A 72,089-nucleotide genomic window follows, 5' to 3' on the forward strand; every position below is an offset into this window, starting at 1 on the left:
ACAGCCACTTTCCTCGCCCACAACCCCCAGTCTTCTCACTTAGCTTTTTTTGCTGAGCAGACATCAAAGGGTGTGGAATATACCTTTGGCCAATTTGGGTTGTGTCCCCTAGTTGTGTCCCCTCCCAGCATCTTGCCCAACTCCTGCCTGCTGATGCACAGGAGGAATGTTGAAAGACAGCGCTGATGCTGTGCCAGCCCTGCTCAGCATTAGCCAATGCAAAGCACAGCACTATGAGGGCTGCTGTGGGGAAATGAACTACGTCTCAGCCAGATGCACTTTGTCATGCTACTTTCTTTTGACTCTAACTGGGAGACAGTTCAATAAACATATCTTGTGCCCTAAAGTTTTTCTCAGAAAATACTGACCCCACATGTGAATATGTCAGTCCTGCTTCACTCCATTCTTCAGTATCATAATCAACTGCAGATGTGAAAATTGAGATCTGACATTGATCTCAGCTAGAAATTTTCTAGAAATTTTCCTTGATTACTTTGATTCTCAGAGTTTCGCAGAACATATTTTAGATCACGTACAAAAGTTGAAAACAAAGCAGCATCTTGATCTGCTGGGGAAAAAAAAAAGCTGGAAACCCAGCTTTTTTGGGAGTTTGTTTTTTTATAAATTTAGTGAGATTCTTAAGCATAATTATGAGTCCCAAGTGATGAAAACAAGGTCCAGTTTAAAAGTTTAAACAGTAAAATAAACCTTAAGGTAGAAAAAAATTCCGTAAAATAGAAGAAGGGAAATCTATTACTAAAAATGTCAATGACTTATATAAATGATAAAACACTTATAAAGAAGGAAGCAAACTAAAAGTGAAGGACTTGAGTATCTATGATGAATGAGAGAGTAGGTCAGAGGAGATAAAGGACTCATTAATTACTTCTACATGGAAATGAAAGTCTAGAAGATCCAACGATCTAATTCATTTAGCCATACAAATAAGGTAATACACTCTCAGACTTCATTGGTGCAATCCAAAGGTAATAAATATACACATACGGCAAATAATCCCTGAATTAAACAAGTATGGAACCATATAGGTGCCATGGTATAAGTTCTTTTACTGAGCCACAACTGACATCCAGATTTTTGCATGAAAGTTTTCCAGACACTTTTAAGATTTTCTTGGTTATTAGTAGGGGAATTATCTTCAAACTGTTATGAAAGAATGGGATGTAAGAGTTCTATTTACCTTGTTTTTAACAAACAGTTTAAACTTCTTACCATTAGTCATATCCAAAGGTACATCAGTCCTCCGACAGCGTAAAGAGATCAACAAGATATTTCAGTTTGAAAACAAGTATTTTTTTTGGAGAAAGAATAAGAGAGGCCTTCTTCTCCTGGCATACATTATGCACAGTGGTCTGCGAGGTTGCCCACAGAGTTTTCTCAGTGGCATTTTGAACAGAAAAGAAATGTTAAGAAAAAAGAATAAAAGATTACAGAGCATGAATGGGAGATGGGCAGGGTGTTATGCTGAACAGCAACTGTAAAATGAACATAAACATAGCATCAGGAATAAAGTGATGGATGAAGTGGAACAAAGTAGGGAAAGGTAGTTGAAAAAGAATTCTGTTTAATTGGTCCAAGTGGAATATACATCATCAAGCCATGGTATCTTACCTATCACTACTTTCTTTCTAATTATACTGGTATTGGCTGGCACAGAGCTAATTTTTTTCATAATAGCTCACATGGTGCTGCATTTTGGATTTTTGATGAAAATAGTGTTAATAACATAGTCGCGTTTTCATTACCGCTGAGCAGTTCATACACAACAACACAGCATCAAGGCTGCTGGCAGGGCACAGGAGGTTGGGAAGGGGCAGACCTAGGATAGTTGACCCACCTGACCCAAGGGATATTTCATACCATATGGCATCAGGCCTGTTATGTAAAGCTGGGGATGAAGAAGAAAGTGGGGCATGTTCAGAGTGATGGTATTTATCTTTCCAAGTCACCCTTTGTGGTGGTTTGAAACTCCCAAGGATCTAATTTTTAAGTTCAAGCCCCCCTCCCACAGTCTGCCCCTGTGAGAGGGTTTAGTGATGGTATGAACTTGATATCTTTTTCACTTCATGTGGAGAGTTTTCAGACAAAACACAACCATTCGTTATTGGGGGAAGGGAAAAAATATTTACAAAGGTTTATTTACTCACACCTATATATATATATTTACATTGAATTAAATTCCTCTTTTCCTTCAGTAAAAGTCCAAGAAGGAAAGAGAAAAGTCTTTCTGTCACTGCACAGGCCACAGTTCCTTCGTTTCAGTTTTTTGTGGCACTGGTTAGTGTCCTTCATTTTCCTAAGGCAGCAGATGTAAGTATGGCAGTCAGGAGTTTGGTTCTTACTTTGTGGAAATTCCAACCCCGAGCCCGAGCCTTCGGGGATCTCCCTGTAGATCTTCACTCCTCTTGGGGTAGAACATTGAAGGCAGCTTTCAGTTCAGTCTTACCAAAGCTCTTTTGCTCTGTCTCAGACTCCCAGCACAATAGAAGCAGCAGCAGCAGCAGCAGAGGGCACGGGCACCTCCTCTGCACTCTGTCCTGGTTCAGTTCTCAGGACGACTTCGGGTTTCTCAGCTCTTTTCTCCCTCTCTCTAGCTGCTGCTGCATTTTGGGACTCCCTAAAGGTTTGGAAGTCCACCTCTACTCCTCAGCAGGTGTCTGGGTTTTGGGAAAGTAACACAGTCTTACCCCAAACCAGCTCCGTTGAGCCTTCCTCTGCCTCGTTGCAGCTCTCCCTCCTGCAGGAACATCTCTGCGTCTTTCAGCCGGCTTCATGTTATCTTGTTGCTACTGGCTATCTCCTTGGCTTTCAGCCATCGCTGTGTCTGTTCAGGACTCCTCCACTGCCGCTTTCAATGTTTTCTGCCGCTGCCAATAGCAAGGAAATCTTCCCACCTCTTGATCACAGGACCCAGTCCAGCTTTGACACTACATCGGGTCTCTCGTAGCCTCAGTTGGGGCTGGGGGCTCTTGGCCCCCAGAGTGGGCCCATTGGCCCCCTGCCTCCTCGTGGTTCAGATCATGGCTACCCAACTACTAAAAAAACTACCTCACCACCTTCTCTTCTGTTGCTGTGGGTATGTAATTTCCGTAGGGCGCATATGAACCTTTGATTGGTCCAGTATTATCAGTGGGGCAAACCATTACTGCCCCAGAGAAAAGGTTTTTCAAACCACCACACCCTTATGCATGGTGGAGCCCTACCTTCCTGGAGATGGCTAAATACCTGACTGCTAATGACAAATGGCAAAAGAATTCATTACTTTTGCTTTACCTATTAACTTATTTGCCTCAACCCATGAGTTTTCTCAGTTTTACCCTTTAATTTCTCTATCCCAACAAGCTAGGGGATAGTAAATGAGCATCTCTGTTGTGTTTAGCTGTCAACAGGGCTTAAACCAAAGCAGTATTTTTTAGGAACCCAATAGGGGGTTCAAGGGTTAGAGGTAACAACAGATTGCATTGGAGTGTGCTAGACCAAATTTATAGCTGTCCAGCTATTAACTGAAAGGTTCCTGTGCTTGCCATAGGGCTTGCTTGCTTGACTGTATAGAAAAGCCCAGCATTTTTTAGTGTTTATTTTGTTTCTGCTGTTTGCTTATTCCTTGCCTTCTATTCTACTGCATCTGGGGCCATTTTAAGAAGTTGTTGCCTGCACTGGCAGATTACTGGGGCTATGCTGCTTTTTTGTGTGCAGCTGTATGGGGCAGGCTGGAACTCCATTGTGGACTGATGTTGAAGGATACGTCCACATGAGAAGAGGTGCACTTCAAAGTACCTCTGACCACGGTTATGCACACATCACAGCAAGCACACCTCTGCAAGGATTGTTATCCAAGGATAAGTCCATGCTGGAACCAGTACAACTCAAAGTGTCTATGCTAAAACACTGTAAAGTTCCTGCGGCCTTGGAAAACTCTGTGCCACAGTAAGTATGTCCCTGAAATGACTGTCATATTGGAGTTCTACCAGATAATGTGACAAACATCAGAAATATTTTATTGTATTACGCCATGACTGATAAGGAATACACAGCATTCTTCCAGTGGACATTTGTGATTAAGTTTCTTGGTTTGTACTAGCTTTTTAACTACTAAAAGTCAAGCACAGCTACAGAGTGCTTCAGGAAGCATATTAGATTTTTTGTAAAAATTCAGATACACCACATCATTCATGTTACCATGGAAGATCAGGCAATTATTTTAACAACCAAATATGCCTAAGGACATATTTGATAAAACAATTCACTTTGGTATGTGACCTTTTCCCACATGACATTTCCTGAAGGTGAATTTGAAGCATACATAATGGTTTCATCCTTATACTTTTTTAAAAAGCAACTTTGATAACTTTGTTTTAAATGATACTGAATTCATTTGATGACTTAATGCAATATGTAATTGCTAGATATGGCAGCAAATTTATCATCACTAAGAAGTTTCTACCTTATCTGAGATTTTAGTTTTTCATAGTGTTTTTATTAATTGATTAATTTTATTAATTAATTAAATTTTCCTCTAGATGCCTTTAGTTCTGTAGTGTCTTTCTTTTATTTTTGCAATGTTTATCACATTAGCCAAGGATATTTCATTTATAGAATGGCATTTAGGTTTTTCCAAGGGAAAACTCCATTTTGCTGTACCGTTGGCTATTCTACATTTGCCTCAGCATCTTTTTTAATTTTTTACAAGCTAGAACATATCACATGATTGATTCAGCTGACATTTATAGAAAAAAAAGATAGAACATTTTTATTGAAAAGTTATTGTCCTTTGTGAAAAAGAATCCATTATTATTTTAAGTTTAAAATACTTTACATTCCGCCCAATCCAGAAACCAAATGCTTAAGTGATGTAATTCAGCACAACTCCACTAACTTCAGTGAAGCTCTGCCAATTTTATATCAATTGTGAAACTACTTTCTGCATTCCTATTGAGTGTATTTAATGGGCATTATTGTTAGTTTCCATTGTGAATGCTGAAATAGTACTTATTGTCCCTTTTAGCTGAATGTTATTGAGCACTTCTGCTGCATCTTCTCTCTTTTTGTCATTTGTTCTGCTCAAGAAAATCTGGTATGAGGAAAATAATTTGTAACTAGTGACTATAAGAAAACATTTCTTTTAAGAAAGAAGCTCTTAGTGATCTTGAGGAAGAGACTTCAAAAAGATCACCGAGTTTCAGCACATATAGGCTGGCTTTTTTAAAAAGGTCTGAGGGCTGCAGCTCAGAAATGGACTATTTATAATATGGAGGAAAAGTGCATTCAGAGAGAGAAGACTTTTAGGAGAAATTAAGGATTTCAGAAACCACAGCAAGAGTCAAGGGTTATGAAACAATCTCTTACATCTCACTGTAAGCCACGGACAAATGAAGAGGACAGTCTAATTTTTCATACAGAAGCAAATGCAATCTTTTATTTTAAATGTTTAATATTGAGTGTGAAATTGACTATAACATTTTAGAAACAAGGATACACAAACATAAGCATTATAAGTCCTGGATTCCAAACTGCTAAGAATAATTTAATGGAAGTCTCATACAATATCAAATAATCTTAAAGTCCAAAGCAAAAGACACTTAACGTTGAAGGCACATGCAGAATCACGGTATTGTACACAGAAGAGGTGCCTTTTTAGTGAATTATTTTTAAATAAAAGTCTCTAGTATTCAGATGAAAAACAGGAAGGAAATTATTGAAACCAATAGATATGCCAGCACATAGCAGAGTGTTCTGTGACAGACTATATATTATGACTTAATTTTTGGACTGGTCCCAACAAAACAAGATGAATAATGAACTAATAAGGTCCCAATTAGGCATGATTATTTTATGTGATTCAAAATGAATAGTTATTTATGCGTTTCCTTCTGCTACTTAATTACATGAGGTGAGTGGGTTTTTAGATGCTTTCCCTTTGGCATGATCATAATGAAAGCAAATACATTTCCGTTCCCTCCATAATCATACACACGTTGGCAGAGTATTAAATTATTATTTCTGTACCAAATGAAAAGACATTTCTTCCTTAACGTTCTGAAGGAAAGAATTGTGTCATTCAATGATCACTAAACTGAATTAATACTGAAGTTTATAAATACCTGACTGATTTATGGATGCAATTGTCCTTCAAATTCCAGTAGCAGTTGGTCATTCAACCGCTTTTTATGGATCTGCACCTCAGAACTTATGTGGTTTTCAGGTGACAGACTGTACTCTGTACTCTGTGTCAGGCTTTGGACACATGAGATTCCTGTTACCAGATCTTCAGGTTCTCTTAAATGATCATATTTGGGAACAACCACACAATTTCACAGGCCAGTCATTTATTTGCATTACAGGCAATGTTAATTTTCCTGTCCCAGGAGCTGCTAACGTTTTTGGAGTTTTTATTCGTGTTTGTTTGGTTGGTTTTGTTGTGTTTGGATTTTTTTGGGTTTTTATTTCTTTTTTTTTTACTAGGCTGTAAGGAAATAGATAAAGAAGGGTTAAATTAAGGGCATAATATTTGAAAATAAGACATGAAGAGAGACAAACAAATCACAAGCACATAAGACAATAAAGAAACTGCATTTAAATACAGAAGAGCAAGAGATTATAATCTCCCTGTCGGTTTGCTTTAACCTTTTTACTATTGACAATGCTTCTTTATTAAGACTAGTTTACAGTGCTTTTCAGCAGACATGCAATCCTTTCTGGTTTTGCATGACTCTTTTGGGTGCCAATAAAAACTAGGTTTTTCCACACCTATTGCTTCAGAGGAGCATGAGGGAAAGCTCCAGTCAAAGAATGACTTCAAAAGCTTGAGTTTTTTGTCTATGATGGAATGTACCTGAAACATGCTGTCAGGCACCTGGTTTTTAGCACGTCTACCATACAAAATACCATTACGTTAGTGCTGTATTAATTATTTATTCTAAGACAATTGAAACTGGTTCATTTCTTCAGGTAGCAATAGCAATGCTGCAGCTACGGAACTACAAAGTAAAAATAAAATATGAATTTAGTCTGTAATTAAAAAACCTATAGGAATAAATGCAAAAATCGCATAATTCTGATTGAGTTTCTGTATCTTTAATGTGTTTTTCTCAACATGTTTTTTCTTTCTAAATGACTGCCCTATGACATTATTTATGAATTATCCCTTTTATTTAACAGATTTCTACAGCATTCTGCACTGAATACTTGGTGACTATCACATGAGTAAGAATACACTATCTTTAAATAAAAGAAGTCAATCTTACCTTTATGTTGCATTCGCATAGAATTGACTGCTTCCATTTTCGAAGACAGTAAATGGACTTTCAGTCTTTGCATTAGAATTTTTTACCTTTCTTCTTTCAGCCTCATCTTTGCCCCATCTGTCCCTCAAGTAATGCCAATATTTTATAGTTTGCATAATTTGTAGGGAGTTTGTTGTCTATTTAGCTCATGTGTAGTTGATTCGAGTTTGAAAGTCATTATTATAAATAACATTGACTACACTGATTGTAATTCAAGTCTATGAATTATGTACTCAGACACTATTTGGTTAGATAGGCTTCTCTTCCTTATCAGATTATTAGCTGTTTCTGCAGTTAGCTCAAATGCAGATAATTCTGGGTTGTGTGGCCATGGTTGATAGACTCTCTGCTTGCATATCTTCTAATGCTGCCTATCCAATGATTGGTAATCCTTCCTGGACCATTTTCCCAACATATGGTCCACAGCAGCCTTTCTGTGCCCATATGGCACAGGTGTTCAGGCCATTTCTGATGGCTTCCTGCCAAATTTTACTGAGCTATACAATCAGATTAGTCAAAATCATTTCAGTGTTGGAGTTCTTGATCCCTTTTTTCTTTTTTTCTTTTTTTTTTTTCCCATTAGTATAAGCATTTAAATGGATGTAAAATCAAAATCCTTGAACACTATCCACAGAGATTCCCTTACTTTATTTAATCTTCTTTCTGACACATATATCAATACGCTTCACCTACAGACACGTCATAAAATTCAAATATGCAAAAAAACCCACCTCGAAGTTCCATGTCATAGAAGTTAATAAGAGGTTTGGCTTTGATTTACATCAGCAAGAGAACAACAGCTTCAGAGATTAACTGTAACAAAACAGATTCCAGAAACTACACATGTATAATGTGTCATACATATATGCACAGAGCACATTAATGCATTACCAGGTATTTCAGTTTTTTTCCATACAGTCCCATCCTGGATGTTCTTGTCTTGCTTAGGCCCATTGCATTACACCAAAGTAGCTATACCAGGTTACTTGTTCCTATTCACAGGTCAGAGAATGCATCATCTTTAACACAGTTGACTGCTGTTCTTTTAGTGTCTTGTCATTCTTTGATTTTATTTGTGTCTTTTTTTCTACTTGCTCTGTCTCTCTATTCACTGGCTTAACGCACTTCCAGGATATCTGACTATGTTTTACGTATATCATTCAAAGGATTCTGTCTTTCACTTACCTGTACACTTTAGTAGTAGGAATTTTCCTGCATAGAATTAGCTGCTGTTTTGTGCCTTGGATCAGGATTCGGAGTGGTTTTGGTGGTTTTGTTTGGGTTAAGTTTTTTTGAGTTTTTGGGTTTGGTTGTTTTTTGTTTGGTTGTTTTGTTGTTGTTTTTTTTCCCTGCAGCAGAAATGAAACATCATTTACTCTAATAAATCACAATGGTTTCAAAGCAGGTTTTTTTTCCACTTCAAAACAAAACAAAAAACCAACCAAAGTCCTTTAAAAAGATTTCAAAGAAATACGTAATACCTGTCCATCTGATATATCAAATAGAGTAAAGGAATTTTTTTCAGTAGTAAAATTTTTTTACTTCAACACTATTACCTATTGTGGAATGGAATATTTGAAATTATAATTAAAAGTGTTACTGATAATTTTAATATTATTAACCTTTTTTTGGTGCTGTTCTTTGTGTTTGTGTTAGGAAAAACACATCCTTTTCCAATATCAATCTTGTGATAACATTAGAACATACCTAATTCGATGGGGGTGTTAGAACAGGCTGTGTAGTACTAGAAAAATTATTTACTTTTTCTGTGAAAAGATTTTATTTAGCTAATATTTGTGACAGTACTATTAAATAGAAATAAATTAATGGGGGTCACTAATAAATTAAAATATCTTTTCTTTAACCTAATGACAATATATAGCTGCTTTACAATCACTGAACTTCCTTACTAAAAAATTAAACACTTGATGAGGTAAAGAATAGTAGAATTATATTTTTTCTGTGGAAAACTTCATACTTATTATTCTATTCTTATAATCCATACCAAATAGTTTTTACTACATTCTGGTTTTTTTCCAGATAAAAGAGTGAAATTCTACCTGTGTTGATAACATTGATAAACCTTGGGTAAGGATTTTTGTTTCCAATCCGAATTGATTGGCAAAGTATATACTTATAGTTCAAGTACCTAATCTCTATTTGTTATTTAGAAACTAGATATTATTCTTTAAAATATTACTTTTTTAATCTCAGAGATTTTATTAGAAAGTAGTATGAAGGAAAAAATGAAAGTCACAGGTCACTGTTCAGTTGTATGATGTTAGTTTTCTGCTCTAAAATATACTTTCTCTAAGGTGTGTAAGGTGTGCTCCTTTATGCTCACACGATTTTTAGTCATATTCATGTTGAGGTACATGAATCTGTTTCATATCACTTCAGAGATAGCTTATTCCTTCATTTTAGTAGGATCTTTGTGAATTAACTTAATCTCCAGTATTCGACACCCAACATGACTTCAAAATGCAAAGCAAAATAAAACAAAACACTTTTGTCCCAATTCTTTTGCCTTTATCAATATACAGTATAAAAGTAAAGAGATTTTGTACAATAAGGTACGCATTATACATATTTTTTTTTATCTCAGGCCATATAGGGGGAAGAAACATCTTGTCAGAACAATCTGTTCTTTATGTGATATCATTCAGTGGACTGGATTACTACTGAGGTAATGAATTTCTGAAATATCGTTTTTCTTTTCACAGAATATATGCTACCAAAACTTTGAAAATAATCTGTAACAAATATTAAGAAATTATAAAAGAAAATAATGCAACACTTTGTGCATTGTAGTTGCTTTAGAACTGATAAATTTACATTATCATAGTTACCTCTTTTAATTCTATAATAGCAAAGTAGCTCCTAAGACTACTTACAGATATGCTGCTGACAAATTTATTAAAAATCAAGACACTCAAAAGAATGGAAAATAAAGATGACAATTATAATGTGACCTCAGGAATAGTACTTGATCAACCTCCTCCTCTGGGAATTCTCAGAATCTTGTCAGGTGATGCAATTGTTGGTTAGCAATACCTTTTCCAGTTACCTCTTTAGCTTTCTAACTCTGTAGGATTCAAATTTGTCACTGATTTAGATCTCAGAAAACTGTCTGAGTATATTCTGTAGCTATCCCTCTCCTACAATCTAAAATCCAGGGAGGAAATACATTCTTTATTGTGCATGAATGCTTTATTGTGCTTGGAATAAGCATCTCTAATCTCTGATGATTTGGGCAAGTTCTTTCCAGAATTTCTTTTGACTATTGTAGACCTTGGTCTTCTGGACTTATTTTTCCAGAAGCCATGTAAAATATCTGAGAAAACAGATGTATTCCAACCTAGAAAAGCTTTTAATAGAGTCAAACCCCCCTGATAAGCAGTTTTACTTAGCTGACAAGGATCATTTGGATCACATAAATGTATAGAAAAGCACACGTTTTGTGTTGCCTTTTAATCTTTGTCTGAACAAGATCCTGGTGCAAATCCCACCATTCTGAAAAGATATTCCCAAATAAGGTCATTCATATTTCTTGGAATATCTGGCTTTTTCTTGCTCATTCTTTAGTTGGGGAGCAATTACAAAACTATTCCACATAATTTTTAGTGTAAGAGGGCTATACCTATTGAATTACTATTTCTCAGAAAGAACTAGGTAATTATATGGCATAAGTGCAAAAAAAGCTAGCAAGATCAATCTAAGTGTTCTTCTATGACGAAAATAGTATTAATTTTCCCTTTTTATAATCTTCCCTACTCACAACTGTTCCTTACTTGTTGTGATTATAGTATTTGTAGATATATACTATTGATTGTATTCAGTACAATAAAGAAGTGGGTTTTAGTCTTTTCTGACATAGTATTCTGAGCAGTTAGTGAGCTATGTTGACTCAGAGAGTTGCAGATTCAAGACAAAAAAAAAATTAGAATTACAGAGCCACAGACAGCACCAGTAAAAGACAACCTCTCTCTGCAGATGTATTAGATTGACTCAGCCAGCAACTGAATCCTTAGTATGAAGAAAAACATGTTTAAAAGCAAGTGAACAATGTAAAAGTAAAAGGTCATACATACAAAACATCACTGACAAATTTGATAAGGTAAAAACAGAGATCATCATTTCATATACAATTCATAAGGCAAGATTTTGCAACATTTTAAAAGGAAAATTCAACCATGTATCAGGAAATAATTAAATAGTGTTGACTAACTGTTTTCTATTGCTTGCCAGCTGATATCCTATCACTTAAAAATTTTGGAATTAAATTAAGTCTATATGAAAAAAAAAGGAAGTCTGCTACTGATTGGTCAACTGTGATTGGCACTTTGTGAGGCATCTACATGTCATTCTGCAGCATAACAAAAAAAGTCTGCCATTTAGTCTTTACATCTTTCCTTGTCTGAATCCACAGTATAGAACCTTCCTTTTTATACACCACTTTAAGCATCTCTGGGAGTGATGTTACTTACTATCCATGCAGTACAATATATACTGCAATCTTCTGTCACACTAACTTCAGGCACAGGCAGTGCTTTAGTCTACTGGCAACTAAAATATATCCACTTTGTGTTTATTTATTCCCAAACAATATGAAAGAACGTTGTCAAATTCATGCAAGCTGCTATTTTTTTCATTCAAACATTTTTTCTTTATACCTAGAGTTTAAAATAGAGATTTTTGTTGTTTTGCAAAAGCTTCAGTGTAAACAATAATCAACATAGCATAAAAATATAAAAGAGAAAAAATTGGCACTGCATTTAAAAGAGATTGAGGTGTTTATTGAATTCTGAAGAACTTGTTATTTCCCAGTTTACACAAAGGCGTCTCAATTATCACCCCCTATATATCCAAATTTTGTCATTTAATCGACCAAACACAATGAATATATATTTGTTCATTCTTCTTATTTCAGGACTGTGAAAAAGAGGAAGGGTGAGACATGGAAAGTAGTCAAAATTAAAGGGAATAAGACAACTAGATGTTACTTCTACAAAACGCAAAACTTCTTAAAATTTAAATAAAAGTGTAAATGCAGATTATATATTCTCTTCCATTCACTATTCCTGACACCCCTTTTAGCACATCATCTGGAGAAGATGCTGATATAAAGGCATTTGATGACTTTGTCACATTCTTTCATTCCTTATATCAGTCAACTGGATACTTTCAAGTGGCAGCAAAACTAAAACACTGAGATAAGCAGAGGCAAGGAATGCAGAAAGCAAAAATATTGAATAATTCTGCAATATTATGGGAGTCTGATGTACTGATTTTCTCTTCAAAACTTGAAAACTAAGAAGAAACATTGCTTTAAAATTACTAATAGTGGAATGCAGATGTTATCTGCCCCTTTAATACGTGGATAAAACTGACAACACTTTCCATAGACAGATTACACAAGTTTAAACTAATGGTTATGAGAAATAAAATGGTGTTTTATTTTGTTTGGGTGTTAAACAACATATAAGTAAGCAATGACTCCTGGCCCTGGTCCTAAAACACGGAATATGGAACAAAGTCGTCTTTCTGTCAGAAATTTCTGATTTTATTAGTAAAGGCCACTATTAACTCAGCCGCAAGATAAAAGCATGTCCCTCAGATCCATGTAAAGAAATCAGCAAAGGGTGATCTTTTCTTGGAAGGCTTTGGTAGAGGCTGGAAAAGAAGAGTGTAGTTATTACCAGTAACCTCTGTTTGGACCCTGGTTAGACTATAACGACATTCAAAAATAGGGAAGACTGCCATACCTCAGTACAATAAAGTGTAAATCAATAAAAATAAACTTAGAGAAATACATTTTCTCCTGCTTCAATCCTAACCAAGATTAAATAAATCCTCAAAATAAAGTCTGTGAATGCAAAATACACATCTCCATCCTGAGTATTTATTTCATATTCCATAAACTAAACTTCTATTCATAGTGCAGTAAATACGCTTTGGGGCTTTTTTTTAAATGTCTGTGAATTACTTGTTAAATATGATGAGTATTTGGTATTCTACCTGTTCCTCAAGGAAAATAAGGCAGACTCCCAAGATGTAGGAGAATAAAAGGACTGGAAATCCTACTTTGTTTTCCTGTCAAAAAGTCAATCAGATCATATTGTCAAAATATAAGTTATAAGGTATTCTGATACTCAAAATTTTCTCCAGTGTTCATATGTTGTAAGTAAATATATTCTTACAACAAATGTTTTTAAGCAAAAAATTTAAAAATTTTAATTTGCAGTTCTTGCCTCAAGAGTAAAAGTAACATGAAATAAAACATAAAGAATTAATAAACACTCCTTACAATTCTTTATAACAAGATTTGGGTTTTATTTACTTGAAGTATACCATAAACAACTTTTTTTAAAATCTCTGTGTATAATTGACACAGTATATTGCCAGATTTCTTCTAAAAATATGGGATAGAGAAGGAAATTACGACTGCATCTTGAATGTGTTCCCACATGTACAATTATATATGTTGTACAGTGGTATAAATTCCACTTTCATGCTCAACCTTTAAACTTCTGGTATTAAGACTTTTTGCTTGTTGTCTTTTGAAAGAAAAAATGATCTAAAGGTGTTTTTTATTCTTAAGCATTAAAATATGCAAAGCAAATATTTATATTATGTTAATTCTTAGAACAGTGAAAAGCTTTCTGTTTTAAAATTGAATATTGGGCCAAATTAAGCCTTCACTGAAAAAAAAAACCAACAAAAAACAAACAAAACAACAAAAAAACCCCAAACAAAACATTAGCACAATCTTCAAGCAAAAATACCTTTCTATTTCTCTGAGTTATGAATATTTAAAAATCACATATGGCAGGATTTTTCCTAAGCCCTTACTTAGGGCTTAGCTGTTTCAGTGGAATTAATGGTAAGATGTTAAATTCAATGCAAGCAAATTTAAAGCCAAGATTTTTAGTTTCACTCTCAGACTTATTCAGAAGCTACAAGTAGATTTTAAAATGCTGCTGTAAAACAATGGATTCTCATTTAGAATGAGTTGGATTCAATTCCATCAGAGTTGGTAGCATAACATCTGCCCTTCTGTCAGTTTAAACCAGCGGAAGCAGTTTAATGATTTTGTGTAATGAGACAACTGAAACTATAATAGCCATAAGTGAAAACACAAGCTCACGTATTTAGGTAGAAACTGGAATATACAATACAAAAAGCTTTTGTAAGAAGTAGGGCAGCAATTGGTGAGATGAAGTTACTGATTACACTAGGAAGAGATGACAATCTTTTACAGAATGTACCAAACTAGAAGGAGCAGGTGATACACTATATGTGTGCACTGCCTTTCAGATGGATCTAGAAGGGCTGGAAAATGGACAACCACATTAAATTTGACTAAAGTGACACACCCTGCAGCTGAGAAGGAATAACCCCCTGCATCAGTACATGTTGGTGGCCCATCAGCTAGTGTGAAGCTTGACAGAGAGACACTCTCTGTTTTGGTGAACAATAAGTTAACCATGAGTCTGCAATGTGCCCTTGCAGCAAAGAGGGTCAGAACCATCCTGACACATCAGGAAGGCCGCTGCAGGCAGATCAAAGGAGGTAGTACTAGCTTAAATGAGACTCATCTGGGTGGTGTGTTCAGTGCTGATCTGCCTTGCACAAGAGAGACATAGGTACATCTGCCGGTAAAACTAAAGGGAAAGAAGCAAAGGCATAGTCAATAGAAGCATAGACAAGTATACTGAGAAGAGTACAGGGACGCAGTCTGGTTGTGTAGCTATGGGGGAGGAAGGCCAAGGCAAAGCTGGGGCTGAATTTGGCAAGGAATGCAAAGCATAACAGCAATGACTGTGCTGTGTCTGGCACCTCCAATACAAGAAGGACATGGACCTGTTGGAGCAAGTCCAAAGTAGGACCACAAAGACAATCTGAGGGCTGGAGCATCTCCTGTATGACAACAGGTTAAATGAGCTCCAGTCACTCAGCCTGGAGAAGAGACAGCTCCAAAATGACCTTATAGCAGCCTTCCAAAACCTAAAGAAGGCCTATGAGAAAGCTGCAGAGGGACTTACAATAAGGTCCTGTAGTGATAGAATAAGGGGCAATGGCTTCAGACTGTAGAAGATTTGATTTAAATTTAGTATAAGAAAGAAGCATTTGACAATGAGGGTGGTAAAGCACTGGCACAGGTTGCCCAGAGAGGTGTTACATGCCCCATCCCTAGTGTTGTGGTTTAAAACCGGCGGGAATTCAAACTTAAAGCAACCACTTTGCTTCTTCCCATCCCCTCCAGTGAGAAAGGGTCAAAAGGTAGAGATTATGAGTTGAAATTATGCATTACAGGAAAAAGAGTAATGAACTAAGGAAAACAAACAGTAACAGCAACAATACTAATAAGAAAAGTATACAAAAGATGGGGTGATTTATATACCAAAAAGTACTTGCCACCCCAACCTCACTTTGTGTGGCTGTCAAGACACAAGAGATGATGGCAAGCGTTACCACATCCCAATGGTCACACGGCCCTTTCCTGAGACAAAAGAGAAAATGGTGGATGCTACTGCAGTCTGGCAGTGGCATGCGGTGTCTCAAGACAAAGGAGAAAATGGTAGGTGTTACTGCAGCCAGTATCTTTTTCCCCGCAGCCCGAGACAGCGAAAAACAATGACAAGCTGGACAGTGCTGTGCCACATTGACCACTCCGCTCTGCCTGCAACAACCGCTCCGTTCCCCATCCACTGCCCCAACTGCACCCAGACCACACCAAACAACTGCTCCACTCCATGCCTGCATTGTCCCCCACCAACTCTGTTTTCCCCTTTGCTCTTCTGGAATAAAAAAAGGAACAAAAACTGACACTGCTTCTGCTGTGCATTTGTCTTTTCTTCCCCACAAAGCCACACACCCAGTAATGATGTGGGTGGTATACAACAGGAACCCAGATGTGCCCACATGGCTCTAGGCTCTACCCCCTCTCAGCAACTGTGAGAAAGCTAGAACACCTACAAATGTTCAAGGTCAGTTTGCTTGGATCTTTGAGCAACCTAATCTATTTGAAGATGTCCCCACTCGTTGGTGGAGGGTTGGACTAAATGACCTTTAAAAGGTCCCTTCTACCTCAACCTATTCTATGATTCTTTACTGGAGAGAGGCCCCTGGGGAACCGTGGAGATGATAAAGTGACTGGAGCATGTGTCACATCAGGAGAGGCTGAGAGAGCTGTGAGTGTACATCCTGGAGAAAAAAAGGCTCATGAGGATGTTCTTCAGGTATATACGTACTTACAGGTCTGAATTAAGAAGAAGGAACCAAATTTCTCAGTGATGTTCAGAGACAAGAGGCAGGTGACACAAACTGAGATATATGAAAATAATTCTGAACAGAAGAAAAGGGGATTTTATTGTGAGGGTTATCAAACAATTTAATGTGTTTCCTCAAGAGGTTGTGGTATCCCTGTCCTTGGAGACACTGAAATCTGCCTGGATTTGTCTAGAAAACATGAAGAAGTGCTGGTCGGTATCACTCACTCTGTGATTCTGTGGTAGGTCAACCAGGAAAACCACCACCAAAAAAGTAACCAGTAGCAGAGAGAGTGAAGAATTACAAGGCATAGAATCATGGCTTCAAGAATCTGACTAAAATTACTTATAAACTTCTTTTTTTATAAGATATAGTTGAAGTCACTAGTGAAGTGAATGACACCTGTTACTTGGTATTTCACGTGTTGGTGAACCAGGAAGTCTTAATTCACACTTAAATGCTGCCCACTTTACCTAGAGACGTAGGTATTCCACCTTATTTTTTTATTAGAAAGAAAAATTTTACAAACCTGAAGTAATTCCTCAGATCAAGGGGCGATAAGAATATTTAGTTTGTGTCAGAAAATGTCAAAAAATTAAACAAAATGGAGATTTTGGACAGATCAAAACATGTTTGATCTACCTTCATTTGCCTAGCTGACATTCAGACTATTGTAACCATATTTGCTGTGTTAGATCTGTAATAACCTTTCTTAGAAACGTGTAAAATTATGCCTTTACATTTTCCTCTGTCTATTTCAATATTCTCATGTTTTGCTTTTTTGTTTCTTGAATTGTATAGGAACCTGAGATGCAGAAGAGAAGGGGAAGAAAGCAATATGGAGGACATTACAGATGAACAGATGGTCTTTAAGCATTTGTTATAAAAGCATAGAATTCTACACTGTGCTGTTAGGCTGGGTGAAGTGTATTCATTAGAATTATGGAGAATTTAAAATATGCATTTAAGATAAGCTGTAGTTGTAATTTCTCTATACAATGTTTACCAGAAGCTTACATTTACCTAATTTCTGAGAAACTTTTGGCAATTGTATTGGAACAGTGTGCTGCTTTGTTTACCTTTAGCAAATACTATACTGACATGTAGTTTCAATAGCTCGATAATAAGCAGTAATTTCTTGCAAATGTTATGATGACATCTATCAGCTAACATTTATTTCTGAACAAAACAGCATGGAAATGACCTCCTCAATTCATAATACTTTATCAATTTTTAAAATATAGGTCATAGCTTCATTTACACTAGCTGATAATTCAGTCAGTTCACATTATAAGGAGGTGAGGAACCTATTTCTATCCCATATTCAACAAACAGTACATCAGTTTGGAAAAAAATATCTAAGCACAACAGCATAATCTCTTGACTTGTTATGGAATTTCTTTTTTCTTGAATGTTCTTTTATGTAAGCTTTTTAACTTCACACCTTACATACCAAAGACTAACTTGGAAGACTTTAGGTGGTATTTAAAACAGCACAAAGTTTATGCAAGTTTTTTTTCAGACCACTGGTCACTGATGGCATTTTCAGGAGCATTTTTACTTTTTTTATGGTTTTTTTGGTTTGGTTTGGTTTTAGTTTTCATGACATAAAATATTAGCTATAGTTGATGAAGGCAGAGATTCTAAACATAATTAAAATGCAGACATGCAGGAAATATTTTAAAATTTTATTATGCTTTTTGGGCAGAAGTACTATGAAAAAATACTGTTCAAGTTCTGATGGGAAAAGGCATTCTTGATGTGTTCCTTTTCCTCTGTCTTCTAATTTTTTCAACCTCCCTTAGGGAGCCAAATCTATTGGTTTTCTATAAACATGGGTAAAAAATATCCAGTGGCTCTAAACTGTTAGGATTTTTCCCTTTACAGATATGGTATATTAAGACCATGAAATGCTTTTCCTATGAGCAGTCCGAATTTTTGAATTCCTATATAAATCCACAGACAGTGATACAGCCTTCAGTATAAATTATAATGAATATGGACTCCCTTTGTGATGCAAAATAATCACCATCACAGGGCTGCTAAATGAAGATGTCAGCAGCTTCAAATCACAAGAGGTTTGTCCTTTGGTGTAAAGTAAGAACAAAGCTATGCCGAAGTTTTGAAAGAAATTCTGCATAAGGAAAGGGAAATGCTTGAAAATGTTACTAAACTGTTGTGCAAAACCACCAGGGAAAACAGACTTCTGCCACAAATAATTTTCAGCAGATATATCTCACAGCTTTTCTTCTGTCTCACAGGCTGCTGATGAGTAAGGAGAGAAGACACCGGAACACAAGGTGATTTAGGTTTGTGTTTGACACCACGTATCTTTTATTCAACGAAATAAGTAATGAAATACCCTGAAGAAAACTTTTCAATATCACATTTCAATATGGAGACACAACAGTGATGCCATTGTCGTTTTCATTTCATTAAGCTACTTCCAGAGAGAGAGGAAAGACAGAGCGAGAATGAGAGAGAAAGAGAGAGAGAGAGAGAGCAAACATCCCAGTCTTCTAGCTTCCAGCAGCAAAATACAACTCTCAGTGTTTCCCCTGCAACAGAAGTAAAAGTTCCACTTATTCTGTATGTATCAAAAACTTGCAAAGTGAGTTAACCACTAATTATTTTGTCACTGTTTCTTCTAATGTATCTTACATTTGATTAATTATAGCATACAGAGTTTGATTCTGCCCAACACTTCCCCCAAAACAGACTTTATGGAAGCAAGAAAACATAGTGAAGAGTTATTGTAATATATAAATAAGTTGCACACAGTGGGACAGACCGGGGTTTCCCTCCCCTCCCATACGCATGTATCCTCTTGTCTTTCATTCTTTTTGTCTGCCTAATATCCTTTAATCCTTTAAGGCCTCATATCCCCACCAAATACCAACATTTTCAAGTTCATTTGTTTTATGATACTTCAAAAAGCTCCTTGACAGATTTGGTTTGATTAATGGCTGAAAGTATGTTGCAAAGTGACACCCAAAGGTAATCATAGGAATGAAGAGTCTATGTGATCCTATTTCAGTTGAGCTGTCAATACAGAAATCAATGAATGGAGAGTTTAATTACAACTTGGGGAATTCATTTTATGTTGTACAATGATTTTGACTTAGTCTAGATAGGATTTTTCAGACCAACTGCCTTGCAAAGTGGACATAATTGTCTCTAGCTGGAAAGTTTATCTATGGTTTCATAGTTTTTAAATCAGATTTTAATTTCGGTAATAAGAAAATAAACTTGTAATGCTACTTAATAACTCATAAATATTGTGAGATACCGAAAATTTTAAACTTGCGGCATTGTAGACAATTTTGTCTGCCCCATTCTTGTCAGGAAACTAGATATTGAAATATAAATGCATTTTACTCTATTTCAAGATGATTAATCTTACTATTTCATTATGAATTCACATGATTAGAAAACATCCTGGGTATTTAGGGTGTCATTGACCTTGCAACAATCAGGCAGGAATGCCTGAGAAAGTATGTCATGGAATAAACCCCATAACATTTAAAATATGAACAAAACTAGACAAACTGTATCTCCAAGGGAGTTCTTTCTTTATTTCTGAACCCTATATTGTGACCGGTTTTAGTCCCAGATGGATGTATGCACAGTAGAGGCAGCTTTTGAAAGAGAATTAAGAGAACAGTATTATTTGGAAAAAAATAAAAATATTTTGTGGTTGTCAGATGTAGATGCAATTCCAGGCAGTGTGACATGTTGCAAACAAGCTATAAAATAAACACACTGGAGATAACCCTCCTGTAATAGAGAACCATGTAAATATATGCTTTGGAAATTATTTCTGGTGGTCATCTGGTCCCATGCTCAAAGAAAGCACAACTAGATCAAGTTGTTTAGAGTTTTTTCCCGTTGATTTTTGTATGCTATCAAGGGTGGAGGTTGCACAGACTTTCTGGCTAACCTGTTTAAATCTCTGACTACCTATAATGTGCAAAAAATTCTTTTGCTACCTAGGTGAAACCTCCCTTTTGTATGTCCTCTCTTATTGTTTCACTGTACAGCTTCGTCTTCATAGACTCGCAGAATGGTTTGGGTTGGAAAGGATGTCAAAATTCTCTAGTTCCAATCCCCTCGTCTCTAACCTTTCACTTGACCAGGTTACTCAGAGCCCCATCCAACCTGGCCTTGAACACTTCCAGGGGTGGGCAGTCCACAAGTTCTCTGGGCAGCCTGTTCCAGTGCCTAACCACCCTCACAGTGAAGAATTTCTTCCTAATATCTAATGTAAACCTACTCTCAGTTTAAAGTCATTCCCCCTTGTGCTGTCATTATATGTCCTTGTAAAAAGTTTCTCTGCATGTTCCTTGTAGGCTCCCTTCAAATACCGGAAAGCCGCAATTAGGTCACCCCAGGATGAACAACCCCAATTGTCTCAGCCTTTCCCTGTAGTAGAGGTGCTCTCTCTAAATAAACTTGCTGACCCTTCTCTGGACTTGTTCCAAAAGGTTGATACCCTTCCTGTGCTGGGGAGCCCAGAGCTGGACACAGTACCCCAGGTGGGATCTTCTCAGAGAGGAGTACAGTGGCAGAATCACCTCCCTTGACCCGCTGACCACACTGCTTTTGGTACAACTGAGGATGTGGTTGGCTTTCTGGGCTGTGAGTGCACATTGCTGGCTCATGTCCAGCCTCTCATCCATGAGCACCCTCATGTCCTTCTCATGAGGACTGTTCTCATTCTGTTCATCTCCCAGTCTGGGGACCCCTGGTGGTCTAGTGGTTAGGATGCGGCGCTCTTACCGCCGCGGCCCGGGTTCGATTCCCAGTCAGGGATACTCCCCCGGGCAGATGGAGCTCGTCAGCCCTGTAAGGCCATCCATCTAAGAGAAGGTCACTAAACAAACCTACGTCCTGAGGACCTCACTGCCATTGTCCAAGCTCGCTTGGCCCCGGCAGATGAACCTTAGGATTAAAGGGTGGGCTCAGTTCAGCGCATGCTGTGTCTCACCTAAAAAATCCATTGCGCAGGCTGGAAAGGTAAAAAGACCTTTTCCAAAATCTTCGTTCGCAAAGACTGGCCATACATACATCTCCCAGTCTTTAACGGTACCGTGGGTTGCCCCAACCCAGGTGCAGGACATTACACTTGGCCCTGTTAAACCTCATGAGATTCTCATGGATCCTCTTCTTAAGCTTGTCCAGATCCCTCTGCATGGCGTCCTGTAGTTGAGATGTGTCAGCCATACCACTCAGCTTGGTCTCATTCGGAAACCTGCTGAGGATGCACTCGATCCCTTTGTCTATCTCACTAACAAAGATGTTGAAGATCACTGGTCCCAATATGGACCCCTGAGGGACACCATCTGTTGCTGAAGTGCATCTGGAACTCTAAGCCTTTGACCACTAACCTCTAGACGTGACTGTCCAATCAATTCCTTATCCTCTGAACTGTCCAGCCATTGAATCCATCTCTCTTTAATTTAAAGAGATGTATGGTGTGGGGGACCATGTCAAAGGTTTAACAGAAATCCAGATAAATGACATCCTTAGCTCTTAAATCACCTTGCTGTCCTCTATGTGCTTTAGCATAGCTTCTGTGAGGATCTGTTGCATGCTCTTGCCAGACACAGAGGGGAGACTGGCAGGTCTGTAGTTCTCATGGTCCGCCTTTTACGCTTTTCAAAGGTGGGTACGATGTTTCCCCTCTTCCAGTCACCTGGAATTTCCCCCAACTGTCATGACTTTTCAAATAACATGGAGAGTGTCTTGACAATTACGTTAGTCAATTCTCTCAGACTCTGGGATGCATCTCATTGAGCCCCTTAGACTTTAGAATATTCAGGTTCTTCAGTGGTCATGAATCTAACTTACTACTGTTCATGCACCTGATAAGTGCAGAATGAGAAGTTATCTTCTCTGTACTCTCATATCAGATACCTGAAGATAGCAATCATGCTCCCTCTCACCCTTTCTTTTCCTAGAGGCTGAACACATCCAGATCCTGCAGTGTCTCCTTGAATGTTGAATGTTCCAGCCCTGATTGTTTCAGTGCCCTCTATAGGACACACACCAGTATGTTAGGGTCTGTGTCATGCAGAGGAGTCTGAGTTCAGCACAGGACTCAGGAGTGTCTCACAGGGTACAGACTGCTGGACAAGATCCCTACTGAGACCTGCTGGCTGCATTGCTGTTTGTGCAACCCCAGACAGGAGGCTATATTGCTGCACGAGGACACTACCAACCTGCTGTCTTCAGAGACCGTTCTGCAGAGCTGCTCCCAGCTAGTTACCCACAGCCTTTTCTGCTGCAGGGTTTTGCCCATCCTAGGGGCTGGAATTTGTTTGCTTTTGCTTAAATGATTTTCATGGACTTATTTCTGCTTGCTTCTCCAGCCCCTCTGCTGCCCTCTGCACATTAGTCCTATCCTCCAGTGTATTGACCACTTGTCCAGACAGGTATCACCCACAGTTTTGCTGAGGGTGCAGCTCATCCAATCATTTAGGTTGTAATTAAAAAAATGAAATGGATAATTAAATACTAATGAAATAATACTGATCCCAGGCCAGCTCTGTGACAGAGTCCTACTGTAACTGGCCTCCATCTGGACTGTGCCACTGTTCATAGACCTTTGATCCTCACAGTCTTGCCAATTCTCAACCCACATTACACTCTATCTACTCTAATGATATCTCAGCACTTTACTTAAAAGTTACTATGTGATACTACATTGAATATATTAAATAAACTAGGATGTTCCATTTGTTAAGCTTCTCATTTTTTGACAGCTTAAAATAATTTAATCTGAAATAAAAAAATAATTGGGATATAGGCAGAAATTTCATGAAATATGTGCAAAAATATGAACTTCTAAACATCTGTATAATGAGTCCCACGAAGGACTTTCAATATCATTGGCAGAGGAACTATAGAAGTTTATGGTTTTTTCTGTGGTTTCTTTTTTTTCTCATCCTTCATATACTGGGAAGGATATTCCTGTTTCTCTGAATTCGTCATAGTTGTGCCTCATGATTGACTTTGTATTTCAGAAAGATATTTCCTAAAAGATGGGCACTGAAAACACAAACTTTACATTAAAATAAAATTAAATGCTGACAATGACTAAGGGTGTTTCCCTTTGTGACTTTAACCTTCCATTGGCCTTTTTTAGAAAATGGTATTCTGAAAAATATCTAAACAATTCAATTCATTTAAACAGCCTTTAAACTGCTGCCTGACCCTTGGAGTAATATCCTCTTCCATGAAAATAACCTGTAAAGTAAAGGGAAACAAAATGCAAGATAGTTTTATGGCAAATTTAACTGGAAAATAATTCTTTTCTACATAGATAGAATTATTCAATAATCTGTTACTGAATTTCAAAGTAAATATAGCATGTTAACCAAGGTAGTTCTGAATAACAGAACCAAAATGCACTGTAAGTGGACAATGATAAGGCAATCTAACACTAAACCAATGTTCCTAGAAGATGTGAAAATTATTACATGTTCTGCCCGAGCTACTAAGTGGAGAAACATTCTGTCTCAGGCTTCTCTAAAGCATGTCAATTTCCAGTTTCCATGTTTTCCATTTTCAGTGCACAACCTGTTTAAGAATGTCGTTATTTGAAAACAACGTCTGCTAACAACAAGAGATCCTGAAAATGTGGTCCTAAGCAGATCCAAATCCTCCTGTGGAAAAAATTATTGGTAGAAAGCACCATTCATTCCCTCAGAAGTCACAAGGAACCAAAAAAGAAAATATCTTAATGAGTCTGCATCTTCCTAACTGTACGCCTTGCATAGACGATGTACCATTTGCATAGACATTTGCTCTGAGCTACACAAAGTTTTATGCTTAACATGATCCATGCACTTCTGTCATGGAAATTAAGCCTCCCTTTCTATGAGAGACTACTTCATCCATTCTGTACAGATCAGGTTTTTTTATAAAGGAAAGGATTTTAATGCCTCAAAAAAAAGTATTGTATCTAATTTGTGAAAGTTACGTTTGACAGAGTTTAAGTTTAAGATACAGAGAGATCAGTTGTTACAGTTCTGGGAGAATAGTTCTTAAAAAATTTTGCCTATTACAAACCAAGATGGTCAGTTACGAAAGTGTGTCCTTCTGCCTGTTTTCAGTGAAGCCAGAGTTTTCATATTTGTCTAGCCAACAAGAACACGTTATATTGCATAGGGCTGGGGCAAGTAGTTTTCTAACTTCAGGTTAAGCATTACTACAGTTTTGTATTTCACACTATTTGTATCCTTTGCTCCTAAAAATTACTTTTTTTTTTCATTCCTTTCTTGTTTATTAGGGTTGTAACAACATGCATGGTAAATTGACAATATTCCTCTTATATATACAGTGTCAGATTTCTAACTTGCTAGTCACCCATACCTAATTTCTCTTATTGACATTTCATTGGAAATTGTCATTTCACTGGAAATTGTCACAGTTACAGTATGAAAAGATGAGTGATGTTACCGCATTCTGTCTCTGAATCACACAATAGAAACTGACCTTACACTGAATAGTACAAGATGCTCAGTCTATCTTGATCCAGGGCAGGTCTCTGAAGAGGCTAGGCCGTATTAGTTCGATGGCTAGTGTGTGGGTCCATGCCAGAATGATTGCATGTCCTCATTTTCCTTCTGTTTTAAAATTTTGTTAAAGAAAAAAAGTAAACTTCTGTTCTTGAACATGTTAAATGCTTTTCTTCTATAATTAATCTTACTTCTGAGTGATAATTAATCTGAGAAATAGTCTTGCAGTACAGTTAGTTTATTGTAGTGTGTAAATAACTATGACATGTAGAAAGGAAGAACTTGGATCAGAGTAAACATGCCTCACCTATTTCATCAGACCGAATGTAAAACGAGCACATTTAACCTCATCTCCAGTAAACAGGCAATAACTTGTTTCAACAAGCAGTGTTCCTCCTGTCTCTTCATTGCTGTTCTGCTCCAATACTTAAAGAGCAAAAATTCCATTCTTTATACTGTCTTCCTGGATTCAACGTTGTTTACATGTGTGATGGTTTAACCCTAGGCAGCAGGCAAGCCACATGCAGCCATTCACTCTTCCACCAACGGGATGGGGGAGAAAATTGGAAGGGTAAATCCAGAGAATTCATGGTTTCAGATAGACAGTTTAATAATCAAAGCAAAAGCCATGCACACAGGCAAAGCAAAACAAAGAATTAATTCACTGCTTCCCACGGGCAGTTAGGTGTTCAGCCGTCTCCACCAGAGTAGGGTCCCATCACATTTCACAATTACTTGGGAAGAGAAACATCATCACTCCAAACATGCCCCGTCTTCCTTCTTCTTCCTTCCACTTTGTAAGTGAGTATGATGTCATATGGCATGGAATATCCTTTTGGTCACTTGTCCTGATTATGTCTCCTCACAATTTCTCATGCAAAGCATCTCGCGTCACAGTACAAGAAACAGAAAGGCCTTGATTCTGTGTAAGCACTGCTTAAAGATGACGAAAACATCTATTGTCATTATTGTGTTCAGCACAAATAGAAAACATACACCCATACTAGCCACTGTGAAGAAAACTAACTACCCCAGCCCAAACCAGCACAACATGGGAGCAAAAAAATGAGGTAATTGTGACTATAAAGTCACAATTGTATTATTTGGGTGACCAGTTTGTGTATTTCTCTCAATGTATATTTGCAGAGTTTGAAGCGTGACTTTTAAAGCTGTGCAATTGCTTACAGGATCTGTATCGCATTCTCTCCCCCCACACCCATTTATTTCCACTATCCCTAACTCATTGTTTGTCTTTAATTAACACTGGTGTCAAAACCCAAGATGCTCCTGGTAATGTATCTGTAAAGAAAAGAAAAGAGATAGAGGATCTCTTAACAGTGAAAAACTCTGCAGTATATAGTCTGCATAATACAGCATTAGACCCCTGGACTTCATGGAGAAATTGAACAGAATAGTTATTGTAGAATATTTTGACTTTTAATAGCTAGTCCAATAAATGTATACATTTTAACTCCTTGTTCAGGTAGGTTTAAAGCTGTCTTTTATTATCTTACATTGCAAGGTTATTTCTGTAAATTGATTAAATGTATTGAATGCTTTCATGAATAACCAACACGTTTTTCTTCTTTTTTTGGTCTCTAAATGCAGCAGGAATTTTCTTCATGAAACAGTAGCAACTGAAAAATACAGAAATGCAAATTAATACAGAATTATATAGGTTTATGAAGGACCTTCACTTTTTGATACTATTATTTGTCTTATGATGATTCTCAGTTTGAGAATGGTAGGTCCATTCACTGCTTTTAGCCATTTTACACTCTATTTTCTTCCGAATTTACGGATTGCCTTCCTATGTAGCTGGACCTCTCTAGCCCACATGAGCTTTTTGACTTTGATTAGTATTTTCTTTAATTTGGATGTACAATATGAATTCTTATTGGCCTCATGGTACTTTTCTCTGCAGTATTCCACCTGGCCTAGGATTTGCCTTCTGAGCTGCAATTGGAATAGCTTTTTCTCACTCAGTCTGTCAAATATAGCCTTGTGGGAAGTAATGACACTTTTAAAGTAGGCTTCACTGTATAATGCCTATATATTAGAGAAAAAAGACGCAATAAATATACACATAGCACTCTCCACTTACTGGGTGTATCATATAGTTGGTATACAGTTTTCAAACTGAAAGCTTCCCTGCTGCCCTTCTGTGTGCACTACTTCAGAATCATGCTATCTATTTTTTCATGAAGTTTGGCACACCATAGAACACAGTCTTGCTCTTGTTTGCAAGTCCTAATTACTTCTATTGTTTCTCAAAGACTGCAAGATACTGCACTTATTGTTCAACGACAGTAATAATGTATATGTACTATATTAAAAAATATATTCTTAAATTTATAGCCATATAGTACAACATATTTACTTCATGGGAAGGCTTATTTCTGTCAGCTAGTGCAGTAATTAAGACCATTGGCCACAAGTAAGCAGTTTATTTTCATATAGCCACTAAACAAGTATAATAATAATTGCATGTACTATGCAATTTAGGAAGCCTCTTTTATTTCCCTTGTGTACGTTTCAATGTTATATTTGTTTGAAATGGTTTACTGTGCATTGGTTAAGGGCAAGTAGGCAGTAAAAGTTCTTCGGTTATTTAAAAAAGAAATTATTCTTTTGTCAGCTATACATTTGTTTCAGAAGTTTCACAGTACAAAATTTTACTAATTGACATAGAGGAAATAGAGCTTGGCTCTGAGATGTTGGCAGTTGCTCACCTACCGGTACACAATGATTTTTGTTTGCTTTGTTTTGTCCATGTCAATGTGGAAATAACCAATAATATTAACCAATCCTGACACTTTTATCAGAATTAAAATGTATTTTAGTAACCAACCACCCAAACCCCCTCTGTGCCTATTCATTAAAAGAGTAGAATGCATGGGTAAACAAAAACAAACAAAAAACCACAAAATAGGCATATAAAAAAGATCAAACTGAAAACCACCCAATCTTCCACGTAGTTAGAGATTTTGCAGGTGAAAGACATGGATCTTTATGAGACTGTGCAATACTGAATTCAAAAACCTGACCAGACAATGCTCCTGAGTAGAGAATTTTGAGTAGAGAGTTACCATCTACCAATGCAATAAGAGTACTAGAACAGGCTAGTATACAAGAATAATGCTAGTTATACAAGAATTCTTAAATACCTCATCAGGATTACAAAGAAATTTTCAGAGAATATGCATAGCTTGTACATGGGACCTAAAATGATGAGCGTGCTGAAAATTGGGGTCCTGATATTAGTCTATTAAAATGTCATATATCATAAAATATCTGTATTCATGATCACTTGTTCATGAGGAAAAGACTGCACTGTCATCTAAGCAATAAATAGCCAGACACAAATAGAGACATGAAGCTGGTTAAAAAAATACAAATCTGTAAGGCTGATGATAACCTGAACAGCAGTTTCCACAACAGAAAATGATTAAGGCTTCTCAACTGTTTTTACCTGGGAGAATGGACTGGTCTAAATCAAGATATCTGACAGTCCTTCATGATTAAATAAATAGTCTCATTTCATAAGTGGATTTAACAGTATTACTATACACTTGAGGGTTGTGACATTTAATGTTTCATTTTGCTGTTCATTGTTTGATTTTTCCACTATTGTAGCTGGGTTTCACCTTTTGAAAGTAATAGCATACAATGCAACTGATTACTGACAAAGTTAATAAATTAAAAAGAAACATATACCTGTGGGTAATTAAATTAGACTTGACAAAAGTTGTAGAGATTAATGCATGCAATCAAACTATGTGCCTTAATCACTTCCACTGTCAGCTGTAATTTATGGCAGAGCCTCTTTACAACAATTCACTTTATCTAAAATTTAAAGGCATGTATATACAGAAAGAAAGGATACTGCAATTTTTGTTGGTGTCTAGTGCATTTTGACAGATTCAACAACAACAACACTTAGCACTGTCTTATTTACCATTACCAAGCAACACTGAAATTCTGTGGTTAAGCATTCATCTAAATGTACACAAATTCGACAAGGATCCTGAACTAGTATGACATCTAAGGACGTTGAAGTACAGATATCTCGTACAAGACCTGTTGGGAGTCATTCAATTCACAACAGTTTCTGTGCAGTGCAATTTACTTACTGACTTTTCTTTCCACAGTTTTTGTTCAACCTAACCTTACGCAATTGATGTATAGGTAATTCTGCCAGAAAAAAAAATAAATTGATGGGTGACATAAATATGACAGAAAAGGAAGTTTCAGCCTTCTAGAGTTAAAACACCTTAATCTGAAAAAGAATTGTCATGGAGAAGCCATTTTAGACACCAATAAAGAATATAATTAATTTATTGAAATCTGCAGGTAAGGTTCCATCATTTTTGCAAGTGGATTCATGCACAAACACTTCTTTCCTACAACTGTTTTAATAGAGATAAAATAATTAGTCACATTTATGAGAATGAGGTAAATAATCTGCAGAATTTTGACACTGAAAGACTGGAGAGAAAAAGATGTATCTTCACAGCTCTGTGACAAAAATATTTATCACTGCAAACAAGCTAATGTAGAACAGAATTTATATACTAATATATTTTAAAGCTGAGACCTGGACATACAAAGGTTTTGAGGGAAGTAAGATTCACATAGTGGTTGAGACATTTATTTCCCAAATTGTGACAAAGACATCTACATTAAAGAAGCAGATTTAGCTTACCAGTTCTATTTTCATATGGATGCTTACTGCAGGGGATATTTAAACTCAGGACAGAAATAGGATTCTAAACATATATTTTTCTCTCCTTGAAGTTTTCATATCCTTTACTGAATGCACTGGTTTTCTTGATAGGTATGGCTTTTTTCTATTATCTATGCAGGAAACATATAGATATATAGATCTACGAACTCTGCTTATTTGACTTAGTATTTCGGATTTAAAGCTATTGCATCCATGCTATACCAATAGGTACAACCACCTCACTTAATCTGAACCTAGGTTTGTACTAAACTTTAACTAAAAACTTAATGTTTTCTATTTCAGAATTTTTGTTTAAGGCATTGTGGTGGGCTGACCTTGGCTGGAAGCTCTACCATTCCCCATCCTCAGCTAAACAGGAGAGAGAAAATACAACAAAAATGTCATGATAAGGACTTAAGAGATCAGTTAGTGCCACAGACCAAACTGATTTGACTTGCAAAAATTAATTTAAGTTATTGCCAATCAAATCAGAGTAGGGTAATGCAAAATAAAAACAAATTTTAAAACACATTTTCCCCCCTAGTCACTTCTTCTCAAGCTGAACTTCACTCTCAATTTCACTGTTTCTTTCCCCTCACCGGCACTGGGGCATAGGGAATGGGGGGTTGCAGTCAGTTCATCACAATTTGTTCCCACTTATTACTCCTCACATTCTTTCCCTCTTCCAGTGTGGGTCCCACCTCCAGTCTTCCAGTAACTGTTTCATTGTGGATGTCTTTCCAGGTGCTGCACTCCTTCAGAAACAGACTGCTCCAGTGTGGCTTCCCCACAGAAACACAAATCCTGCCAGCAGCCTGCTCCAGCGTGGTCTTCCTGTGGGGTAACAGCCTGCTTTGGGCAAATTTGCCAGCTCCAGCATGAGGTTCTCTAAGGTTTGCAGGTGGGTCTCTGCACTCCCATTGACCTCCATGGGATGCAGGGGACATTCTACTTCACCATGGTCTTCTCTACAGACCATGAATCTGAGCACCCTCCAATGCCTGGAGCACCCTTTCCCCTCCTTCACTGGCTTTGGTGTCTGCAGAGCCATTTCTATCACATATTCTCACTACTCACTTCCAGCTCCTCCTGCACAGCAGTTTTTTCCCCCTTCTTAAATGCCAGCAGCACTACCATCATCACTGATGGCTTATTCTTGGTCAGTCACAGTCACTGATGGCTTATTCTTGAAGCCATCTGGCACTGTCTGTGTCAGACGTGGGGGAAATTTCTGACATCTTCTCACAAAAACCACCTATACAGCCCCTCACTACCAAAACCTCTCCATGTAAACCCAATACAGTCACTGAAGAAGTCTGACAGCAGAAGGACAGTTCATGTTCAGTAAAAGGCTTGAAAATGTGTATTTCTTACTTAGTCTAAATATCAGTTGTTTGAATTGGATCACAGACTCAAATCAAAGTCCAAATAATCACTCACACAGTACAGCATCATTTGACAGTTTATGTTGCAAAGATATACTTTCCAGAAACCTGAACAAGGCCTACTTAGTTTTGATGGAACAGATGCTATTCAGTACAGTTGGTTTAGGGGAAAGCTAATTCTGAAAGGTTTATTTACTGAAGTAACGCTAACTGTAAGCCATCCCTGACTCACATCCATTTCAACTCAGCCAAACAAAATTCTGACCTTTGGGAATTCAAACACATTGAAAACTTGACCTCTCGCCTGCTTGGCTTTTTTGTTTGTGGGTTTGCTTTTATTTTAATAAAAAAGAGGAATTTTTTAGTATCTTCTTATCATCATGTGCCTTTTAAAGACATGTTATTTTTTATTTGCTTAAAAACTTTTGAAATACTTTTTATGCTAAAAAGGTTATTTTAACATGTTCACGAGAAATTCAGTATTCAAAAAATGTGTAGTTTAAAATAGAATATTCAAATATTATGGATCTTTGGAATCTCAGTTAATAAGGCTTTATTCCTCTTAGTTGCTGTTAGGATTAATCTCAAAACTGTAAAATGAGATAGGTTTTCCTAGTACAAGCCTTTGCGTTTGAATAACAATTTTTAAAATGAAAAATAACAAAGAAAACTTTTATCTCTTTGTCGATATTTCTTCCAATTTCATGCCCACTCATGAGATAACAATTACTTTACCCTAGAACAGATTGAAGATCGCATTGTTCTCTTAATGAATTTTGTGTACGAAAAGAAATTGACTGATTAATCACTGCACTGCAGATTTTATTTGGCAAACCCCACTTTGATATGAATATGCAGTTGTGCACTTTGTGCTGAGTGTGGCTGCTCTTATCACTGCTGGGACCATCTAGTATCTCAGAGCTGTCACAGCACAGAGGTTACTTGAGATAAATCACTTAACAGCAGCTGCAGGCCCTTCCAAAGTAACAGATTAGATACAGTACATGCAGGGTAATGCAGAGTGAAGCAGACTGACTGAATATTCTGGAATCTAAATCAGTAGCATCCTCCTCCTCAGTTAAGGCTCAGACCTGGCAAAGTGTCACAGAAACTGGTGAAGATCATTCTTCATAAGGTCAATGTAGTCTGGAATAAGAATATATTGAGCCAGCATAGCAAATACATTGGCATTGTGGGCATTTTTTGCTGCTGTTTTCCTTTTCTGACAGGTCAATTTTTTATCCTGCTTTCACTATTACACCAATACAGCTGAGGATCCTTTCCTGTGTATAGCATTACTCTCTAACAGTAACTGCCACAGGAAAAACCAAAACTGAATTGTGAATAAGCCTTTGATAGCTCAAATCCAGAATACAGTTAATTTGATGCAGTTCATAATGATTTCATTGCTGGTTTGAGATGAAGGAAAGAAAATATATTCAAATGAGATTTACAAACATTAAAGCCAAGTTTCCGCTGATGATTTAACAAGGAAGAGTAGATCATAATACATATGGTTTTGTTTAGAAACAGATATTACTGCCTAAGAACAGGGCACCTACATCACTCCCTTCTTGTCAACAAAATCAAGAGAATTTGTCGATACACCTACCTTGTGTTCTGATAAAGATGCAACACATAACTTCTCAGTTACTGCTAAGCATGATTATAAAGGGATGGGAAATCTTATTATCTGGCTTTTCAGTGACGTGTACAGGACTGCTATTCACTTTCCTCAATCAGTAATATCAAATTTGCTTAACATCACCTAGCTCCTCAAAAATTTTAAACCTCTGATTTTTTTTAAAACCAAATCACCTTATCCACTGTACATGTACTCAATGACCATGTACAAAAATACGTCTTCTAAAACTAACCTTCTAGAACAAAAATGGCCATCAGATTAGGAATAATTGTGGCAAGAAGTACAGTTAATAGAGAATTTTCCCTCTAAAAATGAAGAGCTTGCAAAAGAATGTGGAAAATAAGCTACCTTTACACTACAGCAGAAGACAATGGAACTTAAGGAAAAAACATGGTGTAAGACCACAGAGTCCAAGCTACAAGCTCATTGAAGGAGTTTTACTTTAAAAATATACTAGGTTCCAAAAATTTGCCCACTGAATTTATTGGAACAGCACTCAGTTTTTTTAAAACCTTAAGAGATAGTGCAAAGGAGAAACACTTCACACATTTTCTCAGGAGTTACCTTTACTGGTAAACTTTAGAAAATAAGAGAACTTGGCAAAAGTTTAAAGGGCAACATACAACGAAAATAGAGCATTCCACAAAGCATTGACTTAGCACATGTCAACCCATACAACTTAGTAAAAGCCAACCCACCCAGTCCTAGACTACCCAAAATATCAAAAAGGGAAATTAGGAGAGGAAGAAGAAAAGGAAGATTAAAAGAGAGAATTACGGCTACTAGCCCTAGATCCAGTGTATATCCAGCTACCAGGAGTCCATGAAGGTGATAGGAAACAAACATGAAAAGCACATTTTGCTGCTTTTATTGCTTTGGTGCCCTGTGGCCACACCCTTACCCCTATGTCAGACATCCAGAGCCTCAGCCAATTCGGGGCTGGGTCAGGGGCTCTGGGACGTGGTGTTGACACCGCTACCAGTGTCCAGTGACTAGCAGTTGCTCCAGTGCTGCCCAAGGAGGCTCTGGGGGACTGGGGTGTGGGATAGGGAATCACTTGAACTTTGTGAAATATGACCTTTCACTTCCTCTGTCACATACATACTTGAGTTGGTGCAAGTCAATAATTAATATAATAAGCCAGTGTCTTACATGTGGTGACTTTTGTAGGGCATAACCTAAAACTGAAGTACAAAACCAAGAAGAGACATTTAGCACAATATAAGCGGTAGGCATAATGATGTTTCTTGTATGCTATAAGACTATAAAAAAAGCTCCTGTGCTCTGGAAACATGTTCCCTTTAGAATGTGAAGATGCTTGTCTTAAGGCTTGTGTACTGGTTTTGTCTGGGAAGAGTTAATTTTCTTCATAGTAGGTAGTCCAGAGCTATGTTTTGGATTTGTACTGTAAGGACTGTTGGTAACAGAGGAATGTTTACATGCAAGATAAGGAGGTGATCTGAGACAGCTAACATGGCTTCCCTAAGGGCAAATCGTGCCTGACCAATTTAGAGGACTTCCGTAACGGAGTGACTGGAATGGTTGACCCACCAAGTGAAGACCCACCTAGGTTTCCTTAAGGCCTTCAATTTTCTATTAAACGACATGTCCTAATTAGAGGAACATGCATTTTAAGAGTGGACTATTCAGTGGATAAGGAATTGCATCCAAAGGAACCTGCTACAATAAAGAACCTGGCAAAAATACATATTTTTGGTAAGAAGAATGACTGGGTTATCACAGTATTCAAAAGAGTATTTTTTTTAAAAAGTCAACTCAAGTGGACATACTGCACAATTCCAAAGGGAATTTGTGAAACTTTAGCTACTTTTTAAAATTTACTACTAAAAGTTAATGTTTTTCTGTCTTAATTAGGAAACTGAGACCAAAAAAATGTTAAGCTGGCATTGTCTAAATGTCTGTTTTTCTCACACACAGTAAGAAAAAATTTGTTTTATGCAAATTCTGTTTGCCTGAAATACCTATGCCACTTGCTGTAACAGAAAACTATGTCTTTGATATGTCTGCTTGATCTGTTGGAGAGTCTTAGAAAACGGACCTTAATAGAGCATACTGCAAACCTTTTGTGCTAAAGGACCTTGTGCTAGACAAATATGTGCCTTGGCAGTGTCAGTCCATAGACTAAAGGCAGGAACAATATCAAAATTTCACATATTCATAGGATGCAAAAGCCTATAAGGAGTAGCATGATGGGCTCTAAAGACAACAGTGATTGAATACTTAGATATATTTCATACTGTAGATGGTAGATGGGTGGGTAGGGGTTGTGGGTGTGAACTTGGACACTGACACTCTTACATGTGTTTCTGTGGGTGGGAGGGAGAAATCAGTCTACCTCAGTCCAGAAAATAATGCAATCATTCCCATGTAGTAATTTATAGTTATCTTTTTTTGTTTCCTGTGCAGCAGAGAAGTGTACCCTTTTCTGTTATTTTCTGTGAGTAGATGGCTTTTCCCTATTTCCCTTTTCCTTTTTTTCTCTTCCTCCCAAAAGATAAATGCTCTCTCATTTTCACATGCACTTCTGCTCCCAGCTCTCATTACAGTCCTGGCTGAGCCTTACATCTGGCAAGCTTAACATGTCACTATCTGTCCTCAGAACCAAAGTGCACTGGAATACTCAATAAACCAAGAGAGTTATCTGACCCATATTACCCAACAGACCATGTGCATGTCATTTCTGTAAAGCACCTTGCATGCTTCTGCCAGCCAAGAGCCTTCACATATTCCATCCATTTTGAAATAAGCATCCCCTGTGTAGCAGCATGTGCACCTTTATGCATATTTTACCATCTACTCTTGTTTTAACTGAACCTAGACAATGTTCTTCTGACACTTGCAGACTTTAAAATATCTTTGACTGTCAAGAGTCTCAGGGCTTTCAGATGCATAGTCATTGTGATGCTCTAAAACACACACAAAAGACAATTGCATGTGTGCAGTAAGTGGATTATAAATTTTGGAGATTTTTCTCCAAGCACTTCAGCACTATCACAATTACAGACTGTTGTTTATTCTACTAGCAACAGCTCTCCCTGAAGCACTGTAAGTAGGTTTTATAAAATTTAAACTGATTTCAGATAAGTTTAAAGTGACCTGCTGCCGCAGAACAGTGGCTCTTGCATGAAGTGGGAAGCCACAAGGAACCATCTTTTTTGACTAAACAACATGGGTTACTAAAACCAGGCAAGCCATAGAAAAAGGATACTATAAACAGTGCATTTCCATTCTGTTCACCTTTGTTAATATGATTTCTCTTCCTGTCCTTTAAAACAAAACAAAATAGAAAGTTAATGTTGAAAGTTTTTAATTTTTACACATCTTCCTCTGCCCAAAGACCATGTTGCTTTTGGACGCCGTGCCTTCTAAAACCATGTCAGACTTCAGTTCAATCTGCACTGTTCTTGAAATTGTGGGACACAAACTGAGAGTCCTCTAGCTTCTCATGCTTGGCATTAACACAGTGGTTAGAGAGGCGCAGGGGATTTGGGCAGTGTCACTCCAGTTCTTTTGACAGAAGTGCTGAAAAAAGGCATTTAAAAAAATTTTTTTTTCAAATTATATTTTTGAAAAATATGCTCTCACTCTGAGGTGTGATAGGGGAGTAATTAAAATGTATTAGGAGTTACAGTAGTTAAGCAAATATTCTGTGACTTCTTTCAAAATATTAAAGCAAGGAAGAAAGAAGCTTGAAACACATATTCTTACTTCTTACCTTTTTTTTTTTTTTAGCTTTTTCTCATAAATCACTGCAGGAAACAAAATTTCAGCAGGTTTGCTACAAATGTTTCTTAGGTAAATTACTGTTTCAGGTAGCTTAAATCACAAACCACGTAAAAATAAACCATCAAGAGATATAACTAGCACAGAAATTTGTAATTACTAATTCTGTAGCAGAGGCTTGAAAGTATATTTTCTCTGCCATTTTGCCTAGCCTGCCCTTGAAAACTCATTTGAATCTCAGACAAGGAAAAAAAAAATACTAAAGAAAACAACAGGCTCTCCTAATTTCCTTTATTTTACTATTTATTTTTCAATTTTAACTTTCAGTTTTAGGAGTGTCTTATGTGTTTAGAAAATATTTAGCATTATTAGTTAGATAACTATACTACATGTCATAGTGATTAAATCATTAATACTGAACAGACAATATTAATTAGCACAATTATGTGTGCCAGTTAATTTTTGAGTTATAATTGTTACTCATTGTATTTTCTATCCAAGATGCAAAGATTACAATCAGAGAGACAGAAAATAGGTGTCATTGGACATAGTATCCTCCTCTGCCTTGTCAAGTTCAGAAAAAATTGATAAAGTACATATTCCTATTGGAAGTTGGGATGTAGCTTTCATCTATTCACCTGTGCAAGGACGCCCATCTCTTCTGCTTTTTTTCCTGATCTTTTGCTAGTCAAAATTTAATGCAACACCCATATGACACAATACTTTTTATTTGTCCTTCCCCATACATAGCAAAAGAACAATCTACAGCCTTTTCAATAACATCTTTTCTAATATACTGAAGAAATTATAAGTTCGTATTGTCATACACACTACTAATTTGATTTGTACTTATAAAATCTAATTATAATAGCAGAAAACCCTTCAGTGCTTTAAAGGGCTATTTGTGTAATAACACCAACAATCCCACCACATTAAAGTCCATAGCAAATCTTTCTTCTCTCCTCATCCTATTTCCCACCCCAGATACATAATTTCAGGTAGTTCTGTTACAAGTTTGGACTTCTGATTTGTGCACTGGCCATTCAGATAACCAAATACCTCCATTGAACCTGCCTTTATTGAGAAGTTTTCAGTAGACAGAATATTAGAATACAGTAAACTTCCTTGTAGTCTTCGAAGAAATGCTAGAATTGTTCTATCAGTGTTTCTGGATGGGCATCATGAAAATCTTAAAACAGAATTGGATACCTATAGCTTTGCATATACCTAGTTCTCCCATAAACATTTCTCAGACATCCTGCTCTGCTGAGGGCTCTCTGTTTTGACTTTAACCTGATGAGTTAAAGTGAGGTTAGTACAGAACAGAATAGAATAGAATAGAATAGAACAGAATAGAATAGAATAGAATAGAATAGTACCAGAGCTATGATGATCATCTACTCTAACTGCCTGATCACTTTAATGTTGATGGAGAGGCTCAGGAACACATGCAAATGATCAATGTGATCAGGCAAAATATCCAATTTATTATTCAAATAAGTTAACTTTTATACAGTTTAGTTTGTTTTGGGCACATGCTTACAACAAGGTGATTGCATAGCTCAGTCTGTGCATGCGTCTCATGTCTCCAGTTCATTGGACCTGATGTTCTGTCCACGCGGCCTGAAATCATACTTGGCATGTAGAGGCCTTCATAATTAGGAGCTTTCCGAAATCTGCATGTGTACCTTTATCTCTAGTTTCTCAAGGTTTTCTTACTATAAACTTACTATGTTCTCAAACCTTATAACTAGACACACAGCTAACAAGTATAAACATTGCATATTTTCACACAGTCTATAAGTATAAACATTACAGCTTGCAACCTCTAAAGTCATGTCAAGCAAGGCCTACAGAAAGCAGGAAAAATTGTTCAGAGAAATCTCTTTGCTCCAGCCACACTTTAAGACTGATCAAAGTTAAAACATGTTATCAAGGGCATTGTCCAAATACCTATTGAACTCTGACAGGCCTGGGCCATTGACCACCACTCTAGGAAACCTCTTGATGACTCTCTTGGTAAATAAATGATTCCTTCCATGTGTACTGTCACTGGATACCAGGCTGAAGACATCAGTAATTCTCTGTTTTTCCTTCTTAGGAAGCTCAAGAGAGCAATAAGGTTACCCCTCAGGTTCCTTTTCTCCAAAACAGACAAGCTCAAGTGAATAGACTTTGTCACTCCTCATAGGACATGTCTTCCAGCACTTTCATCAGCTTCGTTGCCCTCCTCCAGGTACATTAAAAGACCTTAACATCCTTCTTAAGTTGTGGGGCCCAGAACCACACACAGCACTCAAAGTGAGGCCGTGTCAACACTGAATACCATTAATTCTTTTGATCGGCTGGTGATACCATATTGCAGGTACCCTAGGATGCGGTTTGCCCACATGGCTGCCTGGGCACACCACTCACTCGTGTTGAGCCTAATGCTAACCAGCATCCTAGATCTGTTTCTGCAGGGTTGCACTCCTCTCCCATTTTATATTTGTATTCAGTGTTACTATGTCCCAAGTACAGAATCTGACATTTATTCTTACTAAATTTCATGCCATCGATGATTAGCCAATGCTATGATCTACCCAGATCCCTCTGCAAGGATTCCTGTCCCTTAAGCACCTCCCAGGTAAATACCATCAATAAACTTGCTAATGCATTTAGGTCCTGCATTTAGATAATTGACAAAAATATGGAACAGAACTGCTCCTGGAGCTGAGACTTGAGAAACACCACTGCTGGCTGGGTACTGGCCAGATGTACCCAGTTCGTCACAGATGGACAACTCATTCAGAAGATTACTGTGACAGACATTATCACAAGGCTTACTGCAATCCAGAAAAACTACATGCACTGTCTTCCCCCCATCCACTAGCAGGTGGCCTTATTATAAGAGGATATCAAGTTAGTCAGACAGGATTTTCGCTTTGAGAGCCCATGTTGACTGTTCCTGATGTTTGTCTTGTCCTTCAAATGCCTTTCAGTAGAACTCAGTATGTCCTTTGAGAGATATACAGTTGAGGTAGATAGGGTGAGCTCCTCAGAAATTACTATTCTAGTCTCTTTGTCTACACCTTTTGGTCTACAAATAGTCAGACACAACCTGACGTTAGAAAATGTTAGAGTAAATTGCAAATTTTTCATAGCAGCCAGGTCTCTTGGAGAAACAAAATCTAAGCAACAGATGTTTAGATAATTTATATCACTAGATTTGGGAGCAGGCTCTGGGCCTGAAGCTTTAACAATTACTATGTTGAACTGTATCTTTAATTATTCTTTGTTGCTGTTTCCTAAAGGCCCTCAATAAATTTTCTGTAGGAATAGATTTTGAAGCACTATTTATAATAATTTGTTGAGTTTTTAACAAATTGAAATATTTTTGCTTAAAATTTAGTTAGCTACCAAATGTATTTGAGGCACTGCAATTTTCAAATGTTCACAGCCAGCATACCACAGCTCTTATTAGTCAATAAAATGATTAATTTATATTATTACTATTGTCTATTCAAACCATAATGTTGTGCATGATGCTTAATTCCGAGGATGTCAACGGGTTAAAATTCTAAAGAAATGCTTTCTTTTCTCAAGGCATCAAATAAACATAAATACCGGTTGTCCATCATGATATTCCAATAGGACTCTTTATAAATTTTTAACATCTTTAGAGAGGAATGAAGCTGGAAGAGATATTAACCTGAGCCGACAATTTGAAGTCACCTTAGTAACTATATAATAATGAATAATAATAAATATTAGTTACAAATATAAACAAGTTGTTAGTTTTATGATTAGGAAATGTTTGTAAGTGCCTTAAAAAGTAAGACTTTTGAGAGGTTAGAAATCTATTGCAGAGATTATAGTCTTCTCTTATAAGAAACATTTGCTTACTTAGGTACTCTCTATATCTGACTTTCATAAGTCCTTGAGTTAGGTGGTAGAGAGTATGCCTTCTGAAAGTGAGTCAGATACTTTGATTTATGAAAATGTTGTAGAAATAAAAAAAAAAGAAGAATAAAAATGGGACATTTGGAGGAATGATACACAGCAGTGTAAATGTAGGGGGACAAGCCAAATGTCTTGAAATATACATCATGCTCTGAGATAAACAGTCTTCCTGTTTTTTCTTAGAGATGAAAAAATACAGTGCAGCATCAGCTGATCCATATGCTTAGCATACCAGCAGCATTGCTAATGTAACTCAGGTTGAGTGAGACTGACTCCACAGAGGTAACATTTTTCTGTCTCTTGGATTTGAAGTAGCATCCTGTGGACGTTCATACTACGTTGGGCTTTACTGTGGAACAACAACAAAAAAAACCAAAACACAAAAAAATCAAAATTGCTATGTAGAAAAAAAGTAGACTTTTGTAAGTAGAGATTCAAGCCGAACAAGTATAAAGTCTGTGTGATACCTCAGTGGTGAGTAAGCCTTGCTTCAGCTGTAAGCCTTGGAGTGAATTTCAACCTCAGCAAACAAATGAAGAATGGGCAATGTCCTATAATTGGTTTTGTGTTTTAAAGATCAAAATGGTAAGACACAGTTCAAGAGTGAAGTACACAAAATGTTGCTATCCAGAATAAAATTTTAGAAAAATGAATATTCACCAAGGGGGCCAGGAAGAAAGTGGATCAATAAAGGCACAGAAATTACACCCTGTGTTGCTCTATCTCTGTGTGAGGCATTAGATTATTATATGAATTATTGGCTTGGATCAACTCAAGTGTGTGTGTGTGGTGTGGGAAGGAAGAGGTCAAATTTCACAAAGGTGAGGTAATGTCTTGTCCCACACTGCAGCTCCTTGGAGATTCCTTGGTTAGCCCCAAGGCAGCTGTCAGTCACTGGACACTGGGAGCACTGCCCATACCACATCCCAGAGCCCTTGACCCAACCCCACAAAGGCTGGTACACTGGATTTCCCACCTGGGGGGATGGCCACAGGGGGCCAAAGTACATAGAAACAGCAACATGCGATTTCCATGTTTGTTTGGACGCTGCCACCTGGACACGTGGAAGCTGGACTTATGTGGGACTCCAGCTGGTAGCTATAATTCTCTCTTTTTCTCTCTCTTTCTTTACTTCTTCTTCTTGTCTTAATCTATTTCTTTAATATTTTGGGTGACTTAAAACCAGATGGGTTGGATTTTGCTAAGTTGTAGGGGTTAGCATGTGCTAAGTAAATGTTTTGTTAAATTCTTTACTTTGGTTGGATATTTCCCTTTAAACTTTTGCCAAGTTCCCTTATTTTCTAAAGTTTACCAGTAAAAGCATGTTATTTTTGACCTCCTGAGAAATGTGTATGGTGTCCTCTCTTTTGTGCTCTCTCTTAAGGTATTAAAAGAACTGAAAGGCCTTTTTAAAAATTTGGTGTCTGAGCTTTTAGAGCCTTATATATTTTTAAAGTACAAACCCTTCAGTGAGCTCGTAGCTCATACCCTGGGGTCTTACACTACCTAACCATAAAAACACTGCTTCCAGGGTTCAACCTTTCCAAAATAAAGACTCCAAGATGATTGAATCACTGACAACTAAAATAAGAGTGACTGTAGAAGCACTGACAGCTTTGTATTTGTGAAGCCTTATTTGTAAAGTCAGCTCAATATGTGAATTGCAAAAGTATGAATTACCTCATCATTCACTAAAATGAAAAAATAGCAAAAAACTTATTTCATTGAATCTAATAGTTGAAATGATGGAATTTTTTTGCACATCAGAAAACAGAGAAGTTTTATATCTTCTTTCAGTCATTAAATCAGCAAAATTCTTATGTGAAAGAGGCAAAAATGAAATTTGAAGCCTTAATTAGGCTCTCCTGAACTCCAAGTTCTTTGGGCATAAAGAAGGTAAGGCATTTATCCCTGAGCTGAAATTATGTTGTATCTATTTTGAGTCTGAGTACAGAAATTTGAGCCTTTCCGTGAAGAAAAGGCTTTTATATTGCAGCAATGTTGTAGGAGAATACCCATCTAAAGTGAGTCACATTTAAAGTAGTTGTATTTGCTGATGGTTGAAGTGAGTCAATGAGTAAGGATATTTACAATATGTCCTGTTTTCTTGAACTACTACAGAACCACCAGAAAGTTGTGGCAAGCAGAGATGCAAACACTGGCCAGTGTAAATAAGACATATCACGAGGAGCAAGGTTGTGAAGAAAGCATTGGAAACTGTTGTCATGTAAGAGATAACTCATATCAAGCATTTTGTCAGCTGAAGATTCTGTGATGAAATTCGGGATTCAAATCCAAACAGCAGTAAGCGCTGCAACTTATTCACCTGGAGTAATGGAGTGAATCATGGGTATATTCAACCCTTATCACTGTGTAAAAGATAAGAAACATTGTCCAGAGTTTTGCCTCAAACTAGAATGCACTGCAGAACCAAGAATATGTCTAAAAGACCCCTACTAGATAAAGCATCATTCTTTACTTACTTGGACTGGAAGATTGTCTTATACTAAAACCATATTGAAAGGACTGTGTTATTTTCTAACCATTAGAATACTTAAGTATAATGTAATAAGTTTTCAATGAAATACTCTTCATCATCTGTTTTTATTAACAGATTTACTTGACTTTTAAGATTTATACATTGCAACAATTCAGTATGTACAGGACATCACAATGGAAGAGGGCAATCATGAGAACAACTGCAGTGAGAGTAATAGTGTGCTTTGGGGAGTATAAAACTTGAAACCAGTGGAATATAAGTAATTTGACAGAACTGAAATTAGTCTATCCTATCTTGAATCAGTTATTGAAATCTAATTGCTAGAGTGATCACTGACCAAAAATTTACTACGAAAGCATTTTAGAATTTGCCACCAGTATACAAAAAATCATGTTCAAAATTCTGAGCCTTGAAAAAAGGAAAATATGTAAAGACAAATGAAATGAAGGTTAGAAATAAACTATGTCTCTATTTTCCAAGAATACTAGCTAAAACATTGGAGAGTGGGAATGCGATTTGTCCTTGGGTACTGTATTTGTATTTTCTACTTCTGTTTTATGCTTAATATTGTCTCTTTTAAATATTGTGTTTTCCATATCAGTAACATATCCTGCAACTTGCTGAATAATCTGACACTTAAACATGTGTTTGGTACAATGAAAAAAAGTATTTTCAGCAGCATGAACAAAACAAACAAACAAATCAATGTGCTAAACCTAAGAACACCAAACAAAAGCTCCAGCAGAGCCATCGAAAAATCCCGAGAGGAATGGAGGTTAAAAAAAACCCAACCCAAACCAAACCAATCAACCAATCAAAAAAAACCCAAAAAACCCCAAAACAATAAAAACCAGTGCTGTGCTACTTTTTGTAAAGTGAGAAAGATCAGTTAGGGAAAAAGTAAGAACAGATAACAGTGGAACTGACTATCCAGTGCTACTTATTCTGTCTGGATTGCAATGTATCTGCCTGGCTCAATAGTACTGCAGTTTAGAAGTCCTGCATGTCCAGAAATTTAGCCTACAATGGGACACATTTTGACAACTTACATCTAAGAACATTGCAGCTAAAATAGTGGTTAATTGGAGAAATATGTTGTTGTAGTTAGGGTATATTTGGGAAAAAGTCATTAAGAAGAAACTATAGTGAGAAACTGCTAAAATAAGATATAGATTTGGGGAGGTTGTTTTTGAAGTGTCAGATTTATTATACAAAATATATTACATATAGACTATAGTACATTGGAAAACAGGAAACTGATTCAAGTCAGTCTGTCCATTCTCTATCCTAGTTACTGCTCAATATCCACTTACAAGTGTTAAATTTTGCCTTAGGTGGGGTGACAGATAACTTACAGCATATATAAAGTAAAACATATATTTAATAAAAAAGTAAAGCAGTATCGGCCTTTCAGATATTTAATGAAGATGCAAACTACTTATAGGTAAGTTTCATAATCTGAAGATATCTCAGAGTATAATTTGGATAAGTATCATTTAAATTTGATCACAAATTATGCAAGTATCGAGTACAAAACAGCTTTCATTTTATTATACCTGCATGTTTTCAGATGTTGACTTCATTTTCAGCTGACTGTGAAAGCACTGATGTAGTGAGCTGATGGCTAGTTGCCCACCAGACCTCTCTCTCACTCCCCCTCCACAGCAGGATGGAGGGAATAAAAAAGGTGAAATCTCATGAGTGGAGGTAAGGGCAAGGAGATCACTCAGCAGCTACCATCACAGACAAAACAGACTGAACTTGGGGAAGATTAACTTAACTATTTGCCAATTAACAACAGAGTAGGATATCAAGAAATAATAAAAAACCCCTAAATACACCCTCACATCATCCCCACCTTCTTCCCAGGCTCAAATTTAACCCTTCCCTCTTAATTCCTCTGCCACTTTCTCCCATGCAGAGTGGTGGAGAGTGGGATGGGTAATAAGGGTTGTGGTCAGTTTACAGCACTTTTGGTCTGCCATTCATTACTACTTGGACTTTTCTCCTGTTCCACTGTGATGTCCCCCCCATGAGCTGCAATCCTTCAAAAACTGTTGTAGCATGGATGTTTTTCCATGGGCTACAGTCCTTCAGGAAAGCCCTTCATGGGCCCCTAGAAGTCTCAGTTCCTGACAGAAAATTTTATCCTACCTGGACTCCTCTCCACAGGACTCCTCCTCTGTGGGTTTTTCATGGGCTGCTGATTCCTTCAGAGCACTTCTACCTACAGTGGCATGATGTCCTCCATGGTCAGCTGGTCTGAGTGGATATTTGCTCCAACATGGTGCTGTAGGGGGATAATCTGCTTCACCAATCTTCTCCACAGGCTGCAGGGGAGTCTCTTGGGCACCTGAGTCCTCTCTTCTCCCTGTTTTACAGACCTAGATATCTGCAGAGCTGTTTCTCTCTTGTTTTTCTCCTCTACTGAAGCTGTTGTGTACTGTTTTTCTTAAATACGTTATCACAGGGGCTCAGCTGTCTAGAACTGGACAGGTCCAACATGGGGCAGCTCCTGCTGTCCTCTCCCAGGATCCACTCCTGCAGCTCTTCATTGTCTGTTCTCCTACCAAAAGCTTGCCAGATAAACCCAAGAAAAATAGACAACCTCAAATAGATTTCCAATTTGATATTTCATTTAATTCATTTGATCCCAAAGTGGGAACTTAAACTTATACCTTTGATTCATCTGAATCAAGGCAGACTTTGAGAATACATTCCTTCTTATGTTACATAGGGTGCTGTACATAGCAGTAGGCCAGTATGTTATGCAAAATATCAGTTTCCAAAGAAGCTGAAAAGTATTTTTCATCTCCTTGGTGTGCAGCAGATTTCCAGGTAGCAACATTGATATAGGAAAGGCTGAGGTACAACAACCAGGGAGATACTGGTGATAAACATAAGGGGATTTTCACTGTTTGGTTCCATCTCTTGTGCTATGCGAGCAATATAGTGCCATAGGTTAGCCAACATAATGGAAATATTGTGTTCTTAATCTTACCAGTGCTTCGCTAGCAAATGAGCAAATCTATAAACTTTAACAGAGCAAATGCTGGATCTGTTTCAACAAAACTATGAAAGCATGATTGTTGAAGTAACTATTGATATGAATCTAGATCAAGTGGTTATTTAGAGAAGCACTATTTCTTAGCAGTATTTAAGTATTTGCAGAAGTATAAGCTAAATTAATGAAAGTTATTACGCAATTCTACACACAAGAAATTTTCAAACATGGAAAGTAGACAGATAAGTATTTTGAAAATGTAGCCATTCTTGAAAGTGACAGCTGCAGTACAAAGAGGAAGGAAGCTACTATAAAGCCCCCGGGAGACAGCTTCTTTGAAAAGGTTCTTCATAAACAGACCTGGAGTGCGGCACTCCAGAAAGCAAAAAGGATATGACTCGAGTCAGGGTGTTTGCGACTTTCCGATGTGGCTGCAAGAACATCTTCTCAAACAGCAATGGGAAAGAAAGTACTTGAGAAAAGGAATGAGTGGAAGCTCTTGTATGCAGATGCCATTTTTCTGACTCAGATAGTAATAACAGTTATCAGAGGAGTGCCCGCATATGGTTACTTGTAATTCTTCAGAAACCATACAGTTTGTTGTCAAACAATCCTGCGTTTTCTGGTAGATTTGACAGTTTCTCTGAGGAAGTTCTGCAGAGTCCACTTAAGAAGAAAATGGGTGTCATATCTGAGCAAATGGGGACTCATCTGACTCAGAAGTTGATTTTCTTCAGCAATATTTCCAAAACCCGGTAGTCTTCATAATGGATTTCAAACCCATGAGTAATGTTTATGATGACAATTCCTAGGAACTAAATCACATGCTTCTAATCTATAAGAAGCGGTACCTTTGAGGTAAAGGATTTTTAGTCAATTTTGAAATATTTCGTAAGGCTACTGAGCAGAAGAACCTGTGCAAATAATTGCAATAGCTTTGGCTTCATTTTTCTAAGTATCTTTCCCTGCAGACAGGATAATCTACTGTTGAGCAATGCTTTTAACTAGACTAGTGAAACAAAAATACACTGAGTTTGGAACAACAATATTTGCTAATCAATCATAGTGAAGTAGATAATGCAAGAAGTAGTCAGAAAGAAGTGTATGTTTGTGTGTGTGTATGCTTTGATATGAACCTGAGCAATCAGAATTTTTTTTTCCATTTCTGAAGTTTATGCCTAAGACAATCCTAGAGTGTAAAGTCCCTTCAGGTAAAAGGGTAAAGGTCTTCTCTTCACATCACATTCTTATTTATTATATGGAAGGTTTGCTGACAGTGTACCCATACTACATTGGTTCATAACTCACCTTATTAATTCCTCACAAAACAATAATAAAAGAGAAGTTGTTTGATCATTTATTTATCCTAGGCACACAGTAGCAGTGGGGTGGTTCGAAAAGGGAATACTATTAGCACAAATCCGATCAGTATTTGTGTAGAAAGTTTTTCAACAACATGGGGCAATATATATATTTTTCTCTCTAGGTAATATATATTCATATACACATATACAGAGACAAGTAAACATCAGTTTACTTTTTAGAGAAAAAAACTTAAACTTTATTGATAGGCTGTGAATTGTTAAGTCATTGTCCATGTAACATAAAAATATGTCTCTTTCCCAGCTCTCCCATTTCTTTTCCAGGGATTTAGAATGCTTGCTGATACATTCTTGTATTTTTCTCCAGGGAATTTTCTTCTGTAGACAGGAACCCAGTTATAATCATGATCACTTGTAAATGTCTGTATCAGTACAACACTAGGAATTCATATTGTAAGATCATGGTTTAAGCAAAGTTGTCCAATTGTAATCTGATTACAGATGTAAACATTAAGTACCATATTTTCGGGCTGATTTTTTTTAAAATTGACAATTTTTTTTTATGAGCACTTTTTTGGAGACAGCCGCTACAGCGAATATTTTTCTATTTTTATATTATATTCTTACCTAAGAGCTCCAAATTAATGAAACAGTTTACTTTTCTTCCCATACTTATAATTCTAAACTACCATACAAATACAAGCATTGAAAGGTGGAGAATGAGAAGGTATATGTCACCAGGATATGATTTAATTGATTTTGTTGCCATAGTTACTACCCTTCTGCTTATAATGTTTTAAAAGTAGTGATTCAGTATACCCATTTTGAGAAATAGGATTACTAATTCAAAAATACCTAAGCAATCTGTTTTTATACTGAAATTTTATGGTGCAATTTTAAGTAGAAAAGCCTGGTTTTTAATTAGAATCATACAGAAAATATCCTTTTGATCCAATCTTCCTTAATGTTTACAATTTTAAGTACTGTTTTGATAGCACAAGGAAACAGAAAGCAAAAGAAAAACTTTCAAGATCTCATAAGTTCAGACTTTCTACTCGGTCATAACAACAACTGAATTAAAGAAGTGCAACTCTCCTGTTGAGGTTCTTTCAGAAAGTCACCAGAAATGTATGAGTCTTATTTTTGCTGTCTACTTAGCTCTCACAGTTCTTGCAGGTCAACCTACTTTATTATTTCCATTTCTGCAACCTTCTCAGCTCTGAGGGTGATTCAGCTAGTAGTACACTTCCCTCTCAATCAGTAAACAAACCAAGTGATACTCACTGTGCAATTCATCTTTCAAATGAATAATATGAGTAAGGTTGTGATCTCTTGGTAGTTTGTAATACCCCACAGAACATTTGCAACCCAGGAACTTTGTTTCTTTTATCTGAGGCTTAGTTTGCTAAGACTGTAATCAATACTGAATTTTATATAACATTTTGTAAATTTTTACTGAATTGAAATGACAAAAATATTTGTATTTGTCACCATTATATATACATGTCATCTGATCTCCATATTACGGTGGCACATATCTGAACAACTATTTTTCCTGTAAAAATATTCACAATCAAATTATGATTTATATTCACCATATGCTTTTTATGGTCTTTTGACTTTACACTGAACCTGTTCTTTTTCTTTCTTCAGAGTACAGTAAAATATTTAAACCATAGCAAAAGTGTGTTAGTTTTGAAATCTCAGTAAAAATTCAGTATTGATGGTTATTATTTGACTATCCAATACCTTGTACTCTTATAATGCCTGAAACAGTTTAGTTATCAAAGGGCTTCAAGAGCTTTGAGTAAAGACATTAACAAGTTGAAACCAGATAGTAATGTCTTCAGGTTAACATGGTTCTGTAATATGTTACACTTTTCTTTGGGATTGTATTTTAGTTTAACACGTTTGTAAGGCAGGGAAGTAATCTCCATTATATTGACACAAATGAAACCTCCTGCTCAGTTACACAGTGACATCAAAATCTGAATAATTTCATCTGGTCTCAGACATAGCTCTCCTTTTAGTTTTAAACTTCAGATATTTCCCTTCAATTCTGTCCGTGAATTATTTGATTGCATACCAAAGCCATTAGGTCAGATTCATTTATGACTCTTCTAGTATTGTAAAAATGAACCTTATTTTACCCCAGAAGCAGCATCACAATGACGATGGGTGAAGTGACTTTTTTATTGTATGTTCCTTAGACACTAAAAAGCTAAAAAATGTGTTAATGGTTTCATTAATTATCTTGCTCTAAAAGAGGTTTCATATTATTCTCACATCCATTTTCCCTCTCCATGTTTTCCCTTCCATGTTTCCACGACATTTTAAAAGTATGTCAATGAAATAGCTATTTCAATAGTGTTTCTTGCAATGCCATGAATTAAAAACAACTCTGTCATGTTCAAAGCTCTCCCTTGCTTTTATAGAAGAAAGTCACTGTAATACTTTTGAAGTTCAGATTTTTCCTAATGTCCTTCTCAATACTAGAGCTTTGACTAGTGCTTTTCTTTCCTGTTCTTCACTCCATTTGTACAATCTGTACTTCAAGTTTTCAGATCTATTCTTTTCTTTTTTTAATATTTTTAGTGTGACATTGGCTAACCAAAAGGATCCATACATTATTGGGCACAATTGGTAATTTCAGAGCAGATGTATGATCTCTCTGTAGTGACTTGATAAATAATTCTATAATTTCTTAATCAGATTTTTTTCAATAACAAATATTTTATTTTTCTTTCAAATAGGGCTTCATTATATATTTATAGAATTTATATGACAAGCAGTCCTTGTGAAACTGTATGTTCTTGTCAGCACATAACAATACCCTCCTAATCTGTTCACAACTAAAATGTTAACATTTCTTACTATATTCCTTAAAACACTAATCAGCTAATGTTTAGACAAATCCCTACATCTTTGTATCCATATTATCCTCATCGAAGTGAGGTTTTTCCATACACATGAAAATTCAAAATCTTCAACTGGTATACACAGGGATAAATGGCAGAATGGGGATTTTTTTTCCTACCCTTGTTTTGTAATTATTTAAGCACAGAGATACCTCTCCGCTTAAAATTAGAACAGATTTAAAATAATAATTGAGGAAATTTTATTCTAAGATGTTAATAAATATTGTTAATGATTTGCCCTTAGATATGTCTTTTCTTGAAATTATCTTGTAGCACATCCCTTGCTAGGTAAGTATCTACTTCCCCATTGTTTTAATGTTAATCCCAGAGGATGCATCATCTGTCATTTAGTGTTCAATATAAAACAGCTCATTTTGTTTCCTTTCACTCACTGTAGAAACAGAGCACAAGACAGTCCCTCTGGTGTGTTCTTCAAAACTGTGATCTCACTGATTAAAATGCAGAGAAACTGGCATTTTTCCTTTATCTGCAGTCCATCATAACTTTATTGTTTGAATCTCATTAACACTGTGTTACTTCTCTCTCTGTAATATTGGCATTTTTGTTTGGGTTTTGGATTTTTTTGTTTGTTTATTTGTTTTGCTTAATTTTTCCCCCCTCTTTACAGGAAATTAATTAAAAATAAACATCCAAAAATACTGCATATAGATTTATTCGGTAACCTTCTGTGATAGCATTTGAATCATATCTTCAAGTATTTATATAACCTTCTATCATAATTCAGTGGAAGTACAAAATCTGATGTAATTTATAACTTCATGACTGTTATGCAAAAGTCATCAGTTCTTAAATATTTTTAGATGTAGCTTAACTTTTCTTAACTCTTCAGACTTTATTACTAAGATTAGAATTTATTAAAAAATTATTTCTAAGCTTCTGCATTGCTCTTGTGGATCTACCATTTTTTTCATGGGATATTTGACATAATGCTCTTATAAATATCTAAATGGTCAACTTTTCTTGCATATTTCTTATCCTTCATTACAAGAAAGACAGCAAGGCACTGGTACAGGAGAGAAAGAGCTGTTGAAGGGTCTGAAGCACAAGTCTTATGAGGAGCAGCTCAGGCATCTGGGTATGTTTAGCTTGGAGAAAAGAAGGCTCAGGGGAGACCTTATTGCTTTCTACAGCTATGTGAAAGTAGTGACAAGGTGGGAGTCAATAATAAGTAACAAGACAGAGAAGAAATGACCTCAAATTGCTCCAGGAGAGGTTTGGATTAGATATTTGGATTAGATATTTCTCTTTAAGATCCTGAATTCACTACTGAAAATGGGAAAATAATTGTATTCATTAGAATAAAATACTTTTTTTACGTTACCTCATCTCTTGAACAGTTTGGCATGCAATTTCTGCTATGAATGTGAAAGAGCACATATTTTTCCAAATCAATAAACTTATTCACTTAACTCAGAGTCATAACAAAGGAGTACCTATTGATCAGGAAACTGGACCCCATAGAATTTTCTGTAGCTTTTATACAACTTGGCTTACAGTAGTCCCTGAAGACCTTCTTATCATTAGATAGCAAGAGTTAAGGATCATTAATGAGTGATTTGACTGTCTTCACAGACATTTGTGAAGTAATTTTGTTTCTTATAGTATTCAGAGAAAAAAATACAAAACATAATCTGTAACCTGTTACTTGGGATAATTACTTTTCCTGTATGTATATGCATAGGGTTTATATCTTTTTAAAACAAAACAGTCCTTACTGTGTAAAAGATATTGCGCTGTAGTGTAAATATTGCATCTTGTAGCATTTGGCCAGTGAATAAGAGAGTATATTTTAAGTTAAGCAAACTGTATTGACTACTTACTCTGGAACATCTCTTCCTGTGCAGCTTGTCAACTATATTGGAAAATGTTGTGTTGTCTCAGGAAAGTGTTGTAAGCAGTAAAGAAAGAATTTAAAAGCCTTTTCACCAAGACTGGTTTAATTATTTTTTTTTTGACAAGTGTGACATTTCTTAAAAATTTTAAAGGTCTTCTTTTCTTAATATTATTTTTCTTCCATTAAAAATTATGCATGGCTTTTATAATATTCCTTCTGAATATATTTATTAAAATAAGTTCAAATCTTCATTTCAAATCCAAATGGAAACTGACCCCAGGTATTTAACCCCTAATTTGTATAAGCGTTATACTTTTGCAGATATAAAAAGTGTTTCATAATTTTGTTCAGTGGTTTAATTCCATTCCTACCAAAAGTGCTCATGTACATTAGGAGACAAATTATCTGCAGAAGTCCACTAAATCCTTTGGAGTTAAATTAGCAAGGAATTTAACTTCAAATATTCACTTTCAGTATTTCTCAAATCCAGTAAAGTCTCTCGATTTTCATTTCATTACAAGAATATCTGCCACTTGGACTTTAGCTATAATGACTTTCTTTTTTTCTACACATACATTTTTTTCTGTGAATGTTCACAAGCTGATGACTAAGATCTATGAGCAATACATGAAAATGATAGCATAAACTTAACTTGGGTTCATTTTTCATGAATTCCTGTTGGAAAGCACTTAGCCTTCAAATTGTTATTTCTGTTATGCCATTGTAGAATAATTTCCTCTCCTTCTATCCAGACATAGTAAAAAATAATTGGATAAAAACCCAAGTGGAAATTCCAATTTTGCATGGAAAAAAAAAAAAAAAGAAAGCAGTACATATTTTCTAAACTGGACATGCCTTGAGTAGGACAAAAATAATTTATACTTGTGATAAATGAAGCAATCATGTATCCCACAGTAAGTGAAGGAAGGAACACGAAAATAAACTTACCAGAAGTCTAGAGCCCAGAGCAGTAAAACTTGCAGATATGAAACTTATCTGATCTTCCCTGCTTCATGCTAGACTTAGGACTGTTCCTCCAAATGGAAGGCATGGGAGAGTCCTTTGATTTGGAGGAAAAAAGGGGGTGATGGGGCGAGAAACAGTTCTGATGTCTTGTTAACTCAGTAAGTCAATGCACAGGGTCATCTTATATCACTTCTGGTACTCCTGAGTTGAATAGAAATACAGCTCATCATTTTCCTTTTAAGCCTTACACATAGTATTTAGACAAAGACTTTATAACATTATAACAATAGTTAGGCATATTGGATTGATATTGTGGAGCTAATACTTTTTAACTCACTCCCTAGCATCTTCGTAATGTTAAAAAAAAAGTGGAAAAATGCCCAAATAATAATATACTTCATAACAATAGTGCACAGATGCTAGCTACAAGGCATCCCTTCCTCACATGTGAGCAGTACTAAATTTTATATGTCACTTGCAGCTTAAAAGAGGTATGGACTCTTCTAATCATGGATTCTTCTAATCAATAATACTTCAACATGAAATGCTGGCAAAAGCTATTTGATTTCCTTACTAAGATGATACCAGACTAACTTTTGCATATTACTCTGTAAAGTTTTGCTTAGAAATACCCTGGTCTACAAGAACTGGAAAGGGCAGTCAAGAAAGCCCAGAGGTCTCTTTGGAAACTTCTACTTTCTGAACTTGTCAAGGTATTTGTCATCTGACATAGAATAAATAAAGATGCTTGCAGAAATATAATGCCCTTACGAAGAGTCAGAATGGCTTCTGTACAAGAAAGTTCTACTTTCAACCATACTCAACTGTTCTGAAAAAGGTGAATTACACATACCTAAGGGTAATTCAGTTGATACACCTGAATTTCCAAAAGTTCTGTGACAACCTACCTCACTAAAGCTTACCAGGGAGAGTAAGTAGCCACAGTATAGAGAAGGTAAGTGTTTGAAATATAACTGTTTTAAAGACAGGGAACTGAATTTAAGTGCTCAGAAGGGAAAAGTCTAACCAGTGGAATTCTGCAGTGATATGAGCTTGGAGATGTTCTGCTCAATCCATATATACTGGCCTAAAAAAGAAAGTGAGCAGTGAGGTGAGAACATTTTTCAATGATGTTAATTTCTCCAGGATAAATGAATCTTAAAAATTAAATGGTTGAAAAATTAAATTGCCCATTAAAGACACTGTGATGGACTTCCCAAAGAATCCAAACACTTTCTGTAGGAAGTGGTTGCCTCTGTTTTACCATTTTCACTCAAAAAAACTTGGCAGTGTAATGAATTCTTCCTTGAAAAAGTTTCAGTGAGTAGAAATAATAATTAAAAAAGAAAAACGGCAAGTGAAATAGGGGGAATCATTAGGAAAAGACTGGAAACACAACAGAGGACTTCACCGCGACAGTTTTTATTTTTGTTGGCCTTTTGAATGCTGAGTGCAGCTCTTGAGTTTCCTTTCAAAAATTTCTTTATAGAACAGGAAGATAATCAGAAAAAATTGAAGATGCTCAGAATTATGGAATGGTTTTGTAATAATCTAGGATGTTGCAACTGGTAGACAGCTAAGGACATTTATAATACAGGGCTACAAAACTGTAAATGAAGCAAACAGAAAAAAAATAAAAACTGCTGTCTCCTTGGGGAACGTAAATCATGATGTACCAGATGAAGGTAGGAGGAGCTGAATCTACACAATGGGAAGTTGTTTTCTTGCTCCTCTGTAGCCAGACACTGATCAGGGTACATGCTGATTGCTGGTATGGGTTTAAATAAATGCTGAACTGAGCAGGAGAACTGAAATGCTGCGAAGCTTTCTAAATATACAAACCCCTCATCTGGCCTAGAAAGTCCAACACATGCACTTTGCTAGAGACATGAAATATATATGGGGAAAACATTGTATTTGATTGCCTTATCCTTACTCTTTTCCATACCTTAGTTATGACCATTGTGCAGGAACAAAAATTTAACTCGATAGAGACTTGTTTAATCCCTTAATATTGCATAATTCTTAACTTCATTTAATCTATTGTTAGTCTCATCTTTGTCACAGTATCTGCAAAATCCTGAAACTCCTATTGCTAAGTGTGAGATACTGAAATGTTAATGGTTAATGGCTCAATCAATCAGCCATTTGCAAAAGCAGCAGGTGCTCTGCTGACAATGTGCAAGGGAACAACCCTGGTGCAGAGTGTAAGGACTGCGGGATGACCATGACAAATAAACCTCTGTTAGCAGGAAGCTGGGTTTTGAGCCAGATAAGGGAAGAGGTCGATGAGAAGCAGACTCTGTGGAGGTGGAGTGGTGCTTTCTATCATGCCAATGTCCTCCCTTACGTAACTGGCTCAGTTGTAAAACTCTCCCTGAAGCCGTCATAGGGGAGATATTGGGACATTCCCACATAGGCCTGAAGGTATTCATCCCTTCTGATGGAGCATAAATAGCTCAACTACGCTGACATGAGAGGCCATTATCATATCTTAGAAAGTGCCATAAGTCATCAAAGACCTCCAAAGCGCCCCCAGAAGCGTTTTGGAGACCTTCCACCAGAGGACTGCATGTGATCCACAGTGCCACATCAGATAGTGTAAAACTACACCTCAACAAGTGGAGATATCTGAGTGTTCCCACCTAGCCTGAGTGTATATTTACCTGTTGAACTGTATGTTTCACAAGCTCCCCCCCACCCCCAATAGATCAAGACTGAGACCATCACTTCAACCACCTTCAGATATCTAAATTGAAACAGTGAAGTCTTGTTGCTGGATCTATCTTTCTACTCTTATCTTTTCTCTTTATCTCATTCTTTCTTCTAACTTCTTCTTGGAATATATTATAAGCAAGATTAAAAAAATTCAGTCAGTGCCTTAGTAAGTGTTCTGTTGTGTCTGGATAAGTTAAAAGTGGATAAGCTAAAAGTTTGGTAAGTTAAAGTTTTTGAAGTGCCTTACTTTTGATGTTGTTTTAAAATTTGCCAAGTCCCTTATTTTACCTTAATATTCTAAAGTTTGCAAGTAGAAGTTATGTTATTGAAGCTCCTGAGAATTTTGCTGGTTCTGCTCACTGCCCAGAATGAATCAAACAACCTTCCCCTAAACCTGCCACGTGAACCAAGGCATAACACAAAGGAACACAGAAAATTGAATTTTCATTAAGCTTTGTTTCTTTGACCTGGTCCAAACCCGCTTATTTTAGCCTAATTTCTTATCTTTGCGTTAATAGAAATTAGTGTCTCCCTTTTGTCCTTGGAAAGTATCTACCAGTAAGGATCATAGATTGTAGGCTGAAGCTTTGAACATTATTGCAATAGATCAATATTTAAGAACTTCATATATTTGTACGTGTAAATTTCTCAGAAAATTTTAATGGAAGCATTTTACCACATAGGGCAAAGTAGCAATGTATTTTAGAGATTTTAACATTTAATTGTTAGCATGAACTATGATTGAACAATTGGAGGTAGGTGGGGGGCTTGTTAGTTTTTTTAAACAAATTCTTTATTTTAAATTCTTCCCAGTCATACGATATTTCCATATCTAGGCACAGGTCCTAGAATGGGAATATTTTTCCTTTTTTTTAATATAATTAATATTTTCAAGTGAAAACCTCTTTTTCCTTCTGATAAAACAGGCAGTTTTCTTTTCATGTTTCAATTAAAATAAAATTAAACAAAAAGATAACCAGCCTGCCCACATCCCCAGCTTCCCTTCGTGAATCTATAAAATATAAACTTTCAGTATCCTGCTAAGGTACTGGAATACAAAATGAGATGCTACATATAGTAGACATATGACTGGAAATTTATTCTCCTTCAGTATTTCAGTTGCATTAAGAATAAAATTACTTTTTGTGGAATCCTATGCAAACTGAAGGCATAAAATAATGTCCATTAAGGGGATGTTAAAATTCTAAATGCTAAGTATCTCTTCTCTGTCGTTTCTTTCTTTGCTTGATATCTCAGTGGTCTTGTCACACTGGACCCACATTAAACCCACAATATTACTCATGTTTATCTTGGGTAAGGATGATTCTGTTCGTACTTTATTATGTAAGGGAGAAAAGGTACCCTTCCATCAGAAATTCAACACACAATTTTTAACCTGCAGGAAGTAGGAAGAACCCATAACATATCCTAATGAATACTCTGTTCATTTCTTTAAAATAACTATTAATACCACAGTGTCATAGTGTAACCTGAAACATCTTTCACATGACTTCTGATAGTTTAAATACGAAGCAAATAATTTCAAAATTGAATCTGTATTAAAAAAATTAAAATGTTCATATGTCTTTACTTGATTTTTTTTTACCATTTTACTATAGGCTTCAGAAATTAAGCAACCAGCTTTCAGTATTCAAAGACATTTCTACTAATGGTTTCTTCTCTAGAATATTTAACATTTTCTATCTCTTTTTGGCAATGTCTCTTATTGTTAATTTTTCTTTAAACCAAAAAAATCCTCAGAGCTTTTGTTCCTATTTATATCCTTGCTTTTCATTATTCAGAGCATAGATGTTAAATACAATGGTTTTTTTAGTTTACTTTGAAGTTTCTTACACTGGAAATAGGTGACATATGTCAGGGTCCTTGTCAGTCTTTGGCTAACCCACTACCCATTGTGCAATTTTTATTAAATTAACACAAATTAATAAATTACACATAAAATCTTGAAATTGCCATAGGATGACAGGAAAGGAGAAAGTAAAAAGTATCCTCATTTACAGCACTAAACTCAGAATTCTCAAAAAAAAATGTTAAATGAACATTTATCATCTGAAAATATTTGTTAAAGAAAGTTGCTAGCATTTTTATTCCTAAAGCTCTTTTGGAAATGGATCTGTTTTCCTAGATCACTTCTGAAATCTGCTTTTAATTCTGATGCTGACAGCCTTCAGGAAAGGTATGAATGAACCCTAATCGCACAAAATTTGGTCTCATAGTAAGTGAAAGAGAAGAGAGGAAGTGGATGCAGTGATAGCACTTAAATGCACTTTCCTGACAAGAACCAACATGTTCCTGAAATAAGTACTTCAGCTTTCCTCCACAGACAGAGACTGCCTCTCTTGCTATCTTGAAAGGCTTTTTAGAAAAGAAAGGTCAGAAAAAGAAAACAAACAAACAAACACAAAAAAACAGTCCGAAGGTCACCAAGATCATGGAAGGATTTGTTATTTGAGCATATTGAAAGAAAAATCCTTGGGAAATCATAATTCACATCGTCCTCCCTGTTTTCTCCACACTATCTTGTCCTGTCCTGTAAATCAAAACAGAAGATAGCACTACATTCTCCGCAGTACTAAACCTCATGGTTGCAATGATGGGTCACTGGGAGAGCTGTGAGGCCCCTCACAATTCATTGCACTAATCCATACTGATCCCGTGGAGAGACACTTTCCCACTGTCTTGGTGCATAACACTCCATGTCTGTAGCTGGCTTTCCTTGGGTACATATCAAGATCTCTCTGAATAATCTTTCTATCATTTCCTTAGCCAATGTCCTTTTTCCCCTCATAATTTTCTTCAGGACATTTTTCCTGGGTCTTTTTTCCAATAAGCATGTGGAGCTTTGGTAGGCTTTTTTTTTTTTTCAATATTTTTGATGTGCTTAGTTCTGTCTCCTTGTTTTTCTTAGATTTTTGTTAAGGAAAGCAAATATAATGTTTAAGAAACTGAACTTAGTGTAAAATCCAGCATTATGGGATTATTAGTATTTTAATCAGTCTTTCTGCTACTCAAAGAGTATTTACAATTGCTGTAATAGCTAAAAATTGTGAAACATAAAAGTGACACATTTTACATATAAAAAACTCAGAATCTGTACTTTTTTTATTCTTTCTAGTCATTGCACATTATCTATTAATACAGATGTCAGACTTGACATTTGTAGCACTATTATGAAGCTCATGTCCCTGTGAGTTCTTCCTACTGTCAGCAATACCTAGTTAACCATTCATAAACAAAAATATTTCTTTTCTACACTAAATCAATCTTTTTTCTGCTTTGTAAGTGAATATTAACATTACTGCAGTTAGGCATACGCTTCTTTGAGATAGGAAGTATCAGACTTGATTTAATACTGTCTTTTGCAAACACTTTACCATAGGCAAGTTTTTTGAATTTTAGTATATGTAGAAAATTTTGGATTGTCTTTTGTGAGGCAGTCATGGACTACTACAAATTGCTATATCCTCACAAATTTTCTTTGTTTATAATGAAATCTCTATAAACATAAATTTTACCTTTTGACCAGTGTTGCTGTGGGGGTTTTTGTGGTGGTTGGTTTTGTTGTTGTTGTTTGGGTTTGGTTTTAGTTTTGTTGCCTTTTTTTTTTGGGGGGGGTAGGCTGAGGGGTCAGTTTTGGGTTTTTTTCTATATTTCAGCAAAGAGTTATCAGACCTGCACTAAAACAAGAGTAGTTCATAGAATTTTATAGGAATTGCACCCAGATATTTCATATTTAGGTTTCCCAAAAGACTGTGTCTCAAAGACATGATGGGGAAAGGACAGAGAAAGAGGTCTAACCACATCCATGAATTAGGTATCGAATATTAAGAAAATATGAGAGTTGCAGTCTCATAGGCTTGCACCAATAAGTAGGGTAGATAGAATACTGCCAAATGTCTCCCTCCCTTGCCAAGGGGGACACTGGATAGAATTACGTTTACTCCCTGTGCTTATCTTACACCCTTATTTCAATTACTTGTTTCCTTCTGCACTTAGAAAAACAAACTTGTGTTAAGCTATTGTTTTGTTCTCCTCAAGGCTGCTCTTGAGTCGTATTTGCAATAATATCTACATAGACAAATGGGAGGAAAACATAGAAGATAACGCTGCAACTTTGAATAGAGGTGTTAGGGAAAGTAGGACAAGAATCACAATGCATATGTGCACACACCTCTCTGTGTTAGAAAAGAACTGTAAATGTAGGCATATTTTACTCAGGGACCTTTGAAATGCCCTTTAAAGAAAAGATAACTAACTGGAGAACAATATTTGTATAACCATGGTATTAATATGTTTATTGCTTTAAATTAGAAGAAAATTGCTAAAAAAATCGAGTACTGGTGCCATATGCCTCATTTGTCCCCATTCGTATTTACATAATGTCTCTGTTGGAGATCTCAAATGCACTATGACTTCAAATAAGTTTATGTTAATAAAGAGTTGCAAAAGGTTTCAACATCATGCATGTGTAATTAGCTATCTCACATTTTACAAAACAAGTGAAAGTGAACCAGATTCAAATTAAAGAGGATTTATTAGGTTCTTGTAAGAACATGATTAATGGGTAGCTTATGCTGACCCTAAGGTTTGATGAGAGATACAATGAAGAATAGAAATCAGGATAATCCCATAATAATGACACAGTAGTAACGATAAACAATGGATACGAACTGACATTGGCTGGGAGTATATCATGCTTTAAATATATATTTTTGAGAAGGAAGGATTTGCTAACAGTGCCTACTTAAAAAGGACTATTCAGTGCCTTATTAATGATAAAAACACAGCCCAAGTTAATCTCACTACACAACAGAAAAAAATCATGTAAAAGAAAGAATAAAATTGTCTAGTAGAATGCAAACTAATGTTAGAAAGGGAGAGCAGACAGATATTTGTACTGTGAAAATACTGTGAAAAGCAGAACTTGGTGTTAGACGATTCAAAGCAGACTGATGCATTTGGGATACACCTGGCATGTGCAATTCTCTCACTTTTACTTTAGAAACACTTAGTATCTTTTGTGTAGATAGGTAATCATCAAATAGAAGCGCTACATCGTATCCTATCTAGTGGTGCGTCATCTAAGGAGATTACAACAGGAAAAAATATGCAAAACTGGAAAGTGATGTAAAACTTGAATTCATCAGATATACAGTGAAATACAGAGTAAAAGAGAGATCTGTGCATTTCTTCCTTTTATTTTAGGAAATAGACAAGTTAAGACCATTTTGACATGGACAGTGTAAAGCAATACTAAAATCTAACACAAGCTATAACAGGACATCATTGACTTACTATATTATCAGTTAAACTTTGGTAAAGAAAGTCAGAGCTGTAGCACTGTGCTGACATGATTTCCAATCAGCTTTCTAGAATATGTAACATGTTAATTCAATTGGATCAGGCAGTGTTCAGCATTGAGCCAGCCCACAGCTTGAGTTTACACTCTTCAAGTCTATTCAAGAGATGTCTATGCATATGTACTCTGTGCATAGATATAGAGACAAAGCAAACACTGAATGTGATGTATGTAAACTACTAAATTTCTGCCACAGAGTGAATAAGATAGTTTCTTGTTCTGGGAATCCAGCTATTTGGTTAATGCAGTATTTTTAACATCTACAGACATAATGAAACTTACTGATGAAAATAAATCTTTTGCCCAAAAATCATATTTAAAAAGAAAAAGCAAGATCCATTATTTCATTAAAATATAACTACTCTGGTTTAGTGAAAATTATAATGTCTTCCTTTTGCAACTCACAAAGACACTGATTATTGTTTCTCTCTATGAAATGGATGATTACATTAGAAATGAGAACTAACTTCGCATTCTGCCAGGACATCATGGAGATGCAGTAGTACTGAGAACACCTGCTTGGTAAATAGTAGCTGTGCTTGGGAGAAAAATATCTTAAATATATACAGAGCTTGCTCATAAATATCCTTCAGAAGCAATAATGTCCAAGGTTAGCAGACAAATCTTTAACATACTTAATATTACTTTGTTCTGGGCAACTTACCTGTAGTGGGTCACAAGAAAACAACCCTCCAGGGAGTCAGAAGGAACATTTTCTTCATTTTTGTCAATGATAAAATTACCTCATTTGTAGTAGCCGTTGTTGGAACAGAATTGTGAGGTTAACATATTTCAGCACATGAATACCAAGTTCACATTTCCCATAGAAAAGTTAAAAAGAAAATTTTGAAATTTCCTATAATGTTTCGAATAACATGTGAAATACTTTGGGCAACGATCTAGTGATGAATAATTTTAAATTACTTATAAATTTTAAATAAATATACTGCCAGACTTACTGATTGAGACTATAAGACAGGAAGGTAGCAAGCTCTTCCTGTGTGTGCAGTATTTTGTATTGTTCTTCTCTCTTTTATTTTCACTAAGGCCAAAAGAACTCAAAGAAATTATGATGGTTCTTAGCTTTGTTACCTGATTTTTCTCTTATGGGGAATGTCGTGAAGCATTCTGCATGATAAGGTAAGGAAAGGATAAACTAGACCATAAAAAGAATTTTTCAGATAGTACTGTCTCAAAAAGTTGACCTGCATTTTTAGTGTGTTTATAGTAGATGGAGATTTATTTCAAAACTTTTATGCAGGAGATCTTGTACAATTGATTTACACAGCAAGTGTCTCATGTGTCGAGCTGTCTTTAAGCGTGATATAATTCTGCTGAGTACTTGAATCACTTTCAAACTATGTACAATTATGTGTGAGTTTGATACAGAAAAAAAAATCACACAGTGAATTTGTCACATAGGCAAAATTTAGATTCATGCTGTTGTTTTTATTTTCATAGGATCTTTTAGGATCAAGGAATTACCAGTCAATATAGTGGGTTTTTTGCCATGTGCTATCCAAATGTTCATAGATAATTGCAGCCTGAGAAGTTGAGTCTAGCATATATCATTACTACTTAAACATCATGCTAAAGAACACGCATCACACACCTTCTTTTTCTGCTTTCTTTCATGGACTACAAGGTGTATTTAGTCTACATATTTAATCAAAAAGAAAGAATAAATGACTAAATGTAGAATAATAAAATGAAGACACTTCCTTCACCAATTTGACTTCATGAGTTATGAAATATCTAAAAGAAAAACATGGTGAAGATGACATGAAAATCTGAGAAAATTAGGAAGATATTTCTGGATTTTAGGAGAATGGTGAGTAGCATGCTACAGCATCTATCTAGTGCTTTAATATCAGTTCCTTAGGTCAGACTTTAATTGCCAAGTAGCACAGCTTTCATAAGTCTGCATCTGTGGTAAGTAGACCAGATGGGTACAAACAGAAATAGCAAGCTTGAAAAAAAAAAAAAAAAGGAAAAGAAAGGAAACAGGAAGAAAGAATAAAAATAAAAAGTTTTGATTCTCAGACCTTGGTTTAATAATACTATCAAGCTCTGTTTTGAAACAGATTGGTTGTCCAAGCAGGTGTATCCTAAAGATGCCATCAGGCATTTGAATGCTAGCCAGTGTTTAAAAGTATACCAACCTAATAGCCAATAATTGACAAACTGCATAAGTCCAACACTGTGTGCAGGAAAATTACAGAGACTTTATTCACCTCACAATGAGAACAGCAGAGGGAGCTGTCAATCTTCACAGGAACAAAGACAACTGTATCCAGCATCAGAGATGGGCATGTATTATCCTATCAATTCTAGAGCTTGGGTAGCTGTTTGTAGGCTGTCCATATATACAATAAATGTGGAGTTCCATGACTTCATAGCTTGACCAAGGCTGGCAAACCAACCCACAAAGTTTAAAATCAGCTTGAATTTATCAATACTAACTGTAGTTATTACCCATTGAAATCTATTTTTTTTATTTTTTGACATAACTTAATTTATTGTGCTTTTTTCCTTCTATTTCTTGAGCTATTGATAACTTCCTAGAACTGCCCTTTGGCTGCTTCATGCTTTCTGAGACACATATATATAGATATATGGATATATAGATATATAGATATATATCTCCTACTAATATAAAAAACTCCCCTTGTTTACTTAGCAGTCATTTGTGCTCCCACAGGCATGGTAGTAAGGGCAGCTAAAAGAATACAATATATCAGCAAAAATTACATTAAAAGTAGAAAAATATCATCTTCCAGTCATGAACTTGATAGGAAGAAATGAGCAATGAATAGCTTCTTCAAATTCTCTTCCCAGCATCTAAATAGCTGTATTCCCTTCACTTTTTCTCCTGAAGCAACCTAAGCTAGGAAGGTTTTTTAAGTGAGACTACTGTGCCATTGTGTGGTGCTTCAATTAGAGAGTTTTTAAGCACTGAAAGAAAAAATCATTAAATGTTAAAAGACAGATTTATTCAGTGTCAGCTCTACACTACTTGAGATGTTAATTTGCCCAAGGCAAATCTTTTTTAAATCAAACTTAGTGGTAAAGTACATGATAACAAAAATTAGATAAATATTAAATAAAGTCCTCTCAGGAATAAATAATTCTGCATGAATTTGAAAATAAACTATATTTTAATTCACTGCTAATACTTATTTGAATTAAATATTAAATCGCAATTGTAACACTTTTCTAATGAACGTAATAAGGTTTTGGAAATATATCAGAAGTCTAAACTATAGCCAGAGGGCAAAATGTTAACCTAGTAATCAAAAAATAAGGATTAAAAAGACCATGAACACTAGCAAAACCTAAGCAGAAAATTTTTACTCATATACCCTGTGTGACAGTCTCTAATCTACACTGTATTCAACAATTGCATGTTTTTATGTATAGGTAAGGAAGAACATGCATCTATTTTTGGCAGAGGTGTATGGTTCCGACAATATGAAGAGCTACCGGATTTCATCATCTTCATATTGCAAGGAATTCTATGCAACTGGTTTAATATTAAGTTTATTTTATGAAAGATTTATGGAAAGACCCTTCAAAAAAAAAAAAAAGAGGAAGGTTCATAAAAGGGAAAGATTTATTGTCTCTACAGCTCCTGCTACTTTCAGTGTACAAGAGCAACTTTTGCAAAAAATGTTGTCCTTAACACGTTATGATTTTGATTATTTGCTACCACATGTTCTGACTAACATAAAATAGTGTTTTGAGCTGCTCCCAAAATAATAATTTTAAAGTCAAGAGTGCCACTGCCACACAGAGACTTGTCTGATGTTCAGAGTCATAACACATTGGCAAAGGTCAATTAGAAATGTGACGGACATTTGATTTTTTAAATTGCACAATGACAGTGTTAGTCAACATCTCTATTTTTGCTAACTTATATTTATTTACATAATCAATTGAAATTTTGATGATACAGAGGTTCCTTTGACCATGATATCAGATGCTGTAAATCAATGTTTACCGAGAAGTGTATTACTGCCAAGATATGGATGCTTTTGGAAGTTATTTGTCCAAAACATTTGAGAAACTATTTTTTCTCTTATTTTTTAAATGCAATTTAAAAACAGTATGCTAAGGAGTATGAACTTCTATAAGCTGTGTTAAACTGAACTTCCTTTGCTTTGTTTGAAAATCTGTGCAGTATTTGGACAGTTAAGGTTTTCTCACATTTTAACAAAAAAATCCTCTTGTCAGTGTTCTATGAATTTGGAGCTACTCCACTTTATTTCTTGCTGCTTCATTGCTGAGAATTTATTTCCTTTAGCATTTTTTTCCCTTTCTTTCTTTTAATTTTCCAACAATAATTTTATAGGGAATTCTAAATCTTGAAGAGAAGCAAATTAATTAAAACAGTTAGACCTGCTATTTGAATCAGTATATGAAGTTTGTAATACAATATCATCTATATGATCTATCATTTTGCAGAAAAATAATTACATTTTTTGAAAGGTCTCCAATTCATATTAGATATTCATAAGCTGAAAAAAAACTCCTAAAAACTGGCAGTTCAACATGTAAATCTCAATGTTATCCACATGTGAATTGCTGTAAAATGACGAATAAATGTGATTGAAGCACTTGCTGTAACAGCTACATAAATCAGCTGCTCTGCCTTGGTTCTTGTTGCTTTATACTTTTATCACAAAGAGAAGCAAACTTTTATGTCATAGCACAATCTGAAAACACTAGCTATTTCTTTCTTTCCTGAGTTTTTCATGCACTCTATGTATGTAAATGCGATGTTCACATCTGAAGATTATGTGCTGGTGATATACATTTAGTCAATCATTTCATCCCTGTAAACATGCAAACTTCCACAGACTGGCTGTAATCACCTCCATGAATTGTTAACCAGGAAAAAAGGATTTGTTATTGAGAAGAAAAGGAAAAAAAAAGTTCTTGCATCCAATCTGAGGTTTTTTTTTTGTCTCTTGACCTGTCACTGTGCCTCTATAGGCAATCTTGCCCTTACTGTCTTCTGTCTTACTTGAAAACAACGATGCATTCTTCTTTGAAATCTTCTCAAGATTGAAATCTTAAGAACCCAGCTTCCACAGCCTTTCCTTGGATGCCCTCTGCTCGAGCCACAGCCACTTCACAAGCTTCTGTGGAACTTGCTCCCATACATAGTTGTCTATCTCCTGTGAGAGAGCCCCAGGCTGGGCAAAAAACACAGGTTTGTCTCAAGGACCCAGATCAGAGGGAAAGGAGGCATTCCCAGACCTTCTGGCAGCACCCTGGCTAATGCAGTCAAGAATGTGGTGGGGACTTCTTTGCTGCCCTGGGGTACTGCTCCTTCACACCCAACCTGGCTTTTATGGGGCCCTGGGAAATGCTGCTGCTCTGGTTTGACACCAGTTTGTCCTGCTGCAGTGCTTCACCTATCTTAGGAATCAGACTCTGCTATCTGTTTTGATGAACTACATGAGGTTGCAGCCTGTCCAGATCTTCCTGCACTAATATGCATTCAGAATCATTGTCCATTCCTTAGAGTCATATATGTGATTACACAGACCTGACAGACATTGGTGAAATGCAGTAGGTAAGTTTATATATATTGTGGATGATTCATGTTTGTCATTATTCAAAAAAAGGACAATGATCAGTCAGACCTGAGATCTCTCAACCTTTTCCTGCTGGCAGCAGAGATCATGCTGTTAATCAACTGTAGAATTAAAAACAACACATTTTGGTAGACAGGGTAGATTGTCACTTTAGTGTCCTTTTCCCCATCTCTGTCCGATTACCTCATCTTAAATAAGCCTTGCATTCAAGGAAAAATTTTCTTGAAATATATATTAAAACCAAGTTCATAATACCATCAATACATTTAAGACTGATTAGGTAACTCTCTCACTACAGTCCTGCTGAAATTCATGGGAAGCAGTTTTCTGTCTGTAAAGTCCTTTTGTTGAAGAAAAATCAAGCTGTAGGATATGTCCATGTGGTGCAATATAGTACGTGCTAAAAATATAGATACTATCTGCACCTGAACTGATACAGCTATACGGGATAACACAGATATACTGAGATACTTACCTGATTCAAATCACAGAAGTAGTACAGCTGTGTCAATGTGGTATTGCATCTGAATAATTAGCCTTGTTTCTTTTTAGTGCCAGTTTCAGAAAGCACATAGTTATTCAGGAGGCTTTACATAATACTTTTCCAAATTGTAACATTAGGGATTTCTTTTCCCTCTTTTTTACCTCCTGTTCTATAAACACAGACTCTAACTTAGAACAGAAGCTGTAACATTTAAAAAGTCTCTAAAATATTCACTTCATTTTAGATACTGCATAAACAGTGCTACTTCTACATTACAGGTTCTCTGATTATCTAATTCTATGAGAAGGGAAGGTGTGCGAAGGATTTTAGAAACATTCACTATCATTTTGAAAAATAAAGCCAACCAGGTTTTTAAAACTAATTTGTGAGTTCCTGAGGGTTACTGTGATAGTACATTTGATAGCAAAGGAAGTATACCCACAAAACACATCAGCTTCTTGTGGCCTCAGATGGACCACTCAGTGGACAAAAAATTAGCTGAATAGTCACACTGAGTTGTGGTCAGTTTGATGTCCAAGTGGAAAACAGTGACAAGTGACACCACTCGGGGGTCAGTATTGGGACCAGCATTTTTTAACATCTTTGTCTCTGAGATGGACAATAGGATTGAGTGCACTGGCAGCAAATTTGCTGATGACACTGACCTGTGTGGTGAGGTCGACACGCTGTAGGGAAGGGATGACATCTAGAGGGACCTTGTCCTGCTTGAGAGGTTGGCCTGAGCAAACCTCATGAAGTTCAACAAGGCCAAATACAAGGTCCTGTAACTGGGTCAGGGCAATCAGGTTGATCACAAAGCTGGAGCACCTCTCCTATGGAGACGGATCAAGAGAGTTAGGGCTGTTCAGCCTGGGAAAAGAAGGCTTTGGGGAGACCTTATAGGACTTCTCAGTACCTAGAAGGTACTGAGAAGGCTGAATAGAGACTTTTCACAAGGGCACGTAGTGATGGTACAAAAGGGAATGGCTTTAAGATGAAGGAGGTTAGGTTTAGATTTAGATATTAGAAATAAATTCTTTACTTTGAGGGTGGTGAAACACAGGCACAGGTTTTCCAGAGAGGTTGTGGACTCCTCATTCCTGGAGGTTTTCAAGACCAGGCTGGATTGGGCTCTGAGTAACCTGGTCTAGTGGAAGGTGTCCCTACCTACGCCAAGGGAATTGGAATAAGATGATTTTTGAGGTCACTTCCAACCTAAGCCATTTTATGAAACCATGATTCTGTGACCTTTTCTCTTTGACAATTGGTAGGGGACATTTGGGGTATTGCTCAGAGCAGTCTCATTTCTTAAGGTTTTATATTTCCAGAATTATTTGGTTTCTAGAATTGCCGATTCTCATTTGCAGCAGTAATAAAACATGCCCAGAAATATACTCAGCTTTATGGTACATGGAGACTGTATATAGACTGTTGGAGTTACTGCCTTAGATATAACCACTACTTTTTAACAACTGCAGGTCCAGAACACTGGAGTGCTAAACAGTGTGGCAGTACTTTTTTACTCTTTTTCATGTTAAAGCTCTGAATATTTCCTTAATGATCATCTAATGAAAAGTGTATAGTAAATATGCTGATGTCCCTTAAATTAAATGCCTTACATTAATTTTGAGAACAATTTTCTATAATTTTATATTCATAAAAGCATAAAGAAGTTATTTCTTCAATCTGAAGATATATCAAAATCTTGACAGGTGTAAGTCAATGAGATAATAAAAAAATAAGAATGAAATAAATATAATAATAATTCACATTTACTTTAATGTTTTTATTCAGATTTTACTCCAAAGTTTTAAAATTATCTTTGGTAAGTTTAAGAGATCAAGTTTCTTTTCAGAACAATCTTTGTCATAATTGAGAACTTCATGACCTGTCATTGAGAACATTCTCAGATACTGAAAATTACTTGGAAAGATCTTATCTTCCTTCACCTTCTTTCAGAGTTTACAGTAAAATTCTTTGTTAGAGTCCATTTCGATTATATCTTTTTTTTTCTCAATAAGAAAGATATTGCTATTATTAATAGTAGCATAGTACACCTATAAAATATTACAGTTAATTTTCTTTTAAAAAGCTAGTTAATTTTGATTGTTTTACGAGAAGTATTAAGTTTCACACTTCTAGAATGAGAGACAGCACAAGCTATTTGGAATTCAACAAATTGTCAGAGACCCACAGCTTTAAAATTATAACAATTCCTACAGGAAAGGTGTAATTAAATCCTGAAATAAATTGTCTGACTCAAAATTAAATGTAAACATTTTATGTGCAGATCCAATGCATTACAAAAACTTTAGGTTCATTATAATCAAACATTTCAAAAGAAAATTTGTTCTCCTTCCTTTTTTAAAATTAATTCTACAAAGTTAAAATAGAATAGAAGTTGACTGAATGTACCCTTTTTGACTAGGAGCACTAATATGCCTGTTTGTTTCCTGTGCTAGCAAGCACAGTCCCTTACTTTTAGGCTGATTTAGTATGATTATAGTGTTTCAGAGGCAGAGGTTGAGGTACTATTGAGCGAAGTATTTGACGTGATACAGAATACAATGTATAGGTATCTATTTATGTATGTCCCTTGGCAGTGGCTCATGGGGCTTGAAGAAATTCCCAAGAAGACCCTTCAGGTAACAACATAAAAAATCTTACAGTGGTCCTCACATAAAGAATTTCATGTTTAGCTTTCTACTTCAGTGGGTGAGTTAGACATATAAAGAAGTATAGTTCTGAAATGAAAGCAATCTGTACAGCCAGGCATAGGTGACCTTTTGAATCAACATATCTGTTGATATCTGTTGATATCATAGGAAATAATCTCCACTGAATATATTTTATTTTTACTATTAGAAGACTCTGCACATTTATTTTATGAACTACTAATGGGAGGGTTTTGGTGAATGCATAACCAAACACCTCATAATTAAAGGAAATTATATGGGAAGAAACTAAAGAGAATGTCAGTCAGCAAGGCCATTTGGACATTCAAAATTGCTCTGGCACATAAGGATTCAGACTCTGCAGAACCTCACTTTTGGGAAGATTTCAGAAACATCTTGTCATCCGTCTGTCTAGTGTTGATGCTGTGGTCAAAGATGACAATGGCGTTGCTGTAACAGTTACACCAAGAGAAAAGAAAAAAGCTAATTAGATAGTGAAATCAAAATTACAAGCATAATCCCAGCTCCCATTGATGTCAAATTACTTTACTAGGACAATGAAATAAGACTAAGATGAATGTGAAGGTAATATATGAGTGATTAAAATATAAATGATTTTTGATAATAGATGCTGATTATCACTGGAGAACCAAATTTCATGTTATTCGGCTTGTAACAAATTAACAAAGGTCACTTGGTCTGCAATTCAGAAGAAAGTGTTTTTTGTAGAATGGTAAGAGCTATAACTGTGTCTAAACTGAGATACATGAACGCATCAAGTATTTTCTAATTCACTCAGCTTGATAGGCCAGGTGGGCCTTGTTTTCGTAATTAAAAAAAAAAAAAAAAAGGTAAAAGAGTCTTTTTAAGGGAATTAGTCAAAGAAACTTTTGAAAAACAAAATCCTAGGAAAGAGTCCATGAAGAATCTCAGGCTGTTTGATCACTTAAGAAATCAACAAAACTGAAAGCTGTGAAGGACATAAATGTTCACAATATTTGCTTGTGTCTCCACTCTTAGGTTGATGTTAGACTGTGAGGAACTGGTTCTCTCTGTGAAACACTGATATAGACCTTCAGTAAGATGGAAGGATTTTTTTTTTTATTCCATTAAAATATCTCAAGACTAATTATTTTATTTTTGAGAGCTGAGAATGGCACACATGGGAAGTTGCTTGGATAGTTTCTGGCAGGGCTGTTGATACGAATTTTCTGAGCCCTAGGGGTGATAATCACAGAACAATCTTTCCTTCCTAATGTCTTTAATCTATAAAGGATTATGTGGTCTGGGATAAAATAATCTGAAGAATCAACATCTTACCCAAAGCACACTGTTAAAGCTGCGATGATCAGAAGCATTCCTGCTGGGGCTTCCTCAGAAAAGCTTCCTTCATGACAGACTTGCACTTAGGAATCAGTTTTCCACCCAAATAGCTTGCTCAGTTTTTCTGGCTTTAGAGAAATACTATGTAGAACTTGTTTGTTCTTTTTGCCTTCCTTTTGAGACTCTTGAAAATATGCTGGATGAATGTGGATCTATTTACTGAATTTTTTGGTTTATTGTATTCTTTCTATACATGGGGTGAAAACCTAGAGAACGAAGTAAGTGGTTTCAGATAAACAGAACACAGTAAACTATATAGATGTTAAGAGGTTATTTTAAAACAGATAAAAATTACTGAGATTTCTTGTTTTAAAGCTAGAATAGACTCTCTTAAAAGTATACATATGTAATCTGCTGGAGTGCGTGATCAGAAAGTTGAACAGTATGCCCTAGTTCCACTAATACGCCACAATTCTGGAACTGAGAAAAAAAACAACTATTGAAATGCTTTCAACATTTACTTCTAAATGCTTTTGGATGGCCAAAATAATAATACACATCAAAGATTAAAATAATAATTTGTCTTGTCTACCTACCTGCCGAGTCAGACTTGGGTTTTCGTCGATTCTGTATTGGTTCTCCTCATTTGTTCATCACTGTAGGTTTTGTCAGTGTGCTGTATTTTTCAATGTTGTGCCTTACTGAAGCCTTGTTTTACTTTATCAAGATTTTGTAGTTGCTGCTTTTCTTGGGAAGCTGTTCATCAAAGAAAGAATAATAATTGATGGACAATATTTTCAGTC

General features: G+C 36.1%; 1 long non-coding RNA gene and 1 other non-coding gene across 2 annotated transcripts; one reads left to right on the forward strand and one right to left on the reverse strand.

Annotated features, from left to right (window-relative positions):
• Positions 1–21,315: 21,315 nt before the first annotated feature.
• Positions 21,316–21,387, forward strand: TRNAK-CUU. The gene has a single exon. It is a non-coding gene; the product is annotated as a tRNA-Lys (tRNA).
• A 14,975-nt stretch (positions 21,388–36,362) lies between these two features.
• Positions 36,363–53,172, reverse strand: LOC113960835. Its single transcript, XR_003532119.1, has 3 exons — positions 53,086–53,172; positions 51,496–51,569; positions 36,363–36,395 (listed from the first exon to the last, which is right to left on the reverse strand). It is a non-coding gene; the product is annotated as an uncharacterized LOC113960835 (long non-coding RNA).
• Positions 53,173–72,089: the final 18,917 nt, after the last annotated feature.

This window comes from Neopelma chrysocephalum, unplaced genomic scaffold, assembly GCF_003984885.1.
Source record: "Neopelma chrysocephalum unplaced genomic scaffold, ASM398488v2 Primary Assembly neopelma1_96921, whole genome shotgun sequence".
NCBI classification, from domain to species: Eukaryota; Metazoa; Chordata; class Aves; order Passeriformes; family Pipridae; genus Neopelma; species Neopelma chrysocephalum.